Source organism: Schistocerca nitens, chromosome 2 (genome assembly GCF_023898315.1).
Source record: "Schistocerca nitens isolate TAMUIC-IGC-003100 chromosome 2, iqSchNite1.1, whole genome shotgun sequence".
NCBI lineage: Eukaryota > Metazoa > Arthropoda > Insecta > Orthoptera > Acrididae > Schistocerca > Schistocerca nitens.
Genome location: NC_064615.1, coordinates 640265568 through 640337656, shown reverse-complemented (window position 1 = coordinate 640337656; position 72089 = coordinate 640265568). Strand labels below are relative to the sequence as shown.

Genomic DNA, 72089 nt, shown 5'->3' with positions numbered 1-72089 from the left:
CATCAGAAAAGTTAAAGAAGCGCAGTTCGTTTTATGTCACTGAGAAATAGGGGAGAGAGTGTCACAGGTATAATATGCAAGTTGGGAAGGCAATCATTAAAACAAACCGAGTGTGATGGCGCAGTGGTTAGCACACTGGATTCGCATTCAGGATGACGATGGATCAAACCCGTGTCTGGCCATCCTGATTTAGGTTTTCCGTGATTTCCCTAAATCGCTTCAGGCAAAGGCCAGGATTGTTCCTTTGAAAGGGCACGGCCGTCTTCCTTCCCCATCCTTTCCTAATCCAATGGGACTGATAATGTTGCTGTTTGGATCCCTCCTGCAAATCAACCAACCATTAAAACAAGGGCTCTTATCCTTACAGCGAGATTTTTATGCTAAATTTCAATCGTCAACATTCTCCTTCGAGTGTTCAAATATTTTGTTGACGCAGCCTACATCAGGAGAAATTATCATCTTAAAAAAAAATCAGATTAAATGAAAGTGCTCATTTTATCCACGCACTGTTCGAGTGTGCAGTGACAGAGAAACAGTCTGAACGTGTATGAGTGAACCATCAGCCAGGCACTTAACTGTGAATTGCAAAGTAGTCACGCAATTTTAGATGCAGATATGTACAACAGTGGCCTGAGATGGCGTGTCTGGAACGAGGGTTACATCCTCTGGCAACACTAGTGGAACACAAAGCCCAGCTCCACAGGCTGGTTCTGGGCGTTAGTGTTTGCTTGGCGCAACACGTGGTGGCAGAAGATGGCCAGCGCACAGTCTTGTCATGCTGAATATGTGCACTGCAATCAAGTCATCTCCCAGCAACAAGAGGATTAAGAGAGGCCCATGGACTTTCGGCTAATGGCGGCGGCGTCTAGTGGTAGTAGGCTGGATGGCACACATCAGGTCGACAACTGTCGTGGAGTACCTCTCAGAGCTGGCTATTATCGATGACAAATACTGAATTCCTGGAGCGAGTGGTATTTATGGTCAGATGACCCATCTCTGTTGTGACAGGATGTCACTTTCAATCATGTAGGTCCCAGAAGGAGTGCAGTGTCAGGCTCAGACGCAGTGTAATTTGGGACACCACTGAACAGTCTGGCCATCATACTATCCTGCACAGACAGTGTTCCAGCACTAGTAACAGTGGAAACCCACCTCGTTTCAGTGCCAGGGTGGAGCCTTACATCATGTCGAGTCAGCCCCCCTACAGATTCTCGCTAACTTTCTGTTAGCTTAGCTAGAGGTTACAGGCGCCACATTGAAAGGTAGTGGCACAAAAGAGTTGAAGGACATGAAAGGGAGTCAGTAGCTGGGAAGGAATTGAGACTGCATTGTACACTATCTGTACATTGAGCAAGTATTAAAGGAAACAAGGTGAAATATGGAAATGGAATTAATGTTCAGGGAGAAGAAATAAAAACTTTGAGGTTTGCCAGTGACATTGTAATTTAGATACAGGCAACAAACGACTAGGAGGATAAGTTAATAGTGTCGTAAATAAATGTTTAAAGATGAGTATGAATAAATGTAAACGTAGAGTAATGAAAACTTGTTAATGTAGTACATTTCCTGATAACCAGTTCCACTGAGAACTTGTAATACAAAATAAGATTCCTGCCACATCCATACTGCTTTGCATTAAGAATGGGATTGTCTTTGATTTTGGAATAATTTTCGCACAGACAAGAATCAGATCCAGTAAGGGCATCATAAAGAAATTTATGTTACAATAATACAACAATGGAAGCAACAAATGAAACTTTGGAATGGAAACCTGACATGTGGACATGACTGACGCCTGTTGCTAGACAACGCAACAATTAAACAAATAACACTGTCTTTGAAGTAGTGCAATGTGACAGAAAGGAATCACACGTTCTGAACATAGACATCCCGCGATCGTTTTGGGTCAACATTAGATTACGATACCCGTACTGTTTATCATACCCATTCATTACAGACTAGTTACAGTTTTATGCATCTGTGCATTCACTACTGTATTAAACTCTATATTGTTAATGGCTTATCTAACTGATTTCCATTTTATATGTTAATGTAATTATTCAGTTTCAAAACATATGACCGTTATGAGTTTGTGAACAAGCTGCAGCATTTAGATTTCACCATCTTCCAAAGTAATGATCTTTACTTCTGCATAAAGCCCTCTGTCTAATAGTGACAATAACATGTTAGCACCCTTTAAATCAACGTGAAGTTGTATTCGTAGTGTAATACATAGTGTAATACATGACATGGTCAATGTAATCATTTATGTACCTGTGCGTCAAAACTGTTGCGTCTGTCGGTGAATCAGGTGGATGAACACTGCACATCAAACACTATAGAGGGATTAAAGCAAAATGTATTTATTTATGATATATTCGATATAAAGCACACAGAGGTTTGTATCCTCCCCCCCCCCTCTCTCTCTCTCTCTCTCTCTCTCTCTCACACACCCCCCCCCCCCCCGTCCCCTCCCAGAAGTCTTGTTTATTAGTATTCACTAACAGTTGTAGTTGCATTAGTGTAGTGCTAGGTTCATAAAAATCTTACTGCACTGTCGCCCATGTGCTCGGTGTGACTGGAAAGCAGTCTGATGATACTCTGAAGGTAATATGAGATGGGGCTCTGAGTCTGGCGCCTTAGACAGACACGTGGGCCAATCACAATTGCAGGCACTGAGGTATGCAAATTCCACGTCCTTTGGTGACGTGTGTAGCGCCACAAATGGTGTCTGGCAGTCCGCTCTTGCAGCAGCTCGTGGCGGCTTATTTAAATGCTTCTTCTGTGGAGATGAGAGAGGCACTCGACGTACAGAGTCTAGTTGACTTAGACAACATCGACAGAAAAAAAAACCGCTAATGAGTTAAGTTTTTATCACATAGAAAACTTTGAACCATGTCATTGCCTCTGGCGCTATGAAATCTTTTGGACTAACAAAATTTTGATTGTAGTTTTGTACAAAAAAACTTGCGTCCACAGGCTGGGGTACTGTACATGCTGTTGGCTGGTCACACATTTGCGCCAAATGGCTTGACAGCCTGCCCTGGAGTTTTGTTGCCACAGCATGCTTGCCTTCTTCCTAGGCCTGACGAAGCTATATACTGACTGGGATGACGACATCATGCCTTCATCGTAGTGTGCGTGTCTGGCATGGCAACACAGTACACAGGCCACCTCCTGCTGCTGCGTTCTCAGCCAAGCAGACACTGCTGCCTGGAGCTAGGCTGGGCCTGGTTACTGGCTGCAGCAAGATCTACATCTACATCAATACTCCACAAGCCACCTGACGGTGTGTGGTGGAGGGTACTTTGAGTACCTCTATCGGTTCTCCCTTCTATTCCAGTCTCGTATTGTTTGTGGAAAGAAAGATTGTCGGCATGCCTCTGTGTGGGCTATAACATCTCTGATTTTATCCCCAAGGTAACTTCGCGAGATATACGTAGGAGGGAGCAATATACTGCTTGACTCCTCGGTGAAGGTATGTTCTCGAAACCTCAACAAAAGCCCGTACCGAGCTACTGAGCGTCTCTCCTGCAGAGTCTTCCACTGGAGTTTATCTACTATCTCCGTAACGCTTTCACGATTACTAAATGATCCTGTAACGAAGTACGCTGCTCTCCATTGGATCTTCACTATCTCTTCTATCAACCCTATCTGGTACGGATCCCACACTGCTGAGCAGTATTCAAGCAGTGGGCGAACAAGCGTACTGTAACCTACTTCCTTTGTTTTCGGATTGCATTCCCTTAGGATTCTTCCAATGAATCCCAGTCTGGCATCTGCGTTATCGACTTTACCAACTTTATATGATCATTCCATTTTAAATCACTCCTAACGCCTACTCCCAGATAATTTATGGAATTAACAGCTTCCAGTTGCTGACCTGCTATATTGTAGCAAAATGATAAAGGATCTTTCTTTCTATGTATTCGCAGCACATTACACTTGTCTACATTGAGATTCAATTGCCATTCCAAGCGCCATGCGTCAATTCGTTGCAGATCCTCCTCCATTTCAGTACAATTTTCCATTGTTTCCACCTCTCGATATACTACAGCATCATCCGCAAAAAGTCTCAGTGAACTTCCGATGTTATCCACAATGTCATTTACGTATATTGTGAATAGCAACGGTCCTACGACACTCCCCCATGGCACACCTGAAATCACTCTTACTTCGGAAGAGTTCTCTCCATTGAGAATGACATGCTGCGTTCTGTTCTCTAGGAACTCTTCAATCCAATCACCCAATTGGTCTGACAGTCCATATGCTCTTACTTTGTTCATTAAACGACTGTGGAGAACTGTATCGAACGGCTTGCGGAAGATGGTGCATTTTACTGATGTACTAATAGCGATGGATAAATTCGCTATTGTTTCCCATTGCTTCTATGATTCTGTGACAGGCGACCATCTAGTTACAAATACATGATGCTCTGCCAACCGTCTAGTTACATGTACCTGCTGCTCTGCCAATGATCCTACACCAATGCTGTGGCCTTTAAGGCAGTCAATAACATGCAAGCCATTCTGACTCCACTACGACTGCCATGAGAAGTGGCCAGTGGCTTCGACCAACGTTGTGGGTCAAATAACAGCGTCATCAGCGCAGTAGGGTGAGTGAAGAAACTATCTTTCCTTCAAATGTCAGGGCAGATCGATTCGAATGGCAGGTGAATTAAAAAGTGAAGTCTGTCCGATGGTCAAATGACGATATGTTTGTACGATTCTCTTGTGGTGTCTTGAACGTGAAATTTAAAACTTCGGCTTTCATTTTGCTATCTTCAGCTGCCATACCATATGGTCAACAAGGGACTGGATGGAAGCCTTAGACGCGCTTAGTGATATTATATAGGACCAGAACTTTCTCAGGTTCTCTGCCAGATCTTTTGCTAAGGTATGACGGTTGTAGTAGTTGTATGCTTTGCGCATAGATCTTTTCATAGACTCACGAATCTCTACTAACCTTTGCTTGTCGCCAGTTGTACATTCTCCTTTGAACCGAGAGTGCAAGAGCCTCTCCTTCTTCAGCATCTTCCGAATTTCGTTATTAAACCACACTGGTCTTTTCCATCTTTTATCTACTTACTAGCACATAAACTCTAGATAACGGTTTACAATCTGCTTGAACTTTGCCCATAATCCATGTTAATGGAAGTAAGTGACGTAAATTTGTTCTTTAAGTGAGATGCTAACCACTGTTTTCTGTTCTGTCTGGAAGAAACACTCTCCTAGCCTTCTTGACTGATTTATTAACTTTCTTAATCGTTGTGCTATAGTAACATCATGATCACTAATCTCAGTATCTACAATGACATTTTCGATACGATCCGACCTATTTGTAGCTACAAGACCTAAATTATTTCCATTGCGTGTGGACTGCCGAGCTAGCTGCTCAATGCAGTTTTCAAAAGACATGTTCAAAGATATTTCGCACGACTCTCTGTCTGATTCTCCTCCCCCCCCCCCCCCCTCCTTGCAATGAATCCATAAACAACGCATTCAATGAATCCATAAACAACGCATTCTATACTTGGTAGGTTAAAGTCGCCTCCAGCTAGTATTGCATGACCTTATTTACCCTCTTCCTACCCATCCCCTTACACCTATCTCACTATCACCTTCCTCCTGTCCCACTCTCTCCATCTCCTCACCTGTCCATCTCAACCCTCCGCAAGGTGTGCCAATCTGCTAGTCTAGTCCCTAGCCCCTGCAAAATAGGTTGATATGGTGGGCTGATGTTACTCCCACAGCAAGTCTCTGCTGCAGCTCAGCCTGTATGCCAAGGGCTTGGAAACTGTTTTTGTTTTGACATGTATGATTCCTGCAGAGCAGATTGATATTCCCACACAACACACCTGTCATGCAGGGCATCCCAAATGGGAGGTGCTTAAAAACATTGCATGTCTTTATCTTCATAAATATTGGAGCTAGAGTCCCTACTGCACTATCGAAAACTGGAATTGTTGCAAGTAAGGTGCACCACATGCCATAGATGACAGAGGTGAAGGATGGCTGTCGAGATGTGCATGGGCAAATAGATGTAAAACTGTTCAACAACTGACCACCCAGATGAACCAAGGAGCTACCAGCAGTGTTTCCTCATTGATCATTCAGCAAACGTCGCTGTGTATGGGCCACCACAACAGCCACTTGGTTTTTGCACACATTCCTACTGCTGTAGTACAGAGGCGATAAATGCTGAAATTTGCATGCCAGTACCGCATCTGCACGTACACAGAGTGGCGATAGCTGGCCTTTCCAGATGAATCACATTTTATGCCCAATTGGACATATGACCTTTGGCATGTAATGGCATGGAACTCTTCAAAGTAAACACCCTGCAACAATCGTCAGAAGGGTCCGTGTCAAACGAGGGGGCGTTATGGACTTGGGAATGTTTTCGTCGCATATCTTGTGTTATCTCGTCATTTGGGAAGGCACAATAGATCAACCCAAGTACGCATCTATCATTGGGGCCATGTCTATCCTTTGAGTTTACTGTACCCTCCTGGCCACCAAACTCCCCAGTATTTACACCCAATAGAGACTGTGGGATCACCTTGACCAGGTTTTTTGGGCCAAGGACCCTCACACAAGAAACCTAGTGCAGCTGGCCACAGAATTGGAGGAGGCTTGGCTGCACATCCCCGTCAGTACTGTCCAGAACTTCATTGACTCTCTTCCTGCATTGCATGTCTTGCAGTGGTCCGTGCTGCGGAAGTTGGTTATTCAGGATTTTAATGGATAGTTACATTAGTGTGACTGGACAGTGTAGAATGTGCACATTTATTGGTCCATCTCCCCCCCCCCCCTCGCTTTGAGAGAGGTGGCACGCCACTCTCTCACTTTAACAACATTGTCAGTCAGCTTAACATTCCTATTTTAGGTGCGATCTCAGTGTTCCCAGTATTACATTTGCTATGTGTGGTTAATGACCTTTTCTGTATGAGGAAATTTGGGGCAGAATGTAATCTTAAAGGTTGTACTAGAGGGGCCATAGTGGAGACGACTGAGAACAGGGAGAGAGCCAAATTGGGGGCATAAATGCCGAGCACTGTGACCTGGCCATGTGAGTATTTCTCAGAAACACTGCCCAGTGGTTCTTGCCTGCAGAGGGACTTCAGGCCGAAGGTGTCTACTCCTCCTGCTTAGGGTCGGACAGAAGGGCACCAGGTCGCAAAATATGTTACCTGGCCCAGGCATCAGTCCACTGTGAAAGACAGCCAGATGGCTGAAAGCGGGTGGACAAAGCTATTTAAGAGAGACTGCTGTAAACTGAGCTTCTGTGTAAACAGTGGAAAGATTAGATTGCTGCGTAAACGAGGGACTGTGGTCCCATTTAGGTAGACGGCCACACTGTGAGAACGATGCTTCCCTACCCTAAAGTCTTTCATTTTCACACAAGAGAGATCTGGAGGCGCTGATTGGCCCCTCTCAGTATACGCAAAGGAGAAGCTTGATCCCTAGCGTGGGAACCGCACACCAACAGAACAGTCAAGAGAGGAGATTCAATGAGCAGAGCATTGTTCCATTGGTTTGTACAATGTGGGAGTAGTTTCGTTCTGCTAATTCACTTCTTGTACTGGGGCTTGATGGAAAGTGGTGGTGATTCTTGGAGGGAATCATCATCTGTTTCTCCCCTGGTGGAGAACTTCATGTCTGTCCCTAGTGGGTAAGACTTACGGTCTGTATCTTATGGTGGAGGAAGAGCACATGGCAGTTTCCAACTGTACGAACAGTGGTTCTGCATATCATCTCAGTCATATCATGTGTCACGAGGGTGAACTTATTCATCCTGATTCAGCCGCCTGATGTTTGGCAATTCCAGCATGCACTGTTGTGCCTGTGAGTCAAATTGGTTTAGCCAGATCATTGTACAAGTGCATCTCACACTGAAATCTGCCGGGATGTCAGGGCTCTGATGGGGAAATGTCCCACACACTGATAATTAGAATGCCGGACCTCTTAATTTGCATATTTTCGTCAGAACTTTACAGCTGCTGCAGTGCACTGCTTCTCACACACAGTGCACCGTTTTCTGCTGCCACCTGAATCATGGTGAAAGGAAAGTACTGCTACACTGGTGTAGAGTTGTCAATGATATTCACAGCTCCCTGTTCTCAGGTGAACCATAGTTTGTGGCATAGTTGATTCCATTTGAACAGAGTTGGGTGTCACAGTGGACTCATGTACACAAAGTCAAATTGTGTTTTAAGAGGGATTATTTCAGAGGAAACTTTATATAGCTTCCATCCAAATGTATGCTTTGCCTATCAAACACCATTCCTTAACTGACGTACATTTGTAATTTTTATACGACATTTATCAGCTGGTTCTATAGGAAGTTGTAGTTACTAAAGGTATACTAAAACTTATTTTGTGAACTTAAATATGCCACTGTTTTCGTTCATACTTCCTAAACTATTCACTGTTTTTATTTTATTGTGGTGGTACATGAGAACATCAGAAATTAAAGTTTCAACATTATTAAATTAGTTAATTTGACTGCTTATTTAACTTCTGAAAGTGATTACATGCATAGGACAAGAAAAGTGCCATGTGTAAATTCACTAATTCGTATGAAACACTCATGTGAGCAGCACATATTTTGAAGTTTCTGCTAAGAGAATTTTTTTTATCTAAAGACAATAACATTTAGCTTCACTCAGACATATATTATTGATTAACACAAGTGATGGCTTGCAATTGGTGTCCCTTGGCCAGGATCTCTAATCTTGATACTTTTGTGAGATGCTTAGCGTTTTATCTTATGTAACAGGCACAAATGGTTCAAATGGCTCTGAGCACTATGCGACTTAACATCTGATGTCATCAGTCCCCTAGAACTTACAACTACTTAAACCTAACTAACCTAAGGACATCACACACATCCATGCCTGAGGCAGGATTCGAACCTGCGACCGTAGCAGTTGCGTGGTTCCGAACTGAAGCGCCTAGAACCGCTCAGCCACTGCGGCCAGCATGTAACAGGCACACATTTTTCTTTTTTTTTCAGAGTGAGACTATGGTGCACCGAGAACATTCAGACTCAGGTTTGGCGCTGTGCATTGTATCTCAGAATGCTTTAGTCATTTTATTTTTAGTGGCATTTATTTTTCTTTATTTGTTTCTCATTTTATGGAAGTGACTTCTGCATCACCTGTTGTCTGTCGTTGTGTCATTGCTAACAGTGTTATGCATCCTTTTGTGGAAGGTATTTGATTGTCGGAATATGTAAGACATTTTAGAGAAAGTTATGTTTCATAGAATTAGGCATAAAAGTGTGCATTATTTAAAAGAAGATCAGAGTAGAGGTGTGGTGCATGATGCGTTAGAATTGGAAACTGGCAGAAGAAGCAATTGATTTTAATGCTTTCGAGAAGCAAAGCTCTTTCGTACAGTGAGAAAGGCTGCAAGCTAATGTCATCCAAAATGGAACATGAGCCAGCCACTGATGCAGAAAAAGATAGAATGATGGAAGACGTTCATTTAAATCAGTCTAGAAATAGGGTGCAAATATCAAAAGCAGAATACTCAATGACGACGCACAGTTCACTCAAGAAATTAAAGTGAAAATGATGTCTTGTAGGTTCTGTAAATACAGAAAGAGATAGAGTTGAGGAAAGGAACAGTCTGATATCATGGGCAATGTGTCGTAGTTGAGTTGTGTGTGTCTAATCCTGGGTACGTTACTGGAAGTATGTAATTGATCATTCAGTTTACGCAAGAGGCAGGAAGAGATGATGGCAGGGAGACCAAAGACAGAGAATCCTCATTAATGAAATCAGAGAAACTGAGAAGTGACAAGAGGAGGAGGAACATAGACAGGATGAAGTCATACAGGAAATTTGGAGGTTGGTGAGTTCGTCAAAAATGTAAATCAGTCAGGAATGAAGTTAAGGGTGTAAAATCAGAGGTTGAAGACATTAGGAAAACGTCAGATGAGAAGCGAGAAGTAGCGGTAGAGTCAAAATGTGAGACTAGGACAGCCAGATTAGTAGCACGAGATGCACAAAAAAATGCCAAAATTGCATGAGATCAGGTAGTGCTGGCAAAGGTTGAAGTGAGTGCAACCTGTCATTCCTGCACTTAAAAAATAGGGACAGTGATTAGTTGAAAAGACAAAGGATTACATGTTAGAAATCAAAGATGATCTAACACATCTCACTACCCTAGAAAGAGCCGACGCATGAGATAAGACAAATGTGCCAACGGGTCACTTGTGTAGGAATCCAGCCCGAAGCAACAGCATGTCGCTGTGAGTTCATTGGTCACCAGGAATGTCAAAGTCAAAATTTTGTAAGTCAATCTGTAGCCACGTTCCCAGCACAGGCCAATATATGGCAAGAATGCCCATGTAATGGGGTACAGCACTTGGTGGACCACGCATAGTCAGTGGCACGTAGTGCACAACGTAATCAGCCGTGCGATGGTTGCGTGCTACTCAGACATACAGAAACATTACCATGTGACTCTGATGACACGAAACGAGGGTACAACAGCATTCAGGGATCAGTTGACCATGAAATCTTGGGGGCACATGTGCCAGAAGTTAGAGAAGTCCAGTGGTGCAAAATGATCAATATTTCGACTTAAAACATTTTCTCTCAGTTCAAAATTTTCAGGATTACAAGGAGAACTGCAACTCATTACATTTCATGTCATTGAGTGGTCAGTATGATAGGGTACTACGCAAGTCATGGTCACTAGTATATGAACTGGATTTTGCCTGTGGATACCTGGAAAGTTCAAAAGCTGAGCATATGCATAGCTCTGCAGCAAATTCCTGCAGCTACAGTGAATTCAGAAAGACTTAACTAAAGACTTATTGGTCTCAGGACACCCAAGAAAGGATTAAACAGGAGTTTATGTCAGGGGAAGATTATGAAGAATCACGGTGCTGCAGTCCAGTACAGTTTTTCAAAACACTTGTCAACACGAATCGTTATCTGGACCAACTGTATAGTGATAAGGAGATAATGCAACACTGCTTCATGGAACTGCCATTGAGGTATGCTTTTCCTATCAAACACGATTCCTTAACTGATTTGTGTTTGTCATTTTTGTGGAACATTTATCAGCTGGTTCTCCAGAAAGTTGTAGTTACTAAAGGTATATTTAAAACTTGTCATTATTTTGTACACTTAAATATGCCACTGTTCTCATTAATATTCCCTAAACTATGCACTGTTTTTATTTTTGTGGTGCTACAAGGGTACACCAGAAATTTAAGTTTCTGCATTATTAAATTAGTTAATTTGATTATTAATTTAACTTCTGAAAGTAATTACATGCATAGGGGAAGAAAAGATTCTCCCTCCCCCCCCCTGCCTAAAAACCACAGCTGCACTTGTGTCATTGTGCTCCACACTCCACCAATCAGTAGCAATTGGCGGAAATCGATACAGGCATGGAAATAAGACACAATGACCAGCTGAGGATGCGGTTAGGAGGGGCGTGTGGTCAGCACACCACTCTTCTGGTCATTACAATGTTTTCTTTGACTGGAGCCGCTACTATTCGGTCGAGTAGCTCCTCAATTTGCATCATGAGACTGAGTGCATTCCGAAAAATGGCAACAGCACATGGCGGCCCGGATGGTCACCCATCCAAGTGCCGGCCACGCCCAACAGTGCTTAACTTTGGTGATCTGATGGGAACCTGTGTATCCACTGCGGCAAGGCCATTGCCCTTATTTCTAGTGATGATAAAGGCCAATTGTACAGTGATCTACAGTCTCAAAAATGGTACTAGGACATTTGACGGCATTAGGGATATGCGAGGTATGTATATCGTACATATACTGAATCACCAGCATACCTACCTATTATGACAGTTGCTCCTGTTACATTTAGTAATATCTTCATCACGCACAGTCATGTTCCATCGCACACATTTTGTGCACTCTGATTTCACAGTAACACAATGCATATGCCTGCCTTCAGTGCAAAATGGTATGACGGCAGACAAGGTGGTGTCAGTGACTGCAAGCATTCAATCAGTAATTGTACCATACTGTCAACATGGTGTGTAATCACAAAGCATATAGCATGCTTGCTTTAATGTACTGATGATCTGTGCCTTGGAAACTAAACACTGATGGCTGAGGGGGAAAGAAACACATCAATGTATTGTGGGTTGCCTATCTGAGTGCCAATGAGGGATCTAATAAAGATTTTGCATGTTTGTATCTCTGTAAATATTAGAGCTATAGCTTTATAACCCCCCTATATTTGCCCTCTTGGGTCAAGGAGTTTGTGTGTCAGATTTGGCCCATTGCAGTCCAGGGGATAGGAGTAGTTCTTACACATACATAAATTTGTTCATCTTTATATAGCTTTAGACTAGTATTTCCCCCATATCACCACCCATACACATGTCCTTCCTGTCCTTCCCCCTATCCATCTCCTGCCCCTCCTCTCTACACCTCCCCCTTCCCTTAATCATTTCCGCCTCCTCCCTTCAACTCACAAAGCTGCTCTTCCCACCACTCCATATCCTTCTACTCCCTCCTCCTCCTCTGCCTCCTCTTGCTGTCCCTCCCCTCCTTCTCCCTTATCTTTGTTAATCTACTCCTGCTTCCCCTGTCTCGGTCCATCCCCTCTCACCCCCCTTTCCCCCCTAACCTACCACCTCCTGCCCCCCTCTCTCTGTCCATTCCCTGTTCAATTCATCTCAAACGTCCCCCAGCCATGCCAATCCGCAGATTTAGCACCTGAAAAACAGATCAGTAAAGCAAACCTATACTACAACCACAACATACCTGTCATGCAAAGAAGGCTACACGCTGGTAATGGAAAACCATTTGTTGCCACGTGTATGCTGCCCTACAAAGCATGCGACATACAGTGAAGCCTAAATTGCAGGGGCTGAGAAACAACACTTTTTGCCTCTATCTCTGCTCCTATTGGAGCTGGGAGGTTATGAACCCTACAGTACTGATACTTGTGAGACTTGATATTTTTCTGCTAAATTTTGTTGAAATCTATCCAGTGCTATGGGAAGAGATCACAGACATACAAACATGAATGTCACATAATTCACACATATCTCGGTCCATTTCCTCCTCTACACTCTTTCTGCCCATCACCTTCTCCCCTCCCTATCTGCCCAACTCATCCTCCAACCTCTCTCTGTCCATTCCCTCCTCTCTTTCTGTCCATCTCCTTCTCCCCCTCCCTCCATCTTCACATCTCCTTGTCCTGTCCTCTCTCCCTATCCATCTCCTCTTCTCTCTCTGTCTCTCTCTCTCTCTCTCTCTCTCTCTCTCTCTCTCTCTCTCTCTCTCTCTCTCTCTCTCTCCTCATTTGTCCATCTCACCACTTCTCAGGCATGCCCATCTGCAATTGCAGACCTCACAAACGAGGTTTATAAAACATGCAGGTACTACTCCCATAACACGTCCCTCATGCAGCATAGACTATATGTCAGGGGCTTGGAAATGCTTTTGTTCCCATGACATGTAAGCTACCATGCAAATTAGGCCAATAATCCATGCCAATATCACTCCAACACAACACAATTGTTGTGCTGCACAGCTTACATGAAGGAGATTGGAAAACTTTTTCTTGTCCATGACATGAAAGTTACCCTAAAACGCAAGTTGATAAGGCAAATTGATACGACAAGGTGCAATCAAGTTCTAAGGCCTCCGATTTTTTTTCTCCGGACTGGAAAGAGATAGAAACATGCGCATTGTTTTAAAATGAGGCCGCGTTCATTGTCAATACATCCCAGAGATGGCAGCACCGTATGGCAGATGGAATTTTACCGCCAGCGGCGAGAATGAGAACTGTTTCAAATACTTAAAATGGCGACGTTTTCCTTACTTGAACAGCATGCAATCATTCGTTTTCTGAATTTGCGAGGTGTGAAACCAACTGAAATTCATCGACAGTTGAAGGAGACATGTGGTGATGAAGTTATGGATGTGTCGAAAGTGCGTTCGTGGGTGCGACAGTTTAATGAAGGCAGAACATCGTGTGACAACAAACCGAAACAACCTTTGGCTCGCACAAGCCGGTCTGACGACATGATCGAGAAAGTGGAGAGAATTATTTTGGGGGATCGCCGAATGACTGTTGAACAGATCGCCTCCAGAGTTGGCATTTCTGTGGGTTCTGTGCACACAATCCTGCATGACGACCTGAAAATGCGAAAAGTGTCATCCAGGTGGGTGCCACGAATGCTGACAGACGACCACATGGCTGCCCGTGTGGCATGTTGCCAAGCAATGTTGACGCACAACAACAGCATGAATGGGACTTTCTTTTCGTCGGTTGTGACAATGGATGAGACGTGGATGCCATTTTTCAATCCACAAACAAAGCGCCAGTCAGCTCAATGGAAGCACACAGATTCACTGCCACCAAAAAAATTTCGGGTAACCGCCAGTGCTGAAAAAATGATGGTGTCCATGTTCTGGGACAGCGAGGGCCTAATCCTTACCCATTGCGTTCCAAAGGGCACTACGGTAACAAGTGCATCCTACGAAAATGTTTTGAAGAACAAATTCCTTCCTGCACTGCAACAAAAACGTCCGGGAAGGGCTGCGCGTGTGCTGTTTCACCAAGACAACGCACCCGCACATCGAGCTAACGTTACGCAACAGTTTCTTCGTGATAACAACTTTGAAGTGATTCCTCATGCTCCTTACTCACCTGACCTGGCTGCTAATGACTTTTGGCTTTTTCCAACAATGAAAGACACTCTCCGTGGCCGCACATTCACCAGCCGTGCTGCTATTGCCTCAGCGATTTTCCAGTGGTCAAAACAGACTCCTAAAGAAGCCTTCACCGCTGCCATGGAATCATGGCGTCGGCGTTGTGAAAAATGTGTACGTCTGCAGGGCGATTACGTCGAGAAGTAACGCCAGTTTCATCGATTTCGGGTGAGTAGTTAATTAGAAAAAAAATCGGAGGCCTTAGAACTTGAATGCACCTCGTATTCCCACATATTACACCTGTCATGGATGGCAGCCTATAAGGCAGGGACTTAAAAAAAAAAACAGCATTATAATCTCCCGTATGTTGATCCTCTCAGGGCATGGAATGTGTGTCTCACATTTCTCCCACTTTGGTCCAGGGCCCTAGTAGTTCTTCCATGTACATATATACATACTTACATAAGCTCAGCTTTACACACACACACACACACACACACACACACACACACACACACACACACACACACACACACACACACACGTGACAATTTCCTATGCTTGCCCGCTGTTAGTGCTGCTACAATATATTGTTGAGGCTCACATTAATGTACTTGTATATGGCTGTACACTACTATTTCCTCCACTATGAACAAGACCGACTCCCTCATGTCAACCCCGAAATCAGTTTCATACTATGCTTCATGTTTGTGCAAAATACAGAGGAATTTTAACCAAAACCATTGGTGGCTTGCCAATATGGGTTAGATACTGCATCCAGTCTTTCTTACTGTGCTGCTTAATGCTACTTTGCGTATCAATCTAATTATCACACTTGTTCTGCACTTCTGGCAATTTAACCTTTACAGCTTTTTCCACTGGCTTCCCTTTCTCTTAACCCTAAATGTACATGTTTTCCTTTTACATTCATACTGCAAGATTACACTCTTACTCTCTCTGGGAATCCAGTTCGCTGGAATCTGGGTTCATTCTGATGCTCAGCTCTCTGCCTCAGAACAAAGAAAGTTGCACACAGCAGAGTTAGAGCCACTGTGTCACTTGGTATTGCAGCACTAAAAAATCACTGTCATGCATCAGTGTTCTTCTATAAAACTGCTCTGTGTGTTGCATTAACTACTTGGGAATTGATCCAGGGGATGGATTAGGTCAGATTCTAGAGTTTGAGTTAGTAATGTTATATTAGGTGCTGGCAATAATTCCAAAGGTACATCTGGCCAAATACAACTGTGGTTGTGAGATGTTCACTTGCATGATCCCCATAATTGTGGCTGGTAGATGGAATGCCAGTGCTGTTCTATCACATGTAGTGTTGTTAATTAATAACCTGTTTCCCAAAAGTTCAATCTATCTGGCCTCAGTGGACTACACCTGCTGTAACAACTTGCCACTACTGCTGCATCACCATAGGTGGAATAAATCCAATGAAAACATGCTTGCTGGAAATACAGTCTGGGTCCCAGGACATGCCTCAGACAATATAGTTCCTTCTGTCGGGCTAGGAACAATTGCACCGCACATGTGCCTAACTTGGTTTGTATTACCATGGTCACACATACCATTACTTCCCCCCTTCAACAATGTATCTCTTCATCATCACTGCACACCTGCTATCATCTTCAGAAATTAATAATATCCTGTAGATCCTCATCTGCATGAAATTCCCAGCTTCACTGGGTACATATGAATGATGTAACACTTAAACTGTGCATGTGTTCCTTTACAGGAAATGAAATTAGAATACATAATCATGATTGGTCAGTTTCCACTTCTGTTTGTACTATGGTACTATGTGGTAGTAGAAGGGTAGGTTTCATCTACCAGGTTCTATGATTAGGCTTAATTCAGGCAGTAACTGGTTCCATACTTTCTGTAGCCCTGAAAAGTACTGTTCAGGTGACAAAATGTAATACTGCTATGATTTCAATTCCTTCCATTCTTGCCCTTGATGTATTGCAACCTAAGGACGAGACAAATATCACCCTTTCTCCCTCCTCAGAAGGCTGCTGCCACTAGCAGGCCCATTCAAATACAATAAAGCAACACAAACAAAAAAAAATCTTTACACCAACATAACTTATTCACTACAATTGCATACATACACAAAAACAAAAAAAGAAATTCTTGACCTTAATGAATACAGTACCTCACACATAGGCTCAAGCACATCTCTCATCCTGTGACTCCTCCTCCTCGCCTTCATCTCTGGATCCACCCATGGTACTCACGGAATCAACTCCAGACTATCCCAGGACAGGAAAACTCATTGATGCCCAACATGTACTGTTGTCATTCTTGTTGGCAGCAGAAGGTTCATGCTGTCTGGTGAAGTCTCCTCAACCTGAGAGGGCCCTTGTGATAAACTACTTCATCTTCCCTTTTGGCGTGCAAGGAACTGGATATCACCCACTTCCCTACTTCATAGGCAGTAAACTTGCTGTATGTTTGACTGATTTCTCCTGTTTGTTTAATACCTTTGTATTTGCCACCTGTATTTCTTTCCATACTTCTCATACTGTTTCTGCAAATTCAACACAAAATTTGTGCCCTGATCTGTAACTAAGGTATCAGGTACTCCAAATTTAAATATGGTATCCAACTGTTCACCAAAGTCTAGGCTACTGTACTGGCCTGCTTACAAGACTCTCCACCATTCTTAAGATCCTCAAAACGTGATCTATGATTTATTCCCAGTGGATGTCCTATTGAAAGGTCCTAAAATATCAAGTCATATCAAAGGTGGGTCAGATATGATAGTCGGATGCTTCTATAGGCCACCTGCATCAGCAACCGTAGTAGTTGAGCGCCTCAGAGAGAACCTGCAGAACGTCGTGAAGAAGTTTCGTGATCATACTATTGTAATAGGGGGAGACTTCAATCCACCAGGTATAGAATGGGATAGTCACACAATCAGAACTGGAGCCAGGGACAGAGACTCTTGTGACATTATCCTGACTGCCTTGTCCGAGAATTACTTCGAGCAGATAGTTAGAGAACCAACTCGTGAAGCTAACGTTTTAGACCTCATAGCAACAAATAGACCGGAACTTTTCGACTCTGTGAATGTAGAAGAGGGTATCAGTGATCATAAGTCAGTGGTTGCATCAATGACTACAAGTGTAATAAGAAATGCCAAGAAAGGAAGGAAAATCTATTTGCTTAACAAGAGTGATAGGGCACAAATCGCAGAATATCTGAGTGACCACCATCAAACGTTCATTTCTGAGGAAGAGGATGTGGAACAAAAATGGAAAAAATTCAGAAACATCGTCCAGTACGCCTTAGATAAGTTCGTACCGACTAAGGTCCAAAGCGAGGGGAAAGATCCACCGTGGTATAACAATCATGTACGAAAGGTACTACGGAAACAAAGAAAGCTTCACCATAGGTTTAAGAGTAGTCGAATCATAGCTGATAAGGAAAAGCTGAACGAAGCGAAAAAGAGCGTAAAGAGAGCAATGAGAGAAGCATTCAACGAATTCGAACATAAAACATTGGCAAACAATCTAAACAAGAACCCTAAAAAGTTTTGGTCATATGTAAAATCGGTAAGCGGATCTAAATCCCCTATTCAGTCACTCGTTGACCACGATGGCACCGAAACAGAGGACGACCGAAGAAAGGCAGAAATACTGAATTCAGTGTTCCGAAACTGTTTCACTGCGGAAAATCGTAACACGGTCCCTGACTTCAGCCGTCGCACGGACGCCAAAATGGAAAATATTGAAATAAACGATATCGGAATTGAAAAACAACTGCTATCACTTAGTAGCGGAAAAGCATCCGGACCAGACGAGATACCCTTAAGATTCTACAGTGATTATGCTAAAGAACTTGCCCCCTTTCTATCAGCAATTTATCGTAGATCTCTGGAAGAACGTAAAGTACCTAGCGACTGGAAGAAAGCACAGGTCGTTCCCATTTTCAAGAAGGGTCATAAATCAGATGCGAATAATTATAGGCCTATTTCACTTACGTCAATCTGTTGTAGAATAATGGAACATGTTTTGTGTTCTCGTATTATGACGTTCTTAGATAATACAAATCTCCTTCATCATAACCAACATGGATTCCGCAAACAGAGATCATGTGAAACCCAGCTCGCCCTATTTGCCCAAGAAATTCACAGTGCCGTAGACACTGGCGAGCAGATTGATGCCGTATTCCTGGACTTCAGGAAGGCATTTGATACGGTTCCGCACTTACGTTTAGTGAAAAAAATACGTGCTTACGGAATATCGGACCAGGTTTGTGATTGGATTCAGGATTTCCTAGAAGAAAGAACACAACATGTCATTCTTAACGGTTCAAAATCTGCAGATGTAGAGGTAATTTCGGGAGTACCGCAAGGAAGCGTGATAGGACCTTTATTGTTTACAATATACATAAATGACTTAGTTGACAACATCGGTAGCTCCGTGAGGCTATTTGCAGATGACACGGTTGTCTACAAGAAAGTAGCAACATCAGAAGACTCGTACGTACTCCAGGAAGACCTGCAGAGGATTAATGAATGGTGCGACAGCTGGCAGCTTTCCCTAAATGTAGATAAATGTAATATAATGCGCATACATAGGGGCAGAAATCCATTCCAGTACGATTATGCCATAGGTGGTAAATCATTGGAAGCGGTAACGACCGTAAAATACTTAGGAGTTACTATCCGGAGCGATCTGAAGTGGAATGATCACATAAAACAAATAGTGGGAAAAGCAGGCGCCAGGTTGAGATTCATAGGAAGAATTCTAAGAAAATGTGACTCATCGACCAAAGAAGTAGCTTACAAAACGCTTGTTCGTCCGATTCTTGAGTATTGCTCATCAGTATGGGACCCTTACCAGGTTGGATTAATAGAAGAGATAGACATGATCCAGCGAAAAGCAGCGCGATTCGTCATGGGGACATTTAGTCAGCGCGAGAGCGTTACGGAGATGCTGAACAAGCTCCAGTGGCGGACACTTCAAGAAAGGCGTTACGCAATACGGAGAGGTTTATTATCGAAATTACGAGAGAGCACATTCCGGGAAGAGATGGGCAACATATTACTACCGCCCACATATATCTCGCGTAATGATCACAACGAAAAGATCCGAGAAATTAGAGCAAATACGGAGACTTACAAGCAGTCGTTCTTCCCACGCACAATTCGTGAATGGAACAGGGAAGGGGGGATCAGATAGTGGTACAATAAGTACCCTCCGCCACACACCGTAAGGTGGCTCGCGGAGTATAGATGTAGATGTAGATGTAGATTTTAAAAGGTTTAAGCATCTCTATAGCTGGAGTTACAAATGATGGCAATCGAGTTTAGGCTTTTTCTGTGCACCTATGTGCACATTCTGCAACAGCCAATAACATTCAGTAGTCTTCTCAGTGCTCTCCTGTGAATGTTGTAGCCAAAGTGAGAATTAAACATAATCATAGCAAGTTAATGATGAATTTTTAACTCATTTGTTGTGAGCTGTCACAGCTCACGGTGATGGTAATCAATAAAATCTGCACAAGCAAGTGAGACACACAATTTTTAGTTTACAGACTTTCTTCAAGCACAGAGTGTGTTTGCGCACTTACCACAACTGTTGCTTGTAACTGGCAACAATGCAATACCCATCTGTGTCTTGAGCTGCGCGAACCACCACCGTTTGTGGATTAAATTATTGTAATCTACAAACTGACATGGCCCATAGTAGCACAAACCCACTAAAAAGAAAACCTTTAATGAAGAAACAATTCACACGCCACAATACATTGTACTAGTGCTCCTAGACGGCACTACAGCATGGCTTCATTGTCACCAAAATCTTGAGGTAACATCCACTCTGACACAAATGCTACATGCCAGCACCACTTCCTGATGCTAATGTTATGACCAGGGGTCATGTCGTAATCAGAAAGATGGGTGACATTGACATGTGAGGGTGAGGAGCTTAGTTCACACCTCTGGGCATGCGTTATACAGTGTGACCTGTAAATACATTCATTGGTTGAGCGGAATTCACAAAAGTTTAGCTTCCAAATTTGCAGGCATTGGGAGGGCGCATGTGCTGCGAAAGAATGAAGACACTTTGACAGCATGTCGTGATGTTGCTGCCACAGGTCAGTGCCTCAGTTGTGCGCACTGTTGGAGGCAGTGGCACGTGAGTGGGTGCCAGATGGATGACAGTGACACAGGTCAGCTACCACCTCAGCACTCTTTGTGCTCTCCCCATCTTGTGCACACGTGGAGTCTCTCGACTGTGGTACAAGATGCCAGTACTCAAGTGGAGAGGACACGATCACCCACCATGGATTGACCAAGACTGTAGCAGATGTTCACAAGTCAGTCAGGAGGCTGCATGGATGGGCTTAGACTTGTAGGTGCAAAGATGACAGCTTGTAGATCACACATGATGACCCAGATGATGGGGTCCTGGCTGCTCACCAGTCTCCTCATCCATGATGACCCAGTAGGCAGCAACGGCAGACCACGGCTGTGGTAAGCATCAGGTTTCACTGCCTCGGTGCTGAAGTAAACAAGCATGTAGCAGACTGATCTTTATCGAACAGCTCATGATTTCATTGAAACTCATTAGACAGTCATTATCTCTGGTTCTTCGAGACAGGCAGAATTGCAGTGTGACAGAATATGTCTTGTGCTCTGAAAACTGTATTATTTGTAGGAACCAAGCCCCCAACCTATGACACAGTGGTTCTGAGTACATGAGTGTATTTGTCCCCATTTACTAGACTGGTCACCACTCCAGGCCTTGCTGTGGTAATTTCAGTAATGATTTTAAGTCACCGAGCTTGGTCCTTTTGTTGCTTGGACACAGTCAGCAGTTACGCAGTGCCTTGCTAAGCAGTCCACAGGTGTTTGCATTTCACCTGTTCTGATGTCTGCTGCATTGGTGGTAAGCCATGTTGATAAACTAAGTGATTAAAAATATTTGGGCACCCCCAAAAACACACGTTTTTCACATTAGGTGCATTGTGCTGCCACTTACTGCAAGATACTCCATATCAGCGACTTCAGTAGTCATTGGACATCTTGAGAGAGCAGAATGGGTCACACTGCAGAATTCACAGACTTCGAACGTTGTCAGGTGATTGGGTGTCACTTGTGTCATATGTCTGTACATGAGAGTTGCACACTCCTAAACATCCCTAGGTTCAGTGTTTACGATTTGACAGTGAAGTGGAAACATCACACAGGAATTCCAATCCGCATCAGGATCCACTGCAAGAACCATGATAATTAGGTGGGAGGTGAGAAAACTTAGATTTCGTGGTCGAGCAGCTGCTCATAAGCCACACATCACACTGGTAAATGCCAAATGATGCCTCGCTTGGAGTAAGGAGCGTAAACATTGGACGATTGAACAGTGGAAAAACGTTGTGTGCAGTGACAAATCATGGTACACAATGTGGCAATCCGATAGCGGGGTGTGGTATGGCGAATGCCCGGTGAATGTCATCTGCCAGCGTGTGTAGTGCCAACAGTAAAATTCGGAGACTGTGGTGTTATGGTGTGTCTACATCTACATCTACATTTATACTCCGCAAGCCACCCAACGGTGTGTGGCGAAGGGCACTTCACGTGCCACTGTCATTACCTCCCTTTCCTGTTCCAGTCGCATATGGTTCGCGGGAAAAACGATTGCCAGAAAGCCTCCGTGCCCGCTCGAATCTCTCTAATTTTACATTCGTAATCTCCTCGGAAGGTATAAGTATGGGGAAGCAATATATTCGATACCTCATCCAGAAACGCACTCTCTCGAAACCTGGACAGCAAGCTACACCACGATGCAGAGTGCCTCTCTTGCAGAGCCTGCCACTTGAGTTTGCTAAACATCTCCGTAACGCTATCATGCTTACCAAATAAACCTGTGACGAAACGCACCGCTCTTCTTTGGATCTTTTCTATCTCCTTTGTCAACCCAACCTGGTACACATCCCACACTGATGAATAATACTCAAGTATAGGTCGAACGAGTGTTTTGTAAGCCACCTCCTTTGTTGATGGACTACATTTTCTAAGGACTCTCCCAATGAATCTCAACCTGGCACCCGCCTTACCAACAATTAATTTTATATGATCATTCCACCTCAAATCGTTCCGTACGCATACTCCCAGATATTTTACAGAAGTAACTGCTACCAGTGTTTGTTCCGCTATCATATAATCATACAATACAGGATCCTTCTTTCTACGTATTCGCAATACATTACATTTGTCTATGTTAAGGGTCAGTTGCCACTCCCTGCACCAAGTACCTATCCGCTGCAGATCTTCCTGCATTTCGCTGCAATTTTCTAATGCTGCAACTTCTCTGTAAACTACAGCAGCATCTGTGAAAAGCAGCATGAAACTTCCGACACTATATACCAGATCATTTATATTTATTGTGAAAAGCAATGGTCCCATAACACTCCCCTGTGGCACGCCAGAGGTTACTTTAACGTCTGTAGACGTCTCTCCATTGAGAACAACATGCTGTGTTCTGTTTGCTAAAAACTCTTCAATCCAGCCACACTGTTGATCATATATTCCGTAGGCTCTTACTTTGTTTATCAGGCGAAAGTGTGAAACTGTATCGAATGCCTTCCGGCAGTCAAGGAAAATGGCATCTACATAGGAGCCTCTATCTAATATTTTCTGGGTCTCATGAACAAGTAAAGGGAGTTGGGTCTCATGATCGCTGTTTCCGGAATCCGTGTTGATTCCTACAGAGTAGATTCTGGGTTTCCAGAAATGACATGATATATGAGCAAAAAACATGTTCTAAAATTCTACAACAGATTGATGTTAGAGATATAGGCCTATAGTTTTACGCATCTGCTCAATGACCCTTCTTGAAGACTGGGATTACCTGTGCTCTTTTCCAATCATTTGGAACCTTCCATTCCTCTAGAAACTTGCGGTACACGGCTGTTAGAAGGGGGACAAGTTCTTTCGCGTACTCCGTGTAGAATCGAATTGGTATCCCGTCAGGTCCAGTGGACTTCCCTCTATTGAGTGATTTCAGTTGCTTTTCTATTCCTTCGACACTTATTTCAATGTCAGCCATTTTTTCGTTTGTGCAACAATTTAAAGAAGGAACTGCAGTGCGGTCTTCCTCTGTGAAACAGCTCTGGATAAGGGTGTTTAGTATTTCAGCTTTACGCGTGTCATCCTCTGTTTCAATGCCATTATCATCCCAGAGTGTTTGGATATGCCGTTTCGATCCACTTACTGATTTAACGTAACACCAGAACTTCCTAGGATTTTTTGTCAAGTCGGTACATAGAATTTTACTTTTGAATTTCCTGAACGCTTCACGCATAGCCCTCCTTATGCTAACTTTGACATCATTTAGCTTCTGTTTGTCTGAGAGGTTTTGGCTGTGTTTAAATTTGCAGTGAAGCTCTCTTTGCTTTCGCAGTAGTTTCCTAACTTTGTTGTTGAACCACAGTGGGTTTTTCCCGTCCCTCACAGTTTTACTTGGCACGTACCTGTCTAAAACGCATTTTACGACTGCCTTGAACTTTTTCCATAAACACTCAACATTGTCAGTGTCGGAACAGAAATTTTCGTTTTGATCTGTTAGGTAGTCTGAAATCTGCCTCCTATTACTCTTGCTAAACAGATAAACCTTCCTCCCTTTTTTTATATTCCTATTTACTTTGTGTGGTCGCGTTTTTCAAGGAAGGGGCTTGCACCCATTGTTGTTTCACACGGCACTGTCACAGCGCAGGCTTACATTGGTGTTTTAAGTACCTCCTTGCTTCTAACTGTTGAAGAGCAATTCGGAGATGGCGATTGCATCTTTCAACATGATCGAGCACTTGTTCATAATGCATCGCCTGTGGCGGAGTGGTTACACGACGATAACATCCCTGTAATGGACTGGCCTGCACAGAGTCGTGACCTGAATCCTATAAAACAACTTTGGGATGTTTTGGAACGCCGACTTTGTGCCAGGCATCACCAACCGACATCAATACCTCTCCTCAGTGCAGCACCCCGTGAAGAATGTGCTGCCATTCCCCAAGAAACCTTCCAGGACCTGACTGAAAGTATGCCTGCGAGAGTGGAAGCTGTCATCAGGGCTAAGGGTGGGCCAATACCGTACTGAATTCCAGCATTGCCGATGGAAGGCACCACAAACTTTTAAGTCATTGTCAGACAGGTGTCCAGGTACTTTTGATTACATAGAGTATCACAACTGGCACATCAGTTCAGTTCTAAACTACTTCATTCCCAGCTCACCTGGAGGAACTGTAATAAAAATTTTACACCCACACAATAAAATTATTCTGCCCTGAAGCAACATGTTTGCATACCATTACACCTGTTAATTAAGAAATGTAAAGGAAAAAGGTAATAATTGTATACATACTTATGTATAAGTTTTTTTTTCAAGTATTAAAGGTATTTTGTTTTTCCTCAGCTGCAGTATTACACCTCTCTTGTCAGTGACTTCACTAATTCAGATTCCACTCTAGGTGTGTGGTTTCCCATTTTTTGGCTGTAACTTGGTTTCATAATTTTAAGTTATAGCTGAAAGAATAAATTGCTCACTAGAACTGTTTGAACCTCTAATTCCTGGATGATTAACAGGAATAACAAAAAATCTAAATACTGACGTCTAGACTTGAATTTGCAACTGGAAATGATGTTTTGAAGGTGTTACAATACAACAAATAATGACATGATGTGTAAAGAAGACATTAAGTGAACGACGGAAATAGATTCAACCTTGATATAAAGTACAGAAAGAGAACAGCTAGAATGACATTGATGTTAACAGAACATCTGAAATAATGAGAGCATGAAGACCTCTTAGGAAGGCAGAAAGGGGGTACTGTATTTTATGGACTGTAAGATGTACGTTTTTCTTCAAAAAATTGCCTCCAAAACTGAGGTGCATCTTATACTCAACATTAATATCAAAATGTCCAGTGTTTGATTTAAAATTCCCACTAGTCTTAAAAAACAGCCATATTTTGATGCTGTGGGAAACCTATCTGTACTTGCCAACACTGGATTCAACAAGCAGCACCAATGTTATTTTATGTATATTCCTCCTGTCTTAACATTAGACGCAAATATGATAATTTATATTAATTGGCTATATAAGTGACTGTACATAAGTGGGCACATTAGAATGTCAATGGCAAGTCTCAAGCTAACAATATCCTAAATGCAATTACAACATAACTTGTCATAAAACTGGGCAATCCAGTAGAGAGAGTTTGTCATCTGTGAAGAGATGAGGGCTTGCAATCTGTGCTGAAGTATTTGTCTAATCAGATTACTACTACTGGAGTGAACTGAAGAGAGGACACCTTGATATGCTGTACAATTAGCTGGGTACAATTGTCAATGATGAAATCATTAACGATTTTCAGGCTTGAAGAACTGCATATGATATGTAACAGTGACCTAAAGCAGTACAGAATCATATATTTGTTGACTATTGTCATTCACCTGCTTTTATAGTGTGGCAGGCACATTCAAATTTGGGCACAACCAAACTGAAGAGATGAGTAAATACCAGTTAGTGTGCTATTCTGTCTACTAACAAGCCTATTACGCCCAGATATAGCTTTGACTCAACACCAAGGGATCCTGTGCAAGGAATGAATGTACACTTATTCATGATGCTGGAAATGGAAAGAATGCGAGAGGGATCAGGAAGAGAGAAGGGGGGAGTAGGAGAGCACAGTGCCACACAACTCTGCTCCATAGTCCATTGTTATACGGCATTGGTCATTCAAAGAGTGATCCTCTCCCCACAAGTGTTTTTGCTGTTATACTTGTCATTTACATGCCGTACACTAATTGGAAGTTCTGCAAGTTCATTTAATTTGCATGCCTCTTTCCTGGCATTTCAATTTCTACAAACAATTGTGCATAGGGCGCTTTGCCATCACATCAGCTTGCCCAACAGGAGAAATTACAAAATGGATGGATTTCTTAAAAGACTGTAGTTATGTTAAGCTACAGTGAAACTTATGAAACACGTGAAATAGTGCAGGGGTTAAGACAACTGGATTAATAGACATTTTGTTATCCATGGATACTTAGTACTTAGATTTAGAACACATTTTTTAAAAGACCATCCTATATAATATTTATTCTCATAGAAAGAGTTACACGGATGGCACTTATGACTACAGTGGCGGCAGCAGCAGTAACACTGAATGAAGTAGTCATTCACATCACTCTTCGCAAAAGGAACAGTTTGTTGACATTGTGAGGGCAGCAACAATGTCTTCACTATTCATTCTTCTTAATGCCCACTATTCTTTCAATATCAAGAACTTTTCTCTTTACTTTCTGACTGATAGCTAAAACACTGTCTTGGATCTTATTTTGCGCAACATCTAAGTTGTGTTTACGTGTAGTTAAATCAGTTCTCTCCTTTTTCAGTTGAGAAATTTCAGCAAATGTTCTCACCTGTGGATTACAAAATAAGAATGGCTTTTAATAGAACTGCACTTAAAAATCAGAACACAACAAAAATTAAAACATGAAAATAAGTAAAAAAATAAAAAAATATGTAATGAAACATAAAAACTAGACTATTAGCACCACAACCACATTAAAAAAAATCATTTATTTGTGTGTCCATCCCTTCTAATTTGAGCTTTCTTCACTGAGTGGTAACACTAGCAAGTATCAATGCAAGTGCAGATAATTCACAGTCTAGCTTCCAGAGGCAAATAGCAAGTACAAAGTTTGTTTCTAGACAAAGTTCTTTATTACCCCCACGTCACTTTTTCACTCCACCGGGTTAGTTTCTGCGGGGGGGGGGGGGGGGGGGGGAGGGAGGCTGGGGGGACAAAGCAACCTTCTGTCTCATGCCATTCAGCACTCCTTGACCAATTCTAAATTTACTGAAGCAAACAGAGGTAACTTAAAACAATTCCATACATCAATTAGAACACAGCATTGAACTTCAGTTTCTTATGTGTCTATGGAAACATGGAAAAAATAATGACAATTCTTACTTAGTGTCTACCAGCCTCCTGCCCACCCTTTCTAGGAAAAGTAGTTTTTACTCTATTCATCCTTATTAGGTGACCGAAATAAATTAATATATGACAACAACTCCAGCACATTGATCCACTGATACTTAACTCAGCTCTTACTTATAGAATCTAATGGACATTGATTTCTTTTTCTTTTTTCAGTAGTGGTTCAGAGGTGAGCGCCCATTCTTACAGCCAACAGTAGTGACATAACACTTTGGGGGTTGGGAGGAGGGGGAGGGTATTCTTGTATCAATGAGGAGGTAATTTGGTTAATAAAGTATCAGATGTATAAATAAAAAAAAAGGATAAAGGCAGCATCTGAAACCTGAAACAAACAGCTCCATTGGCCTGTGTTGTAAAGAATACAGTAGGAGTATCTTTATTAATCCATTGCGCTGAGAACTATTTGTTCATTACAAACATTGACCTTACTTCAACGTAATAAAGATATGAAAAATCTACTTCTCAAGCATCAGCAGAACGATACAAAGATAAAAGGAACTAACACAGGCACTAGCTTACAATATAACAATTTAATTTGTCCAGAAAAAGTAGATAAAAGTTACAAGAGTGGCCTTTTAAGTAAAGAGAAAAAATGTAGAAACATTTTTATTGCTTCTCAAGATATTGAACTTTAAAACTTTTTGAGTAAGGTTGAGTGAAGTGGTCAGAGTGTGAAAAGTTGCCCTGAACAGTGGTGCTGCCTGCCCAGAATTGGTCAGACTACTACTAATACACACTATCCTAGCTGTCAGTGAGTTTGATAGAATATGGTTGTTCCATAATTTTTGAGCTAAAACTTTTCTGATTTTCAGTTGCTTGATGTATGGCAAGTCATTAATATTGTTGCATCCTAGAATCATATTCCAGGTAGATATTAAAATTTGTTAACATTTTCCCTGTACAGCACCAGAGCCAGAGAGGAAGTCAAGACAGGCAAATGCGCAATGCCTACATGAGAAAGCTAACCTGGAAGAACAACCAATATTGCACGTAGTATGGGCACAGCACCAAGTCAATTGCCTGCATTCCACCTGAGCCGCATGACCAAGATGCCGATGCATCAGAATGAACAATCTCACTGAGAAGAGAACATAACGTCATTCTAGTGACCATGCACAATGATGCAACAATGCCTAAGTCTGATGCAATAATGGCTTTACAGCACACTGACACTGTAGAAATAAACAGGCTGAAGGCCTGAAAGAAAGAGTTGTGACACTGCAGCACAATGCAGAGTGCTGACAAGCTCAGAAAACTGAGGCACATTCTGTCATCCGTGCTGAAGGGTATTGTCAGTGGCATAGCCCAACAAGTACAAATATCCTGACTTGTACAGCTAGAACCTCAGTCTTGCAACTAACCAGTTCCTACGTGGGCACTGTGATGCTCCATCCACAGTCTACTGAAACGACTACTACCTATAATGCCACCACCAACTATAGCTGATGGGTTCTGCTGCCAAGAGCTGCTGCAGCCTCATCCTGACCTTCACTGATGGAAAGACTTTGGTGCCTTCCAGTGTTACGCCTCTGCAGGCCTCACTGTTGCTCCCTGGTGAGCTGATCTACCACCATGGTAGGGTTTTGTAACCATTATAGAAAAATTTGTAATGAATTCTGCCCAGATAGCCATGCCTTTGAACCATTTATTAAGAAAAGGAGCAAAATCTGAATGGCCTAATGACTGCCTGACAGCATCTGACACCTTGAAATAGGCACTGTCATTGGATTCAGTTTTGCTATTTCCCAACTTTGAAAAGGAATTCATTTTGACCTGTGATGCAAGCACTGTGACAATGGGATGCATTCTCAGCCAGCTCAGCTCGATAAAAAGAAACGTCCAGCAGCATACACATCCAGACAACTGAATGAAACAAAGATAAATTATTCCACTACAGAGAAGAAAATGTTAGCAGTTACCTATGGCAATTCTTACTTCGATTGTTATTTGAAAGATCTAAAGTTTGAAAGTAGTGATGGATCACAATGTATTAAAGTGGTAGTTAGGTTTCAAAGGTCCTCCCAGTAGGTTAATAAAATGGGCACTGAAGTTAAATGAATTTGATAAAAGGAAGGTGCACAAACCAGGAAAAAGAATATATATTAAAACTTGTTGGTCTTCTACCTGGAGAGCGCGACAGCCAGAGTGGAAGTCAAGGAAGGCAAGTGTACAATACCTCAATTGGAACGCTACTGCAGAAGAACAGCCAATATTGTATATAGTATGGGCACACTGCAGAGTCAATTGACACACTTCACCCAAGCTGGGTGACCAAGATGCCAATGTAGCAGAATGACCTCACTGTGAAGAGAGCGTAAAATCATTCTGGTGACCATGCACAACGAAGCAACAATAATTGGATACAATAATGGCTTTACAGCATACTGTTGCTGCAAAAATAAATATCTTCATTGGTGTTGCCCGACAGGTACAAATTCCTGGACTTGTACAATTAGATCATCAGTATTGCAGCCAATCAATTGTGAGATGGAATGCGTGTCTACTTGGATGACTACAACCTAAGATGCCTCTGCCAACCAGATCTGAATGGCTCTGCTGCTGCCTCATCCTGACGTTCACTGATGGGAAGACTTTGGTGTCTTCCAGCGTCATGCCCCTGATGGTTTCTGTCAAGCTGATCAACCACCATCGTTTCTGGGAAGTTCAGTAATTGTTGCCACGCTGACTGCAGCTATTATCAGACTCCAGCGTCATGGACCATTCTTTTGCAGAGAGGCCATGACATGATTCTTCATGACTACAACTACACACTGCAGAGCTGATGGACATCTTTCCTGGCCATTGTCTCTGACATGCACTAGAATGTCGTGGGAATCTATTAGCAGAGCTGCTGTTTTTGCAGTGTTACAGGTGACAATCGTTCATGACATAGCAACTACTGTGTGAGCTGCTGCTGCCGTGCTGACTCCGTGGGGTGAGCTCGTGTCAGCAAATATTGGGTGGTTCACCTGGCTATCAGCAATTTGCGGAAGATAATGCTTTACTTGGCAGTAATTTTTTAGTAATGCTTTTGAGCATCTAACATATCCTCACCACTGTGTTACACATGACTATCAATATGACTAAAGGCTCTTGTACTGGTCCTCTGTAATATTATTCTTAGCTCACCTATACTTAGAGATATACTTTTTTTTTTTTTTTTTTTTTTTTTTTTTTACAATATCAATGTTTAAACACCATCTTTTGGCCTACGAATTTTGTTCCTTGTCATTTCTTTCAGTTTGATAGTTTCATCTGTGAAATACTAATGCTGAGGTGGCATCTGATAGGCAAAAGGGGCTGGCATCTGATAGGCAAAAGGGGCTACACTCCTAGCCGGGAGAAGGGCCTGAGGTGTTTACTCCAATAAGAGTTAGTTATTTCCACACCTTCCACAATACTACAGATCAGACTGGTTTCTAAATCTGTTTTACACACAAAGCTAGTTTTCATCACTAAATCCCTTTGTAACAACTTTGAATTAATTTATTTATGTTATTTAAAACCATCTCTCTTCTGTTGTATTTGATCTAATAAACAATCTGATTAAAAATTGTGTGCTGCTGCCATCTTATATTGTTTCAGATACCAGACCACCAAGATGCCTAGACATATGTCTGGAAATCAGAACAACAAACATGGGATCCTGTTACAATGGCACTGGCTGCATTCTCTTCTTAGGAAGGAAAAGTGATTGCTATGTAAACCTCCACAAAAATGCATTAGAGTTCCTTTATATTATTTTCTTTTTAACTGAAGAATATTTGGTTTGATACCTTCTAATCCATAAATTCAAACTGTGCAAGTGAAGTATTATGTCCATAACCATAGTTTGGTGAAAATTCAAATTCCCTTACAGTGGCCACTTTACCTCACCTTCCCCTGCAATTCTACATGCATTTGAACCCAGGATTGGGCTGGGAATGTTGTCTGAATCAAGACTGCACCGCTTATCTTGGACAGTGCTGTCACTTCCCCAAACTTATTATCAAGATGTTCAACATACAACTGAGGATTCATAGGTAGAAAGGAGTCCCCCTCCATTCTGCTACAGATTAAATACTGAGGCGAATATGGCTCTCCACTTTCCGTAGCCCTATGTTCCTCCCATGGTGTAGCAAGGGAGGGAAATGATTTAGAGTCATATCTGTCAGCATTGTTCTCGATCTCGCCCTTCTTGGAGACTGCTGGCACCGTTCAGTCACCAGCAAGAGATGACTTAGTCCACTTCATTGCAGGTCATCCACCCTGATGCCGCCCTCTCCGATCAGGGGCTCTCCGACAGGCACCACCCAGCTACAGCAAAGGCCACCTGGCATGATAGCTGTTGCCAGGGGTCCTGATGCTCCAGGAAGACAAGTATCTACTCCTTGGCATACATGGGGAGTTTACAGCTCAGGCATCAGCACTGCGATCCCTGTGTTGTCAGGGGGCTACCACCAAATGGGCACATAACGGCCCCACCGCAACAGACTGGCTATCATGCTGGATACTGGGTGCAGAGAAATCCAGGGCTGTCATGGGGGGCAAAAGAGGACAGGAGACAACAGAAGAAGATGACATACCCCAGAAAGTGTCCTTGGCAAAATAGTTGAATTGCAGGTGAAGATGCAAAGTCATGACAAGAAGTTCAGAAGACTGAATCTAAGGGCACTATGGATAACTTGTGCACCACATAAGGCGTCCTTCCCCATACGGCCCGCACTTCTGTAGAATTTGGAAAGTGGCAGGTCAAACCACAAAATGGGACCTGAACTTATAGGACCAAAAAGTGTGAGACTCCTTTTAGTCACCTCTTGTAACAAGCAGGGATACCTAGGGCCTATTCTAACTCCCGGACCTGCAGGAGGGGGGGGGGGAGTACTTTGGTAGATAAGTCAATGTAGTTCCTGGCCAGGCTAGTAATAAAATTTGGGGTATTAATGCAAGTCTTTTAAGCAAAGCTGGATGTGCTAAGTATGTAAATATTCAAACAATGCTATTTTACTGACAAGAGAATGGCTGGGAAATCTTCAAGCTACAAAATCCTGTAATTCCACGTAATGTTGTGAAATAAACCACCACAATATCAATGCCAGTTGTTACAAAATCTTGTCTCATGCCATTCATGAACGAGTGAAAAATATTGAATCAGTGCTCACATAAGTAGACATTTGTAATAACAGTAAAAGTAAAATGTAATTTGGAAATCCTGTGGGGACATGGTCTTGTGACTCTACTAAAACTTTAATGATTTATTAATTTACTGATTGTGTCAATCCAATAATATGTTTCTAGATTAAGGTTATTGCAGTATAATTTTCTTGTATAATAGGAATTTGTAGGTTTGATTTATTAAATGGTGACAACTGGTATGGGTCAGTACTATCCCCACAGAGTGATAAACTGATATGGTGCTTGTACAAAGAGAACTTTACATTGTTTTGAATATTCTGAATGATAATGTCTGCTAGCTGTCAAATTCATCCACTACAACCCCACCACAGTGACCCCATTCCATAAATCCAGCAGGACCTCCAGTATCTCTTCAAATCCTTAGGGACAACCCAGAACTTCTCCCAAGAGTTAAGCGTCAGTCTCTCTCTCTCTGTCTCCCCACCCTCCCACCCCTCTCACCCCAACCACTCCCTGCACTCCTACCCTCTACATGCTCCCTCAGGTCCATAAACACAACCACTTAGGACATGCCATTTAGGTCAGATACAGTGCCCCATTCAGAGAATATCTGCTCTCGTAGATCAACACCTTAAGCCTATTAGCTGCAATCTACCCTCCTCTATAAAAGATACCAACCATTCCTCCACCGGCTCTCCAAAGTTTCTGCTCCTTTACCACACAGTGCCCTGATCGTCACTGTTGATGCCACCTGCCTTTCACTAATGTCCCTAATGCCCACGGCCTAGCTACTATTGAACATTACTTTTCCCAACACCCAATTGATTCCAAATCTACAGCCTCCTTACTGGTCACCATGACGAACTATATCCTTACCCAAATTACTTCTCCTTTGAAGGCATCACCTACAAACAAATCCAGGGTACAGCAAGGGGCCTCCACATGGCACCATCCTTTGCCAACCTATTCATGGGCCATCTAAAGGAATGCTTTCAAAGCACCAAGAACACCAAACCCCACACCTGGTTCAGATTTATTGATGATTTCTTTGTGACCTGGATTAAGAGTGAGGACACACCATCCACAGTCCTTCAGAACCTCACCACCTTCTCACCCATTCACTACACCTAATCCTCCTCAACCCAACAAGCCACCTTCCTTGATGTTGATCTCCACCTCAAAGATGCTACATCAGTACCTCCACCCATATCAAACCTACCAAACCACAAGCAACACCTCCACATCAATAGCTGCCTCCCATTCCATACCAAGAAGTCCCTTCCATACAACCCATCCACCCATGGCCGTTCCATCTGTAGTGACAAGCAATCCTTCTCCAAATATATCAAGGATCTCACTGAGGCCTAAGCAGACTGTAATTATGCTCCCAACCTCGTACAGAAACATATCTCCCATGCCTTATTTCTCTAGTCACCCACCACTTTCCGAATCCCACCTTCCAGCCACAGAGGAGCATTCCCCACTTGACTCAGTACCATCCAGGAATGGAGCATCTGAACCACATTCTTCACTAGGGTTTTGACTACCTCTCGTCGTGCCCTTAAATGAGAAATGTCCAACCCACTAACCTCCCCACCCCAGCCACAGTGGTATTCCATCACCCACCAAAACTACACAATATCCTTGTCTATTCCTACACAACAACCCCTGCTCCAAACATCTGGCCTCATGTCTCCTATCCCTGTAATAGACCTAGATGCAACACCTGTCCCATACACCCTCCCAGCACCATCTACGCAGTCTGGTCACAAGCATCACCTATCCTATCAAAGCCAGGGTTTACCTGTGAAACCAGTCACATGTTCTACGAGCTAAGCTGCAACCACTGTGCATCGTTCTATGTGAGATTGACAACCAACAAGCTGTCTGTCCGCTTGAATGGCCATGGGCAAACTGTGGCTAAGAAACAGTTGGACCAACCCATGGCTAAGCAAGCTGCCCAACACAATGTTCTTCATTTTAATGACTGCTTCACACCCTGTGCCATCTGAATCCTTCCTACCAACACCATCTTTTCTGAATTGCGCACATGGGAACTCTTCCTGCAATATATCCTGCATTCACTTAACCCTTCTGGCCTCAACTTCTATTAGTCATTGTCCTTCACCCACTTATCCCCTTTCCTTCTCCCAGTCCACAGCCTTCTATTCTGCCAGTGCACTAACAGTCTGTTTACTTCTCTCCTCCTCCACTCCACTCCCCTCTCCTTCCCTGCTCCCCATCTAACCTCCTGACTGCACCTAACTACCCTACCCTCTCTCTACCTCGTCCCTATATGCTCCCATGAACAGCACTTTACCATCCCCCACCCACACCCTTCCCCCCCCCCTCCCTTGCCATCCCTGCCCCAGCCTCTTCCTTACTCCCACAACCCAGACTGCCTCTTCCATCATGTGCAGTCACTTGCAGTCTGGCCCGGCAGTCAGACACACTGGTCATGTGCATGTGAGCTGCATTAGTGTGAATGTGTTGTCTATTTCAGAAGAAAGCCTTCTAGCTGTAAAAGTTCACATGTTTAGTAGTCTTTTTGTTGTGCCTATCTGTGACCCCCCCCCCCCCCCCCATGAACCATGGACCTTGCCGTTGGTGGGGAGGCTTGCGTGCCTCAGCGATACAGATGGCCGTACTGTAGGTGCAACCACAATGGAGGGGTATCTGTTGAGAGGCCAGACAAACATGTGGTTCCTGAAGAGGGGCAGCAGCCTTTTCAGTAGTTGCAGGGGCAACAGTCTGCATGATTGACTGATCTGGCCTTGTAACATTAACCAAAACGGCCTTGCTGTGCTGGTACTGCGAACGGCTGAAAGCAAGGGGAAACTACAGCCGTATTTTTTCCCGAGGACATGCAGTTTTACTGTATGATTAAATGATGATGGCGTCCTCTTGGGTAAAATATTCCGGAGGTAAAATAGTCCTCCATTCGGATCTCCGGGCGGGGACTACTCAAGAGGACGTCGTTATCAGGAGAAAGAAAACTGGCGTTCTACGGATCGGAGAGTGGAATGTCAGATCCCTTAATCGGGCAGGTAGGTTAGAAAATTTAAAAAGGGAAATCGATAGGTTAAAGTTACATATAGTGGGAATTAGTGAAGTTCGGTGGCAGGAGAAACAAGACTTTTGGTCAGGTGATTACAGGGTTATAAATACAAAATCAAATAGAGGTAATGCAGGAGTAGGTTTAATAATGAATAAAAAAATAGGAGTGCGGGTTAGCTACTACAAACAGCATAGTGAACACATTATTGTGGCCAAGATAGACATGAAGCCCATGCCTACTACAGTAGTACAAGTTTATATGCCAACTAGCTCTGCAGATGATGAAGAAATTGATGAAATGTATGACGAGATGAAAGAAATTATTCAGGTAGTGAAGGGAGACGAAAATTTAATAGTCATGGGTGACTGGAATTCGTCAGTAGGAAAAGGGAGAGAAGGAAACATAGTAGGTGAATATGGATTGGGGGGGAAGAAATGAAAGAGGAAGCCGCCTTGTAGAATTTTGCACAGAGCATAACTTAATCATAGCTAACACTTGGTTCAAGAATCATAAAAGAAGGTTGTATACCTGGAAGAATCCTGGAGATACTAAAAGGTATCAGATAGATTATATAATGGTAAGACAGATTTAGGAACCAGGTTTTAAATTGTAGGACATTTCCAGGGGCAGATATGGATTCTGACCACAATCTCTTGGTTATGAACTGCAGATTGAAACTGAAGAAACTGCAAAAAGGTGGGAGTTTAAGGAGATGGGACCTGGATAAACTGAAAGAACGAGAGGTTGTAGAGAGTTTCAGAGAGAGCATAAGGGAACAATTGACAGGAATGGGGGAAAGAAATACAGTAGAAGACGAATGGGTAGCTCTGAGGGATGAAGTAGTGAAAGCAGCAGACGATCAAGTAGGTAGAAAGACGAGGGCTAATAGAAATCCTTGGGTAACAGAAGAAATATTGAATTTAATTGATGAAAGGAGAAAATATAAAAATGCAGTAAATGAAGCAGGCAAAAAGGAATACAAACGTCTCAAAAATGAGATCGACAGGAAGTGCAAAATGGCTAAGCAGGGATGGCTAGAGGACAAATGTAAGGATGTAGAGGCTTGTCTCACTAGGGGTAAGATAGATACTGCCTACAGGAAAATTAAAGAGACCTTTGGAGAGAAGAGAACCACTTGTATGAATATCAAGAGCTCAGATGGCAACCCAGTTCTAAGCAAAGAAGGGAAGGCAGAAAGGTGGAAGGAGTATATAGAGGGTTTATACAAGGGCGATGTACTTGACAATATTATGGAAATGGAAGAGGATGTAGATGAAGATGAAATGGGAGATAAGATACTGCGTGAAGAGTTTGACAGAGCACTGAAAGACCTGAGTCGAAACAAGGCCCCGGGAGTAGACAACATTCCATTAGAACTACTGATGGCCTTGGGAGAGCCAGTCATGACAAAACTCTACCATCTGGTGAGCAAGATGTATGAGACAGGCGAAATACCCACAGACTTCAAGAAGAATATAATAATTCCAATCCCAAAGAAAGCAGGTGTTGACAGATGTGAAAATTACCGAACTATCAGTTTAATAAGTCACAGCTGCAAAATACTAACGCGAATTCTTTACAGACGAATGGAAAAACTGGTAGAAGCGGACCTCGGGGAAGATCAGTTTGGATTCCGTAGAAATGTTGGAACACGTGAGGCAATACTAACCTTACGACTTATCTTAGAAGAAAGATTAGGTAGTAAAATAACTGATGATGGTCGAAGTAGAGAGGATATAAAATGTAGACTGGCAATGGCAAGGAAATCGTTTCTGAAGAAGAGAAATTTGTTAACATCGAGTATAGATTTACATGTCAGGAAGTCGTTTCTGAAAGTATTTGTATGGAGTGTAGCCATGTATGGAAGTGAAACATGGACGATAACTAGTATGGACAAGAAGAGAATAGAAGCTTTCGAAATGTGGTGCTACAGAAGAATGCTGAAGATAAGGTGGGTAGATCACGTAACTAATGAGGAGGTATTGAATAGGATTGGGGAGAAGAGAAGTTTGTGGCACAACTTGACTAGAAGAAGGGATCGGTTGGTAGGACATGTTTTGAGGCATCAAGGGATCACAAATTTAGCATTGGAGGGCAGCATGGAGGGTAAAAATCGTAGAGGGAGACCAAGAGATGAATACACTACGCAGATTCAGAAGGATGTAGGTTGCAGTAGGTACTGGGAGATGAAGAAGCTTGCACAGGATAGAGTAGCATGGAGAGCTGCATCAAACACCAGTCTCAGGACTGAAGACCACAACACACAAAATATCTGTGACCCTCATCTCCACTATATGGGGAGTAGCATAATATTGACATTTCATTGAGTAACATCTTCTAGTTACAGGTACATTCAAAACCTGTTTCCGCAGCTCTGCCCAAGGTGTACCAGTGTCCAAATAGCTTCTAGTGTAGGTACTTTATGATTTTGCAACACTATGAATTTAACATTTTTGTAACTACCAAACATCAATTAAATATTTTAGGCAAAAGTGTAAAATAAATCAGTTACATAAATACAATACGGTGCTGTCATTGAAAAGTGAATATAACTTTTTTCATAGTGTAAGCAGATGATTGTGGTTTGGTCACTGAAAGGCTAACAGAACTTTGTATTGTGATAAGTGGAGGATTGTAAGAGAACAGGTGCGACAGATCCCAGAAAGTAGAACTGGCTGCATATAGTGCACCTTAAGTTTCCGTGTAGAGAAGAGATAAAGATTTGGTATCACACTATATATGTAATTGCTGTATAATCCAGCATACAACAAATCAATATCCAAAATATCAGAAGTACATTCCCTGTACAGAAAAAACAACCATGACCTTATCACAATCCATTTGGCTTATAGCTCGATATAAATATTACAAAAAAATTATGTTTGCAGACTTAAGGTGGCTCATCCTAACTACATACCAAACATTACCATCTACATCTAAATCTACATGGATACTCCACAAGTCACACTTAAGTGCCTGGCAGAGGGTTCATCAAACCACCTGCACAATAATTCTCTATTATTCCAATTTTGAAATTCTTAACGAAGAGCACTACATGGGGATCTGCATTCACAATACAATTAATCAGTGAAACAGTAAGCTTAAGATTAAGATTTAATGCACTAAATAACACTAATCGTCAGCACAGAAGACTGCACTTGTTATATATTGAGGTACACTTACATTTACATCACACGTGCCAAGACGCGGTCTTGCAATTTCTGCCAATCTCCACTCCACAGCAGCTATTGTGTTATTTGCCTTCTGTGCCTACAATTTAATGGAATTATGAATAAAACATATGGTTGACGGTTGAGAAACTAGATATATTTTTCTCGGGGTATCCAACAGGCATCACACAACATAAGTAGTCAAAGTAGATGTTGATGTGAAACATAAGTATTACACTTTAACAGTGGATAAGTTTTTAAAGTATAAACCAATGCAAAAAATTATTGTGTAGTAGTCGTACACTGCCTTACAAAATATGCATCCTGACTAGAAGAAGAGTAACAGCACGACAAGCACTTTTTTATGCTCAATAGCATCAACTAGTCGGTGACACATTTGACCTTCTATGTAGCTGCCAGGTTACTTTTTGCCTGTATTAAAGAACACATTGTGCCACATGACAAATAAACAGAAAGATAGTTACTATTCACCATATAGTGGAGCTTCTGAGTCAAAGATAGGCACAGCAAAAAGACTGTCCCTGGATTTTCCACTGTCAAACAATAAGACAGAGAGACATAGAGAGGGTGGCCTAATTAGGGACCTATCCCTATTTAGGCCACCTCCTCTATGTCTAACCGTCTTATTGTGGGAGGTGGGGGTTGGAGGGAGTGGGGTGGGGGTGTCAGCCTAAACAGGGACAAGTGGGTGGCCTAAGCAGGTTGGTTGGTTGGTTGGTTGGTTGGTTGGAGGGAGGGAGGGAGGGAGGGGGGTTATGGGACTAAATGCCGATTCAAAAGTTACAAGTGTAAGGTAAAGCTTTCTGCTAAAAGTGGGTGGATCTGATCAGAGGGGTCAAACTATGAAGCGAGAAAGCAAAAACACACACAAAATGGTAGGCCAAATCTAAAAACCAGAAAACAGAGGAATAAGAGCAATCTTTGCAAGGGGGAGTGGTCATGAGCACCACTCCCAGAAAACACGAAGAGAGGCCCCAACCACAACCACCCTGCCCCTATAACAGGAGTAAAGCAAAACCTTATAACTGAAAATGAACACTACTTTCATGTAGGAAACAGGTCCAATTCAAGCATCCATGAATTGTCTGCTAATATAAAGACAAGAAATCTGGAAAGCTATACTTGGTACAAAGGCCTAAAAGAAAGAGACATTCCACCAATATATGGGATACTGCCAGCATGGTTCCACAGCCACACTGTGGGGCCTGGTATGACCAATGTGTAGATGGCACAAGACAGTGGAATTCTTCCAAGAGGAGCTGGGAGAGGGAGAGAGGGAGGGGAGGGGGAGACCCATGGCAAATACACAAGGAAGGGAGTTGTTCTGCTTCTGGTTCACACTATAGATTTAAAATTTAGAGATGGAGGTCAAGCCCCTAAGGAGGACCAAAAAAGAAAAGCCAACAAGGAGGAGGAAAAGCAAGCAAACCAAAACCTAAGACAAAACAAAGTCAGGAGGACAGCTGGGTGAACATAAATAACACCTAGAGAGGGAAAGGAATGGGTAAAGGGAAAGGATTAAGGACAGGGAGGAAGAAGGAAGGGGAAGATAAAGCAACCCAGAACAAGAAAGGCTGCAATAGCTCAGGGACCTGTGCATGCCACACATGTACCCACAAAAGAGCTGTGACCCCTCTGGGGGTGGTCTAAGCAGGGACAGGAGGCAGAAGGGGGGTGGGCGAAGTGTGGGATGAGATGGAGGGGAGAATGGGGTGGAGGGAACTGGAGAAAGGGTTGGGATGAGGATTGGGCAATGATGGGAGCTGGGAGAGGTAAATAGGCATAATCAAGCAGAGAATCAAAAATAAAATGAAACCAGATAAAAAAGGCCCATCTGATAAATCTAAATATATATTTGGAAAGCCACAGTACTAAGTTTAGATGAGGGTCTTCATATTAACCTTATATTGCATGACTTTTTTTTAGGAAACCAGTTTCAATGAAAGAAACATCTGGGGAGGCAGCACCTAAGGCACAAAAATTATGATCCAGGTTGAACATAACAATTTTGAATAAATTTTGATTAACTCAATAACTTAGGTTTGTTGTCATCCAAAAATATTGATTAGTTATTAATCATTCTGTCGCAGAGAAATGGAAACATAATCTGTGCTAATACTAAGCATCATGTTACATACGTTACAAAACTAACTAGATGTGATCTTAGTGGCATAAATAATTCTCTATTTCAGCTGCTTTCGTGTTTGTTTATTTACACTCGATTTACAGCAAAGATGATCGACTCTGGATTGTTTCTGCCAACATAATTATGCTAAACACAACCTAGCTCACTGTAGCTAGACTGCGTGTGTTGCCAGATGGCATCATCATGCATAAGTGAGTGGTTTCCTTGAAATTGTATGTAAATTTACAGTTTGTTGTCAAATGTCAACAAAATGCAATAGAGATTTAATCTCAATAACTTTCTGTCCTGTTCCAATCGCACATTGTGTAAGAGAAAAATGACTCTCTCTGTGTCTCAGAGTGTGACCTATAACTTCTTACTTGGTTCTCATGATCCCTGCAGGGTCTGTGTGATGGTGGCAGCAAAATAGTCTGAAGTCTTCTTTGACTACACATTTTTTAAATCTACCCATCATGTTTTCATATAAACTGCATCACCTTTCTTCCAAAGATTTCTCTTTAAGTTCCCTGATAATTTGTCACAGTTTCTTAGACTACACTGATCTCTCTGATCTTATAAGTATCTCTATGAATTCATTTGATATCTGTTGTCACATCTACTTGATGAGGACTCTGAACACTGGAACAATACTCTAAAAAGATAAAAACCGCATCTTCTACGTTATTTACTTTACAGTTGCACTACACATACACACACAAAAGAAATGGTAAGCTAAATTCTTAAAAGTACCATTGACTGGTATTATGTGAATGGTCTCGTCCTCAATTGTAAAAAGACACAACATATTCAGTTCTGCACATCTACGGGTATTACACAAGTGATAAGTGCAGCACACAACAAGGAAATGATATATTGGTTTGGAAACATCAAAATTCTTAGGTATCCATATTGATGAGAATTTAAACTGGAAAAAGCACATTTCAGAACTCTTAAAACAACTTAGTTCAGCCACATTTGTGCTTAGAATCATTGATAATCTTAGGTAGAGACAAATCAGTAAGCTGACATATGGAATAATGCTCTGGGGTACCTCATTTTTAAGGAAAACAGTCTTCATTGAACAAAAATGTACTATAAGAATATGTGGTGATCACCTACGATCATCTTGTAGATATCTGTTTAAGGAGTTGGGCATTCTGACTACTGCTTTACAGTGTATTTATTCCTTCATGAAGTTTGTTATAAATAGTCCACTACAGTTCAAAAAGAACAATGATGCACATAATTACAATATCAGAAGAAACAATGACGTTTATTACTCCACATTCAGGTTGTCTTTAGGACAGAAAGGGTGCAAAATGCTGCAACAACAATTTTTGATCACTTGCCTAGTGATATAAAATGTCTGACTGATAGCAAAGTAAAGTGTGAAAACAAACTGAGAACATTTCTGCTATACAACTCCTATTCTGTACAATAATTTCTATTACTGTAACCTATAAAAGGTGGTTGCTAGGACTTATTAACTCACAACGTTTTTATATCTTTTTTTTTTTCTTTTTGGAAAAAAAACCTTAGAAATGACCAGAATGTAGCCACATGTACAAATTAATTTGCAATGTGGATGTAAAATGACTCATTCCACATCAGTAAGATCTATCATGCAAAGTGATCTATGGAACATTAAACTAACAAACCAGAACTGTTCCAATAAATCCAAGTTTTCCATTTGCCTTCCTTAATAGAAATGTTACGCGATCACCCCACTTCATAATGCTTGTTGGTACTGCCCATAAATATTGCTCAAGATCTTACCCATAAGCTGATATTACTGAGTTCCCTCCATTATAAGTGATATCTTGCATCCATCTATATTTAGAGAGAGCTGCCATTCAGTATACCAAGCAAAAATTTTGTCCAAATTTTCCTACATTTCCTTACGACTGTCAGACGACAATCCTTTTCTGCAGAAAACAGCATTGTCAGCAATAATCTTATAGTGCTGCTGGACCTATCTGATAAATTCTTCACATATAGTGAGGACATTATACATACTATTACACTTCCTTCAGACATATCCAGTCCTCCTCTTGTTTCTGAAGAACATTCAGCATCCAGTATACCATACTGGGTTCTACTAGTCAATTTTCATTGAGACAATCACATATCTATGACAATACTTCATGTATCTATATCTTTGTTAGTAGTCAGTGATTGGGTATAGTGTCTAATGCTTTTCAGAACTTCCCTAAATGACCAGATGAGCCAATAGCTGTGAAACAGCACTATTTTTTTCTCACTTAGTTTCAGTAGGGTGCCCGACATATAAAAGTTTATAGGACACATCACAACTGATTATATGACAGGGAAAATGTACTCAATGAAGCGTGTCAACAGACAATTACTAAAACATAAAATATACTTGGCTTAAATGTACATGCTGAAGAAGTGCCAGGATATGGCACAGCAAACTGCCAAAGGAGACAGCTATGTTGGCTGAAGGGAGATGCAACCAACAAAATTTGGCATTTATAATCTCTAATTACTCTTTCACATGGTTAAGATTTTTCACCACAGCTGCATGGAAGTGACAAATGTACCACTTTGGTGCTATTTTTATCTATTATTTCACACTAAGCCTTAACATCATTTTACTGATATCAGATAGCACTATCAGCTGCCTATACATAGCAAAAGTTAAAATCCTGCTGATATTAAACAATGGCATAAGCAGGTTAACATCTCAAAAGTCAAAAGATTATGATAAATTAAAGGATTTGCTAATAACGTAGTCTTACACTTTGTTTCTGAATATCTTGCCTTTCCTGTGTTATGCCTGCGAGTAAACAGTTATAGACTATTGCACCAGAATATTACACTGCATTTTGAACCCTAGACAGGAAAAACTATATAATTTGTATATTTATATTTCCAGGAAAGTGGATATGGGAGGCAGTTTGGCTCAATTATAGCCTCAGGTTTGTTGATGGTAAGTAATTCTCTTACGTCGTAAACAGTGTGAAGGAAAAAAAAAGGTTGTTTTTCTCTACAGGTGAACAATAGTTGTGACAATGTTAAAGCAGTTCCACTGCCTAGGATGATAAGTAGGATGGCTGGTTTTCAGACGTGGTGGTGGTGGTGGTGGTGGTGGTGGTGTAGCACGCAGGTAGAGTTAGGGTGGGGAAAGGGGGAGGCAGGGGGGGGGGAGGGGTGGCGATCTGAGCCTGCTCCAAGCTGACACTGCAGGGAGAGGTTCACCCTCCATGCCCATCCCTTACATCAGCTCATAAAGATGGGGAGTTTTGCTCTATTGTCAGTAGTGTGTGTGTGTGTGTGTGTGTGTGTGTGTGTGTGTGTGTGTGTGTGTGTAAGTCTCCAACTTTAGTACTCTGCTAATGTTGGCCGAAGTGGTGCATTCTTCAAGTGTATGGGCCACTGTCAATGGGAGCACCTCATTCAGAATGGGGTAGATGCATTTCTTTCAGAATAAATTCATGGGTGCAATGAGTAGTCTGCGTAGAAAAACTGAATTTCTCTGAGAGACACTCTGAGACATCCTCCATACAGTGATGGTCCCGTAAACGATCTTCATTTGTTGGGTGGTGTTCCAGTTCACTTTCTCTCTTCGCATCCTTTTATTTGTCATAGTCCTGATGGTCCTGACAGTGGCACAGTTTCTAGGTCTGTTTTTGTTTTGTTTTGTTTTAGGGCACAAAAAAACTAGGGTCGTACGCACCCATGTCAAAACTATAGAACAATAAGACAGGGGGAAGTTATAAAACAACTACACGTCAATCCCAATAGACATAAGAGAAGACAGCTAAAAACAGGGACATGGAGAAAGGTCTATAGAATACACCATAGAGACACGGAGGTCCACAACTAAAATTTGAATGGCCTTCTCCATATTGCTGCAATGGATGAAAAGTGAATCACGGTCGACAACCCGCCCATCATTTGCTAAAACAGCCGATAACTCAGACAGCAGTCCCAAGCGGAAATGTAAATGATTAAAAAGTGGGCACTCCGTCAGGAAATGGCGGACAGTTAACACTTGGGTGCAATGTGTACAAAGTGGTGGGGGAGCGCCACTTAAACGACGATGGCTAAAAAGGCAGCGCCCAATACGCAACCTAGTTAAAATGTCCACCTCGCAGCGGGAGGACCGAGAGGGCGTCATCCAAGCCGCTGGGAGAGGCTTAATTACCTGGAGCTTATTCCCTTGGAGGGAGGACCAGTGGTGATGCCAACATGACACCACCTCCTGGCAGGTGGCAACACAGAGATCATCAGTGGGAATATAAGAATTAGTGGGCTGGGGCACGAGGACTGCAGCTATGGTAGCAGCATCATTTCTTGTCAAACCGACAAGACCAGGAACCCACATATCAATTACAGTGGCTCCATCAACAGTGAGCGAGTGACGGTTTTCCTGGATCTGTTGCATTAAGGCTCTTCTTTTTTTCTTATTATAAATGGCTCTGAGTACTATGGCACTAAACATCTGAGGTCATCAGCCCCTGTTGCATTAAGGGATGGGCATTGTACAGTACACAGAAGCTTTGTAGGGTGCTGAGAGAGTCTGAGCAGATGACACAACTGAAAAGCTTGTGTCGCCGAATGCACTCAGTGGCCTGATACAGGGCAAAGAGTTTTGCTGTACAATAAGGAGCAGTGTGCTGGAAGCTGTACTGAAAAACGCCAATGACAAAGGCACACCCGACACCACGGTTTGTCCGGGAGCCATCAGTGTACACAAAGGTATAGTCGTGAAGTTCCATGAGAAGTTCATGAAACTGAAGGTGATAGAGCAAGGCTGGTTTAGTGTCCTCAGGAAATGAATCAAGAACGATGTGAAAATGGGCTGCCACACTAAGCCAAGTTGGTGAAGGTTTCACACCCACTGGAAAAGTTGCAGGGAGCGAGAAGTTAAACTGGCGAAGTAATAGCCGAAAGCGAACTCCAGGAGGTAACAGGAAAGAGGGATGCACCCCATACAGGCGATCAAAGGAGTCATCAAAGAAGGAGGCATAGGATGAGTGGCCATGCATGGCAGACAAACTGCATACATATCTGCTGAGGAGAAAGTCACAGCACTAGGACAGCAGTAATTCGGCAGCTTCTGTATACAGACTCTCAACTGGTCTAGTGTAAAAGGCGCCAGTGAATGGTGGACAGTATTGAGACACTGTAAGAGGGACAGACGTGCAGATGCATAAACAAATCACCCATAGTCTAGTTTCAAACAGACAAGGGAGCAGTACAAACAGAAGAGGGTGGCTCGATCTGGATCCCAGGAAGTACCACTGAGGACATGTAGAACACAGAGACCATGTACAGTGGACTGCCAGGTAAGACACGTGGGAAGATCACGAGAGTTTCCTATCGAGCACGAGCCCCAAGAATTTTGTAGTTTCAACAAATGGAAGGGCAACAGGCCCAAGATGTAAAGATTATGATAGAAACCAAGTTCGAGGCCAGAAATTCATACAAACGGTTTTGTCATTGGAAAAACGAAAGCCATTGTCGACGCTCCAGGAGTAAAGACAATCGAAACATCGCAGAAGACATCGCTCAGTGCGACAGGTCTGTGGAGAACTGAAATAGATGGCAAAATCGTCAACAAAAAGGGAGCCGGAGAGGCCTGATGGGAGCCAACCATTATAGAGATAGTGATGATAGCAAAGCGGATGAGGTACACTGCTTTCCTGGATAAAGGTGTCCGGTAAGGCAGAAACCACATGGACCTTGAAAACTCGGTCTGCTAAAAATTCCTCAAGGAACCGGGGCAGGCGGCCACATAAGCCCCATGTGTAAAGAGTACAGATGGTACCAGTCCTCCAGCAGGTGTCTTAGGCTTTCTATAAATCGAAAAACAGTCTAGGATTTCCGCGGAAAACCATTCATGACTTGGACGGACAAAGTGACTAGATGGTCAACTGCAGAATGGCACGCTCGAAATCCACACTCTGCAGAGGTTAATAAATTGTGAGACTCAAGCCACCATACCAGCTGAGCATGAATCATACGTTCCATCACTTTGCAAACAGAGCTGGTGAGAGAGATGAGGCAGTAGCTAGAATGAAGGTGTTTGTCCCTATTTAGCTTAGGTATGGGTATGACTGCAGCTTCATGCCAGCATCTGGAAAACGTGCCCTCTGCCCAGATGCAGTTGTATGTGTTAAGCAGAAAGTGTTGCCCACAAAAGAAAGGTGCTGCAGCTTGTGAATGTGGACAGCGTCTGGACCTGGGGCGGAGGTTCGGGATGAAGTGAGAGCATGATCTAGCCCCCTCGTAGTAAAGGCGGCATTGTAGCACTCACGATTCTGAGAAGAGAAGGATATCGTCCAAGCCTCCTCGGCTCATTTCCAATGGAGTAAGGCAGAGTGCTAGTGGGAAGAGTTCGAAATTTCTGCAAAATGGCAGCCCAAGGTGTCAGAGATAACAATAGGGGCCACAATGACATCATCTGCTACTGTCAGGCTGGAAATAGGGGAATGGATCTTGGTCCCAGAGAGCTGTCAGAGGTTGACCCACATGCAGAGGAGGGACTGGAACTGTTAAAAGAACTAGCGAATAAATCCAGCTAGCTTTTTTGCTATCCCAAATAACGCGACAACACTGTGTACACATCTGTTCATAATTAATGCAGTTTGCCATCGTAGGACGATGGTTAAAAATGCGGGAGCACGTCTCCGCGTGTGAATTGCATCACGGCATGCCTCAGTCCACCAAGGGACTGGACACGGTGCGGTAAAGAAGAAGCGCAGGGAATAGAACATTCTGCAGCAGTAAGGATAATGTTTCTGAAATAGTCCTCCAGGTCATCACAACTGGGGAAACTGTGCACGTCGAATTTTGCCAGGGAAGAGTAAAGCCACCAGTCAGCCTTAGTAACCTGCCATTTGGGTGTGCTCATAGAGGGGGTAGGAGTCAGCAAACGTATAGCACACAGGAAATGGTCACTCTAGTAGTGTCAGAAAGAATGGACCACTTGAGACGATGGACAAGTTGGGCATAGCACAAGGATAGGTCCAAATGGGAATAGGTGTGCAAGAAGTCAGAAAGGATTGTTGGTGCTCCTGTGTTTAAGGCAGAAGAGGTTAAGTTGATTAAGGAGGTCAGCTAAGAGGACACTTCTCTGACGGGTTCTGGGAGAATCCTAAAGGGGAAGGTGTGCTTTAAAGCCACAGAGCAGCTGAAATGGGTGAGGCAGCTGCCCAATAAGCTGGAGGAAGTCTGCCCTGGTAATATCGAATGATGGAGGGACATAAATGGTACAAAGGGAAAACATCAAGTGAGGAAGGAAAAGGCGAACTGCAAAAGCTTGAAGACTGTTAGCCAGGGACATGGGTTTACTATGAACATCATCCTGTATGAGCAGCATGACTTTCCCATGAGATGGAATGCCGAACTCATGGGGAAAGTCAAAATGGACCAGGAAGAAATGCAAAAGTTCAAAGCAGTCGTGAGGACACAATTTTGTTTCCTGAAGGCAGAGTACAAGGGGGCACTGCGATTCTAGAAGCAGCTGCAAATCCTCTTTGTTGGACTGAAGGTCGCGAACGTTCCATTTGAAGAGAGTCATAATGAGGAAAAAATAAGGGGTGTCACCTCGGCGGCTGCTGAGTGCCAGCCTGCGAAGTCTCGCTGCTACAGGGCACACAGCAGAAAAACAGTTGGCGGTTCGTACGGACGAAACGAAGGCCGGCCAGGTGACATTGTCAGAGAGGATCTTCGAGTCAGCGAAGGAGAAAACCGTTTGCCTTTGTTGGACTTCTTCGAGCCTTTCTGGTTAGCATAGGAAAACTCAGGTGTTGGTTAGCTGGAGGGATGTAGGAAGTCTTCAGGGGAGTACTCCTTCTGTCCTTTTCAGCCTGCTGGTTATGTAGCTGGTGACTTCGCCCCTTGAGGTGAGAGTTTGATGGTTTGTTGCGCAGGTGGTCGAGGGCACGGTGATGCTAACTTGACACTGGGCAATTTCACGACCTCAGAGATGAATCTGAGGTTGCATGTCTATGTGGCCATGTCCTTCATGGAGTGAGATGTAGCGAGAACAGTACTATAAGTGCCAGATGGTAGAACACAGGGTTTGCAACTAGCCAATAACTTGCGAGTGACCATTTAATGAATTTTCTCTTTTACCCAGACAGCCCCTTCATCGAGATACATGGGACAATCTCAAGAGGAGACAGCATGGTCGCCATTGCAGTTAATACAGCGGGGAGGACACGGACAATCACCCTTGCTTGCATACCTATTGCAGGTTATACATCCTACTGCATGTCACAAGACATTCGAGTGTGGCTGAAATGCTGACAGTGGTCAGAATTCACGGTCAAAATGTGATAACTTCATAACCTGCTTTGATCTTGGATGGAAGCACCACTCCATCAAAAGTGTGGGCACTAAGGAGGAATCTACCTTTTTCTATGACCTGATGGATGGCAATGACACCCTGATCAGAGAGGTATGTTTGGATTTCAGCCTCCGTCAGACTGTCAAGCAGCCTAGTGTAAATAACACCACGGGAAGAATGCAGAGTTCTATGGACCTTGACACGAACAGTATAGCCATGGAGAAGCGAAGCAGCAAGCAGCTGTGCTTGAGAATCAGAAGTGCCATTCCGTAAACGAGAGCAGGACTTCACAGGGCCAGCAATTGCGTCAACAACTTCCTGGATAATAATCTCCATCAGTCACTGAGTCTGAAGCAATCAGTGTAGATAGATGGTAGTTCTGGTACACACTGAGAACTGAGAAAAAATTGCTCCCAGAAGATAATTAGATAGGTGTTCTCCTTTGACCTATAAGACAGATCTAGAAACATTACGAGCAAGGTACCATGACAGTACAGCAGTATGATACTATCTTGTACATTCCAGCAGAGGAAGTTGGAGTTTGTTTCTCAGAATTTGCGGTCATACAAAAGCTGATGTGCCTAGTGTGGTTCAACTCATAAAAAGCACACACTGACAGTGGCGAAAAAGAACAGAGTGACATAGGTATTTGGACATCTGGAGAAATGATTGGTTGGTTGGATTGGAGAAGGGACCAAACTATGTGGTCATCAGTCCCTCCGACCTTGGAATAACTAAAACCGATAAAACCTCACACTATAAGAGGGAACGACAATGGCTATAAAATGACAAATTATTGACAGAGAAGGAAGGAAGAAGGCGGAAGAAGAGAGGAGGGAAAGAAAGTGACTAATGACAGGGGCATGAAGGAAGAAGCGCAGGTAGACAAGATAGACACTCAAGATAAAACAGACCCCATAAAGAAAGGAGTGGGAAGGCAGAGGGCGTGGGTGAACCACCAAGCCCAGTCGAAGCCAGTCCAATCGGGGCAAAGGGGGGAGCAAGGAGGCCTGCCATCCCCTCCACCCACTGATAGGGTTGAAGGTCGGACCCTTAAATAAAGTGATAAAAACTCCCATCACAAGGAAATCGTAATACTAGACCAGCCACTGAGGCATCATCAGCTAATGCCAGAGGTAGCGAGTCAGGAAAGCTGAAAGACCATCGCAGGGCAGCTAAGACGGGACAGTCCAGTAAGAGCTGAACCACAGTCAACATTGATCCTCACGATGGAGGAGATAACCGTGAGTAAGCCAAGTATGGCTGATGCGGAGCCGGCAAAGAACGACAAAGGCTTTTCGAGAGGCCCGTAAGGAGGACCGCCACATAACTGTAGAATCATTTATCACCCTGAGCTTGTTTGGCAAAGAAAGAGAGTGCCATTCTGCATTCCAAAGTCCCAAAACCTGATGGTGTAATTCCGACGGACGGTCTATTTCCGGAATTCCAATAGCAAGAGATGGCCCGTTAGTGGCCACTTTAGCCAGTCGATCTGCAAGTTCATTGTCAGGGATCCCAAAGTGGCCTGGGGTCCAAATGAAAACCACTGAGAATCCACATTGATCAAGGAGAGAAAGGCAGTCCTGGATAGCTACGACCAACAGGTGGCGAGGGAAGCGCTGGCCGATAGCTTGCAAACTGCTCAAGGAGTCACTACAGATAGTGAAGGGCAGTCCTGAGCAAAAGCGGATACATAACCATAAGAGCGTGCAAGATGGCTACCAATTCTGCAGTAAAAACACTACAGCCATCTGGCAAGGAATGCAGTTCGGTGTGTCTCGCATAGGTGCAAGCATAACCAGTGTGACCAGCAACCATGGAGCCATCAGTATAAATCACTTCTGAACACTGGAATGAACTGAGCAGACAGTAGAATTGGTGGCAAAGGGCCTCCAGAGGGACAGAATCCTTTGAATTGATGGAGAGATCAAGACAGAGCTGTGGCCGAGAGACGCACCATGGAGGGGTACGTGCTCGAGCGGAGAAAAGAGGCAATAAAGGGAAGTGCTGGAGCTCAGAAAAGAGAGACTGACTGCGGTCAGACGTGGTAAGCCTACATCATGGCCACTGCCACGGGAGGTTGATGTCCGTGTCTGGATAAAGGAGACCATAATTAGGGTGCTTTGGGGTGCAGCGAATGTGGAGCATGTAATATATCAGCTGTTGTTGGCCCAAAACTCACAGCACTGGAATCTCCGCCTCTGCGAGAAGGCTAATCACGAGGCTAGTCCAGAAGGCACCAGTCACAAGTCTTACTCCACAATGGTGGATGGGGTCTAGTATCTGCAATGTCAAAGGTGACGCAGAACCATAGACAGGACTCCTGTAGTCTAAACGAGACTGGACCAGCGCTTTGTACAATCACAGCAGAATAGAGAGGTCTGCACCCGAGGTGGTATTGCACAGACATCTAAGAACATTGGAGATGTAACCAGCACGTTCTCTTCAGCTGGTGAAGATGAGGGAGCCATGTCAACTGGGCATCGAAGACCAGACCCAAGAGGCGATGGGTGTCCACCAGCTCGAGGGACTGGCCATCGAGGAACAGGTCCGGATGGGGATGGACTGTATGGCAACAGCAGAAATGCATGACACACAACTTTGCCACCGAAAACTGAAAGCCATGGGAGAGAGCCCAAGATTGCACCCAGTAGATTGCCCCCTGGAGACGGCATTCTGCAGCGTCCACGACGGAGGAAGCAACGTAGATACAAAAATCGTCAGCATACAAAGAGGGGGGGCACTGTCGGCCCAGCAGCCACCACCACTCCATTAATAGCGATGAGAAAGAGAGGGACGCTCAGCACAGAACCCTGTAGAACCCCATGTTCTTGCTGATGGGAAGTGCTGTAGGAGGAACCAACTTGGACCTGGAAAGAGTGACAAGAAGGAAAGTTACAGATAACAACGGGCAGAGCGCCACCAAGGCACCATTCATGAAGGGTGGTGATGATGTGGTGGTGCCAGGTGGTGTTGTAGGCTTTATGCAGGTCAAAGAAGACTGCAATGAGGTGTTGCCAATGGGCAAGAGCCGACTGGATAGCAGGTGGACCCAGTTATCCACCATAGAGCAGCCACAGTGAAAACCAGCTTGAGTCAATGACAAAAGGTCGCGGTATTCAAGGATCCTAAACAGCCGCCGACTCACCAGGTGTTCAAGGAGCTTGCAGAGGGTGTTGGTAAGGCTAATTGGATGGTAGCTATCCAACTGAAGAGGTGGCTTCTCAGGCTTCAACACCGGAATAACAATGCTTTCCTGCCACTGGGTAGGAAACACCCCCTCACTCCACAGACGGTTGAAAAGGGTCAGTATACAACGGTGGCCAGCCATCGATAAGTGTTGGAGCATTTGGTTATGAATCCAATCCGGTCCAGGAGCTGTGTAAGGTTAGGGCGAGGGTGCTGGCGAATTCCCACTCGCTAAATGGGTCATTATAAGGCTCCAAGCAGCAAGAAATGAAAGACAAAGGCAGTCATTCCAAGCGTTCTTCAGGAGGAGAAACGTGGGCGAATACTGAGTCAATGCAGAGGCTTGGGCAAAGTGTTGAGTGAAATACTATGTGACAAAGTCCGGATGGGTAAAGACAACACCATGCACAAAAATTCTTGCAACGCAAGTGGGAGGACAATGGCCAAAAATTCGCCTGAGTTTTGCCCAGACTTGTGAAGAGGGGGTGTGCAGTCCTATGGCAGCCACATATCGTTCCCAGCAAATCCATTTCTGAAATTTGATGAGGTAACGGGCCCAGGTGCAGAATTGTTTAAAGACCAGAGGGAGAGCAGTAGAAGGGTGCCACTTAAAGCGCCGAAGAGCATGGCAGCTGTCTTTTATGGCCCCAGCAATATCTGGAGTCCACCAAGAGACCATCGTCTGATGGGGAGGGGAGGGGGGGGGAGGCGCCCGAGGAGGAAGTGACGGCTGAAACGGCTGCGGAAAGAATGGTGGCAGTCAAAAGTCTGACTAGACTCATCAATACTACTGTGTGGTAATACAGGGGGGATGGTAGTAGAGGAGAAGGCACCCGTATCAGCTTTAGAGAAGGCCTCACCTGGGAGGGTGACAGAATGAGATATACTGAAGGAAGGTCAAAGCAATCGGGTAATGATTGCTGTCATATAAGTCATTGTGGACACCCCACTGAATGGAGGGAAGAAGGCCGGGACTGTAGATGGATAGGTTAATGGCAGAGAAAGTGCCATGTGCCACACTAAAGTGTGTGGCAGTGCTGGTGTTTACAAGACAAAGGTCAAGCCCTGCCAGAACAGCTTCAACTGTCCTGCCCAGGACGGTAGTTGTGTGACTAACCCAAAGAGGGTTGTGGGCATTTACGTCCCCTAGAAGCAGGAAGAGAGAAGGGAGTTGTTGAAGAAGGATGGTTAGGGCAAGGGATGTGGGTGGCCTGTCAGGCGGGAGGTTGAGATTACATATTGTGATTGGAGTGGCCAGATGGACCCTGACAGCAATTGCCTCCAGAGTGGTATGAGGGGGGGGGACCCATTTACTAACAATGTCCTTGCGGACCATGGTGTCAACACCACAAGAAGCCCACAAGGGGCCAATTAGGTTTTGACAGAAAGCGTGGAACCCACGAAGAGTGGGCGAGTAAGAATTGAAAAAGTGGGTCTCCTGGAGAGCAACGCAAGCAGCAGAGTAGAAGGAAATAAGAGGCTGCAACTCCGGGAGGTGACACAAATAGCCATTACAATTCCACTGGAGGATTCTCAAACTGGAGTCCAATTGGGAAGTGAACGGACTGGAGCCGGTCACGCCGCTGAGTCGCCATCCGTCACCGATAAGGATGGGGTAATGTCCATCTAGATGGGGTCAGACTCTGCTGGCTGGAGAAGGGAAAAGTGGCACCTCAGTGGGTACTGGAAGGGGCTGGCTCTTGTTCTTGTGTTTCTGCATCTTCTCTTGTGAAGGAAGAGAAGGGCAGACAGCAGCGAGGTCAGGCATGGAATTACACCTGGCAATCTTGATGCTCACCGGCCACGGATCGCGCGGCCGACATGGAGCTGCAGGTCGCCTATCAGGGGGGTGCCGGGAAGAGGAGTCCTAGGAGGGAGCTCCAGTACCGGCGGTTTCCGAAGAAGGGGAGCGCTGCTCCGGCATGGGAGGGGGAGCAGCATCCGAAGGGGTGGGTATGGGTACGGATGGGGATGGAGAGGGGGAGTGGGAGAGTGAGGGCCAGGCGGAAGGTGTGGGGCTAATAGGGGGAGGCCCCTGGGGGGATCTGGAGAAATGTTACTGCATAACTTGCATATAGTTGTCACCAGATTCCAAGAGCTGGGACTCCAGTCACTGTTAGAAAACTGTTGATAGGACTTGGGAAAAAACTCCAGTCGCCAACCTCACATTACTATGGTGGACAAAGTGAAGCACTGAAATATCAACGGAGCTGGAGATCCATTTGCAATGCACTCGCAGTTGAAGTGTGACAGGACAAGTGACTTGTAAAATCTAAGAACTGTACTGCTGCTAAGGAACCACATTGCATGTAACTTCATCAGGTAGGTCATTTTCAGTTGGCATACATGTGGTAACCATGTCAGTTTGCTATCAAGGAGAAGGTACAGAAAATGGTCATGTTCAACCAGTTCCAGTAACTGATTATCCAGGTAGAGCTCAGGGTGGTGATTTCGGTTCTGAGCCTACAGAAATGCAAACTCTTGGATTTATTTTGGAGAAAATTTGAAGCCAAGTTTTTGGGCCCAGTCTTGTGCCTTTCAAATAAGTCTCTGGAGCTGACATTTAGCATTGTACATTGATATGGCACAGAAGTATAGGCACAAGTCAATCACGTATAGTGCTGGCGAGACAATTGGGCCTACAGTGCATGCTAAACTATTGATTGTGATGGTGAAGAGTGGATCATCAAGACTGATCCTTGGGGAATTCTGTGGTGAAGCTTGCTACAACCTGGATATGGAAGTCATATAAATAAGAGGTTTTGATAGACATCAGCAGATGGCCTAGAAAGCTCATCTGTAGAGTGCGGAAAGGAAAACATTGATTTAGGGCGACAAATGTGTGAAAGCACTTCTAACAATAGTGTCCATGTGTACCAGATGATCAGTGCTAGATAAGGTTTCACTGAAGCAGCATTACAATGGGAATAGCTCAAGTGATTCAAGACATCATGTAAGTCACTGGTTTATCAGTCTTTCAAATAGTTTGCACAGTCCACTGTCAGGCTGCTTGTAGCTGTGAGATAAGTTTGGGTCCTTTCCACGCTTCATAAAACTAGTCGCTGTTACTTTCTTGCCACTGGGAGGGGATTTGCATACAGCTAAAATATTGAGGATGTGTGTTTCGCTTTCTTTTGTGGGTGTTTTACCATCTGAATGTGGATTGCAGCTGGCTCTGGTGATGCACTAAGCTAGTGCACCGAGGTGCTGCTATTCACTGAATGGGTCATTGTACTACTCTACTTGTTGTGTGCAAAATGATGTGTAGGTAGCTTCTGCCACGAATTTATGATATAAAAATATGGGATGAAAATTGCTGTCCATACAAGTTTCAGTTAAATGCAAAGCACAGTGTTCAGCAATGCTAAGAGGATTGGTAACAGTGCTGCAGTTGATGGAAAATCTGGTGATCATTATGGGAAGCTCATGACTTCTATGTGAGCATGCTGAAATGTAATGCCTTTGAATTTTCTTTATGAAAACTCTTAAAGCTTTTTAAATAAAACAAATGTTATTAACATTGTACAGCTTTATTCATCATGTCTACACATTTGCAGCACCCTGCTGCTAGAGGGCTCTGAACTGCAGTGTGTAACATGGAGGTGTTTAACTTAACTATGTCAATAAATGAGAAACAGAGTGCTGTAATCAAGTTCCGAACCTGAAGAGTTCGTCCACACATTGAGCACCCTCTTTTTCAGCATGACAATGTCAGACCACACATCCACACTGTAATATGTGCAATGATCTGACGTCTTGGGTTCACTGTCATCAATCATCCTTCATGCAGCTCCAACCTGACCCCATCCAATTTTCACATGTTTCCACAACTTAAAGAAGACCTTGAAGGACTTTACTCTGATAGTGATGAAGTGGTGCAAGCAGATGTGAGGTTGTGGTTCCATCAACAAAGTAAAACAAAACAGTGACAATATTACCAAACTGGTCTCTTGTTGCCAGAAACATGTTCTTGACCAGGGTGACTAAGCTGAGAAATAAACATGAAGACATGAGGAATAAAGATGTAGTAGAATGTCAACATTTTTATTTCATTTAGAAAGCCTTAAGAGTTCCCACATAAAGAATTCATAGGGATTGATTTTTCAGCATGCCTTATTCATCTGACTGAGGTGGGCCCATATCTGGGAGGTCAGAGTATGATGATCATTGATGATATGTATTGTTTCCAATATCCCTCTTCAAGTTTTCATTACGTAATGTGACTTTGCTCATATTCTTTTAAAATTGATCCAGTTAGCTGTGGAGAGATGATGTTTATGACAGTGAAGTGCCCATATGCATTCCATGGTAGTGACTGCAATGTCTTATGACTACCATGGTACAAGTTTCCCGCCAGGAAGGAGGCGCCGAAAAGAAAGGAAACATCTCTTACACAGCATGAAAATAGATTTAGTAAATTCTGTGTTCATTATTAATTCCAGTTTGATGGTCGTTGAAGAGTTGTCTTTGGAGCCAAAGGCTGGTCAATTCGCCTTTTGAGTGCCCAGCACGGTGGACACTTTACTGGTTGTAAATTGGGGAAGGAGTGGATGATTGGAAAACTATCACTGTCCCATAAGTCTTCATCAGTGTTCCAGTGGAATACAGGAATGACAACTGGACTGCAAATTAACTGGATGTTACAACATGTGCTACGTGTAGTACTGAAGCAAGTTGATTCTCTGGTATAGAGGAAAGGAGAGATCAAATGAGTAATAAGCTGCTCACTTAGTTTGCCTCTGCTGGAGTTACTGCTAGGACACTTCATGTGGTGATGAGCACTACAGTCTCCTACCCATAGGGATGGTGTAGGTAACTGATCCATGTCCATGAGGGTTTGCAGTTGAGTGTCCTTGCCTGGTGGCAAACTAAATATTGGAGATTTTTACCTTGCTAGATACTGACACCCGTACCACAACCACTTTTATGCTAGCGGTTTCAGGTCAATTGTTCACTCAATACACCTGCGTGTATTTAGATACACATTCCCTTGGATGCTACATTTGTATCTGCACAGTTATTGCGGTTCACACTGTCATTTCTGATGAGAGGATGCTAGTCTTATGGGAAATTTGTTTTCTGTAGTGCAATGATTCTCATTAGATAGGTTGCAGACAGTTGGCAGAACCCCTCTAATGGGCAGAAATGGCCCTGCAGTTTTGATGCAGCAGTGTCATAAGTAGAATTTAAACTGTGACGCCTTTACTGTTGCCCTCACACCACCTAGGTAGGTAGGGCCTTGTCAACATTTGAACAGTACAGTCCAAAATTATATCCCAATTAAGTGTTTTGACTATTTAAGCTTCTGTTAAATTCATTGTTTAATTATTGAACTTTCTTGCTTGAGCACTTTAGCTCTGATGCCAACTAGTTCATTTAGATCAGCATATGTATGAGCTTTTGAAGTGGTCTGTGTTCACGCCAGTTAATGTTTGAGTAATTACTAAACAAATACTGCACAGTTCATAAAGTCAATATTTTATTTGATATGATGAAGACGAAATGAAATCTGTATCCATTAGTTACAGTAAGTGGTACTAGATGACACTTACATATTTGGAAGTTTCATTACATTCCACCAGATGTTTCTAGTTTGTCTTCCATCCACTTCTGTGTCTGAGAAATTTGGAAACCTTTGGTAAGGTCTCATGGGACCAAACTGCTGAGGTCATTGGTCCCTAAGCCTACATACTACCTAATCTAACTTAAGGGGCTCCGGAAAGGCTCAAAATTATGAAAAGTTCAATTTTTACTCTTTTGCGTTTTCTGAATCTGCAGACTATTACCTTTTAATAGATATATAATTTATTCAATTCTGAAGACTACAACTATTTTTAAATTTTTTTTGAAATGTGTTCTACATGGGCGTGACCCACTGTGGCGCTGTTAAACTGCTGTCAAATGGTGTTATTATTAACGTCCGTGTTCATCAGGTACATTTTAGTGATGTGAGATAAAGTATGTGTTGTGGCTAACCTGTGATGGTTCAATATATATCGCTGGTGTGATTGTCGATTGTTTCATGTTTATTTACTCTGTCGTTATCTCGAAAATATTCGTAATTAATTCTGTTTCTTGAGTCTCTGTTTTGTTGAAGTATAATAATGAGTAAAAGTAAAGTTATTAGAAATCCTCTGAAGGCTTTTAAGAAAAGGAGAAATGTTGGAAAGTCAAAGGTATGTGTTATTACTGTAAACAATAAACACGATAACCAAGTGAGTGAACCTAACCTCTCAAGTACACCTGCCCATAGCAGTCAAAGTGGGAAAGAAAATACTTCACAGAAGAAGCTTGGTTCAATGAGTGAAAACTATGAATGTTTTATGGGCGAATCGGATGTGAATGAAATATTTGATATGTCGGTTCTCAAAGGAATTTTTTCAAACTGTGTAAGATGTATTCATTGTAGTGAAGTTGGTCTGGAACTCTCCATAATAAAGCACGTAGGACTTGCTAGTGAAATACAACTGAAATGTGATAAGTGTTCATACATGACCACCTTTTGGAACAGTGTTGCAGTAACTGCAACTGAAGAAAATGGTAGCAAAATCTACGAACACAACAACGAGCGATGCTTGCTTTAGACAAGGAACGCCTTCGGGCTGCAGACAGGGCTGTAAAGAGTCTAGAAATACAAGCAAGAGTAAACAGGAGGAGGAACAAGAGGAAGCTGGAGGAGGAGTTTGCAGAGGATGAAGATAATCCATCCTATGGACCTGGAATGCACTAAAAAGTTAATCCAATCTTTGTCGCTCGATTCCCAAAACTTTTATTTTCTCATACTAATTACATGTTTTCTAAGGATCTTCCAAACATATTTGTTTCAAACTTTCAGTGAATGTTACACAGTACCTTCTGCATAATTTAACACAGCCTTTTTCCAAAAAACTGTATATTTTTGAATATATAAATAAAAAACTGCAAAAAAATGATGTGAATTTTCATTACAATTGAAAAAAAAATCATCTTTAATAACTGAACTAAAATTTTGTAAAATCCCTGTGTTAAGTTGTAGCCCATATTCCAATAAATAATCTGCAAAAAGTTCAACTTCCTACCTCAAATACTTTGTGAGGAAAGATGTAATTTATAAGCGTTATTTTAACATTGCAAGTATAGGGCGTTCCGGAGCCCCTTAAACTAACTTACGCTGTGGACAACACACAAACCCATGCCTGAGGGAAGACTCGAACCTCCAACGGGGGGAGCCACATGGACTGTGACGAGGCGCCTCAGACCGCATGGCTACCCCAAGCGCCATCAGAGAATTGTGTGCATTTTATGAAGAGTCATGTGCAAAAATTCAGTAAGTATCTAGACAGTTTTAAATTTGTATCTATTGTGCTATAATAGCATAACTAACAATAACTTTGTGTTTCCATAGTTAATTATACAAATATTTGGTTTTACCGGTAATGAGAAAGAAAAAAAAAAATACATTTCTCCAAAGAAACAAAGGATAATTTTGGGACTCAAGGCTGAAGGACTCTCAAATAGGGAAGCTGCTAAGAAATTTCTCATAATTTATTGGAAAAACAAGCTGAAACTGGAAAGTCATGTTTGAGGTGCTAATGTGGTCAGAAGAAAATCTGCAGTCTCAGATCATGCATGGCAATGAAAATGACAGCACAGCAAGAAAGAAAACTGATTTCAAGGCAGATTGCTTTTAAGATTGAGCAGGGGTTTGGGGTTTTCAACTTCACAGCAAACAGTATTAAGATAACTTTTCTGATCCCAGCCTTACAAAGAAAAAACTTGCAAAGAAAGCCCATGGAACAGAACAGCATGTTGAAGAAAGAAAACGATTTCTCAATCAGTATCAACACTGGACATCTGAGGACTGGAAAAGTGTTTTTAAGGTGGGAAGGAATTTAACATGTTGGCAATGACAGTGGTTTGAAAGTGTGGGTGGAACCGGGAGAGGAATCTAAGAAAGATCGTGTTGTGGAAACAAAGTTCAGTTAAAGTATAATGCTGTGGTCAAAAGCTCCAATTACAAGAACAAACAACAACTGGGAGGATGGTGTGCTGATAAAATGTCCCTCTGTACCTGCATCCAGTGACAATATCAGCCGAGGGTCACAGGACCTTCAGGGCCTGTTCAGATGGAGTTTAGTTTTTAGTAGTGCTGCATTCACAATTGTTAAAATTCTAATATCATTGTTTGGTATAACTTCTATATTCTGAAAGTGTTTCACCAATTATGAAGTACACATACAACTGTTTCACTCTCACTAGGATACAAACAAACAAAACAATACCAACAAGGCTAAAGATCACTGTATATTGATCAACATTCAGGACAGTACCACATTATTATCAATGCACATAATGTTTCAGTTTTGTCACCTGACCCCATTTATAGTAAGCAGTCAATAACATGACATACGTCCTTAGCACCAGCCACGTAAGCCTACCTGCTTGCACAACAATCCACAACGGTATGCAGTACCATAAAGTGACTGGACAGTGGGTGCAAAACTGTCTTGTGTATGAGCAGATGCTTCACCAAATGGCACAGGCGGAGAACCATTTTCTTGATTGATACAGAGATGGAGGGTGATGCACACTGCAATAACTGTGAATGATTGGGCAAGTTTCAAAATATGAAGTGGGAAACTTGAGATCAGTGCATCACTGTAAGTGTCAAGTTCACAACTGCAAGCGAAAGATGCCTACACTACTTTCCAGCATGGTGTCCAATCATACACATTTCTTAGTGGGGGGAGGGGGGGGGGGGGAGAAAGAAAGAAAACAACTGTGAAATCCTTTGTGCCAAGTTTTAGCCTGCCATCAAAACCAAGGATCCAAGACATGTGAGTCAACTTGTCATTATTTTTCACAAGATTGTGTGTCTCCAGATTGAGTTTAGTGAACCACTGTAGCTATTCAAGAATTTTCCTTTGAGCAATTCTAGCATACCCAGACCTGGGAACCTGTTGCTTCCATACTTTAAGGGTCCTGAAAAGTAATCAAGGAACGTAACACTTGCAATGGATAGAAATGTTTTTAGGTGATTCCAAACATAGAAAAATATCAAGAATCATACACTAATGGGACATAGTGTATATATTTCCTTTGCATCCATATGAATTGCTAAAAATTTAGTTAATAAATAACTTTTCATGAAACTCTGTTTGCCATGATTGTACTGTTCAAGCAGTATCAACAATTATGCTCTGTTGAACATGTGAATGATAACTCTTGTTTATAGTTTCACTCCTTGTTCTCTTACAAAATTATCAATCTTTAAGAACAGTACAGGAGGTAAAAATTATGAATTTATTCAGCACAAGCAAGCAGTAAGAATATTGTATAAAACAGGAAAATTTAAATCTTGCAACAGCAAGATCATAGACAACTGAAGTCTTGAATTCACTTTTCAGTACTTTAACTACTTAAATTTTTAAGTAATATGCTCCATCGACCATAATAATGATTTTTCACAATGATGTGGAATGTGGTAGCTTACAAATGCAGCACATTTTCTCAGTGAAAAATGTGGCAACACACTGACAATTTACATGATGGTCTTCGAAATTACTTAAACTACCTATAATGTTTACTACTTGAAACTTAACATTAATGCATTATCTTTCTCTCCTATCCTGCTACATACACATGTATTGGAAGATACAAAAAATGTTTTTTTTTTTAATTCCAAAACTCCAACAGGTTTATTTACATCCAAACCAGATTATGCACCAGAATGCCAATGTCAGTGAAGGTGATGTTGGCGTATGTTACATCTTCATGTAAGTCCATGCCTTATGCCAACATTTACGATGTCAAAGCAGATTTTATAGAAAGTACAGTATGCTCTTCATTAGTAAGGTCAACATAATGTAGGATGAGAAAGCACCAGTTCACATTAAAAGTTTTTTTCTGGTGTACGTCATGTAAGTCGTACCCCCCCCCCCCCCCCGACCCATGAATCCGTACCGTAGGTGGAATCACATCAGAGGGATATCTGTTGAGAGGCCAGACAAACATGTGATTCCTGAAGAGGGGCAGCAACCTTCTCAGCAGATGCACGGGCAACTGTCTGGATGACTGACTGATATGGCCTTTTACCATCAAACAAAACAGCCTGGCTTTGCTGGTACTGTGAACAGCTGAAAGCAAGGGGAAACTACAACCATAATTTTTCCCAAGGGCAAGCAGCTCTACTGTATGGTTAAGTGATGCTGGCGTGCTCTTGGGTAAAATACTCTGGAGGTAAAAATAATCCCCCATTAGGATCTCCAGACGGGGACTACTCAGGAGGATTTCTTCATAAGGAGAAACAAAACCGGCATTCTATGGATCAGAGAGTGGAATTTTAGATCCCTTAATCCAGCAGGTAGGTTAGAAAACTGAAAAAGGAAAATGGATATGTTGACATCAAATATAGTGGGAACGAATGAAGTTTGGTGGCAGGAGAAATAGGACTTCATGTCACGTGAATACAGGGTTATAAATACAAAATCAAACATGGGTAATGAAGGTGCGGGTTTAATAATGAATAAGAAAACAAGAATGCAGGTAAGCTAGTATGAACCCCATACACTGGAATGTATTATCACAACCAAGTCAGACGCAAAGCCCATGCCTACCACAGTAGTATAAATTTATAAGCCAACTATCTCGGCAGATGAAGAGACTGAGGAAATGTATTATGAGATAAAGTTTATTTAGATAGTTGAAGAAAACAAAAATTTATTGTGATGGGGGACCAGAATTCAACAGGAGAAAAGGAAGAGATGGAAAGATACTAGGTGAATATGGACAGGGGAAGAGGAGGGGGGGGGGGATGAAAGAGCAAGCCATCTTGTAGAATTCTGCACAAAGCATAATTTAATCATTGTTAACTCTTGGTTTAAGAATCATAGAAGAAGGCTATATACATGGAAGAAACCTGGAAGCACCGGAAGGTTTCATATTGATTATATAATGCTTAGACAAAGATTTACGAACCAGATTTTAAATTTCCAGGGACAGATGTGAACTCTGATCACTATATAGCCTACTGGTTAGGAGCTGCAGATTACAACTGAAGAAACTGGAAAAAGGTACAAAATTAAGGAGACAGGACCTGGATAAGTTGAAAGAACAAGAGGTTGCTGAGAGTTTTAGAATGTGCATTAGGCAATAGCTGACTAGAGATGGGGACAGGAATACAAAAGACGAATGGGTAGCTGTAAGAGATGGAATAGTGAGGGTAGCAGAGGATACAATAGGTAAAAAACAAAGCCTAATAGAAATCCTAGGATAACACCAGAGATATTAAATTTCACTGATGAAAGGAGAAAATTTAAAAATACAGCAAATGAAGCAGGCAGAATGGAATACTTATGTTTAAAAAATGAGATTGACAGGAAGTGCAAAATGGCTAAGTGGGAAAAGTTAAGGACTAATTTAAGGATTTAGAAGCATATTTCACAAGGGGAAAGACATATGCCTACAGGAAAATTAAGAGACCTTTGTGGAAAAGAATGATTATCAAGAGCTCAGACAGAAAACCAGTCCTAAGCAAAGCAGGGAAAGTTGAAAGGAGGAAGGGTTATAGAGAGGATGTATTAACAAGAGATGAACTTGAAGGTAATGTTATAGAAAGGGAAGTAGACAACAATGAAGATGAGATGGGAGATATGTTAAGTGAGAAGAATATTACAGAGCTCTGAAAGATCTAAGTCAAAACAAGGCTCCTGGGATAGAAGATATTCCATCAGAACTATTGATAGCCATGGGAGAGCCAGCCATGACAAAACTCTTCCAACTAGTGTGCATGATGTATGAGACTTCAAGAAGAATGTAGTACTTCCAATTCCAAAGAAAGCTGTCGCTGACAGTTTAATAAGTCATCGTTACAAAAACTAACATGAATTCTTTAAAGAAGAATGGAATAACTGGTGTAAGCTGACCTGCGGGAAGATCAGTTTGGATTCTGGAAATGTAGGTCTTAGGCTACCTTAGGAGATACGTTAAGGATAGAGAAACCTAAGTTTATAGCATTTGTAGACTTACAGAAACTTTTGACTACATTGGTTGGAATACTCTTTGAAATCCTGAAGATAGCACGGATAAAATACAGGGAGCATAAGACTATTTACAACTTTTACAGAAACCAGACGACAGTTATACGATTCAAGAGGTATGAAAGGGAAGAAGTGGTAGAGAAGGGAGTGAGACAGGGTTGTGGCCTATTTATGATGTTATTCAACCAGAACATTGAGCAAGTGGTAAAACCACAGCACAATTTTGAATGGGAATTAAAATTCAGGGGAAAGAAATAAAAACTTTAAAGTTTGCGGGTGAAATTGTAATTCTGCCAGAGACAGCAAGGGACTTGGAAGAGCAGTTAAATGAAATGTACAGTGTTTTGAAAGGACAATATAAGATGAACATCAACTAAAGCACAACAAGGATAATCAAATGTAGTCAAATTAAGTCGGGGGATGCTAAGGGAATTAGATAAGGAAACAAGACACTCAAAGTAGGCAAGTTTTGCTATTTGGGCAGCAAAATAACTGATAATAGCTAAAGTAGAGAGGATATAATATTTAGACTGACAATGGCAAGAAAAGCATTTCTGAAGATGCGAAATTCATTAACATCTGATATAGATTTGAGTGTTAGAGATCTTTTCTCAAGATGTTTGTATGGATGTGTTGCCATGTACGGAAGTGTATGGACAATAAACAGTTTACACAAAAAGAGAACAGATGCTTTTGAAATGTGGTGCTACAGAAGAAAGTTGAAGATTACATGATAGTAATGATGAGGTACTAAACAGAATTTAGAGAGAGAGAGAGAGAGAGAGAGAGAGAGAGAGAGAGAGAGAGATATGGGGGGGGGGGGGGGGGGGATGAAGAGACAAGCACAAGATTGAGTAGCATGTAGGGCTGCGTAAATCCAGTCTTCAGACTGAAGAAGAAGACAAGTCATTTGCAAACAAGCTTCTGCATGTCCTCTGGCCATCTGAAAGGTCAAATTTAAATATTTTGGGATTCTGTGATTGATTTTGTAGATGAAAACTCTGTTGGCAATTTATACCTGGTCGTTGTCAAACAGCTATTCTAAGCAAATAGTACGAAAGTGCTTCCATCTAATTGGAAATTGAGCTGTACACAAGCCGTTCACGGTCAAACAGTTTGTAATATAACCATTTAAAATTATAAATAATAATAAATATACCACTGGATAGAGAGTTTTTTTACAACTATAGATAATTCTTGCACAATTGTAGTGTAGTCTTTCGAGCATCTATTTATTAGACGTTCCATAACAAAAATTCAATTAAATTTAAAAAATATATGTTGCTGAACGTGAATTTTATTGCTCGCGATGGAGCTTACCTGTCGCCCACAACTTTAAATTTACAACTGAGATACTTGCCTCATTTTCGAAATCCTGCACTACTCTCTCCAGCCCGGTAACCATCCCGCCACTTATTCGAATTCTTGTCCGAATCCTGGCTAAGAACAAAACAAGAAAGACCTGTTGATTGCCAAATAGGGGTATCCTTAGATTTCGCGCCAGTAATTGGCGCATCCAGAACTTCTCACAAACCTGTTGTTTTGGTATTTATTTATTTTTGATCCAACATCAACTGATTACAAAAAAAGTTTTTTTGTTCCAGTCTTCTGATAAGTCAGAGAATTACTTACTAGAGTTACATATTATTGCCTGGCACTTTTATCTACACAACTTTTTCTAAATTTAATTCAGTACACACAGGTTATGAACAGTTAGCATTTTAAATTCTTTAAACAAATTTCTGCAGGACTCCCTGGCACATTTCTTTCCCATAATTCTAAGTGCCTTCTTTTGTAAGATAAGTACGCTTTTCATATTACCTTTACTGCTGGATGCCCATACCTCTATCCCATAGCTAAAATGGGATTCAAATAGTGCAAAATATATTTGCCTCAGAGTGGTGATATTACAAAAAGGTGTCAGTTTTCTTAGGACATATATGGTAGTGCATAGCTTTTTGCAAATATCATTCACATGGTCAGACAAGTTTATATCTCCATCAAGTGTCCGGCCAAGAAATTTGGTCAAGTATTGTTTTTTAATGTATTCGTCATGCATTAAAGTTTGGTATTCATGAGTTTTTTTCCTCCCAAGATCAAATTCAATATAGAAAGATTTATTTGTGTTTAATTTTAGTTTGTTTTCATTAAAATACTGCAGAATTAAGCCTGTTGCAGTATTGGATTCCACTTCGAGCTGCGAATAGCTTGGATTGAGGCATATTAACGTGGTATCATCTGCATATAAGATAGCTGTGGCATGCTTTCTTATGGACTGATTATCATTAACATAAATAATAAAAAGAAGTGGTACTAATATTGACCCCTGTGGAATACCAAATTTATGTTTGATTTATATGCTCCCTCTGTAGTGCTAATAGACATGAACTGCTTCCTACTTGTCATGTAGGACCTCATCAGATTATGGGCTGTGCCTCGAATGCCATAGTTCCACAGTTTGTCCAACAATACAGTCATATCAACACAGTCAAATGCTTTTTGTAAGCCTAGAAAGATGTTGGATGCTGCTGTAATGGTGGACGACCCTTTGGCAACACATACTGCCACTTATAAATCACTTTTTTGCATACCAGGAAGTTCCAGATTCTTCAGTATGTTACTTTCTCAAAGATTTTGGGTATTATTGGAAGAACAGAAATGGTTCGAAAGTTTTCTACTAGGTTTCTGTTTCCTTTTTTAAAAACAGGCACAACTCGAGCAATTTTCAAATATCTGGAAATAGACCATCTACTATATGAGAGTTGATAACTGTTGATAAAGATGATGCAATTTTATGTATACATTTCTTAAGAGTGTCCAGACTAAGAACATCATATCCTGCTGCATGGGAATTCTTTAAGCTACTTACTATTTTAATTCTTTCTTCTTTAGCTTGTTGGTGTCAAAAATATACTTCCTGACACTGGTGTTCCACTGAATTTGTATTTATGATTTTTAAGCTGATTGTTTATGCTGTAGCCAACAGAAGCAAAGTAATTGTTAAATAGATCTGATATCCTATTCTGATCCGTTTCTATTGTGCTGTTTATCAGCAAGTGATTTTCAGTTGTATGTTTCCCAGATTTACGTATTTCTCTATTTACCAGTGACCATGATATTTTGGAGATATTATTTGAGTTTTGAATGACACTTTCAAAATGTTCCTGTTTTTCCGAAATTAGGAGGTCTACACTACATAGTATTTCAGATAATTTTTGAACGCTTCTTTTAATTTTTTATTGCTCAAGTCATTTAACATAGCATACTCATACCATATTAGTTTTTCTCTACCCTCAGTGACTGAACTTGATATCCAGTTTTGGGTTACAGGATGTGACTGAATTCTCTTTTTTATTAATGGGCAGGCTTGGTTGAGAATGTAGTATAGTTCACTTGAGAATTTGCGATAACTATGTGTCGTTAGAATACTGTTCCAATCCACATTCCTTAGCATATTGTTCAAATGAGTTATATCTTGGTCTGTATTCATCCTAATATATCTATAGCAACTGTGTGTAGGAACCTTTCTTATGTCCACACTAAGTTCTACTGAATGGTGGTCTGACAAAGCACTTATAATAACAGAAGATGTGAGATCATAAAGATGAATACCAGTGATTATGTTATCTATTGCCGACTGACATGTTTCAGTCTCCCTGGTTGCAGTGTTTATCAGGTATCTTACATTTTATTCAAGCAGAGTATACTTGAATAGTCTACTGTGTAACTTATTTGCTAATACATTTATGTTGAAATCTTCTATAATTACTAACTTTTTCAGGTGTGATATAAAACATTATCTATCATGTCACAAAACTTTGTTAAGAAAACCTTTAAGTTTCTGCCTGGCAGCCTATATAAACATATAACATAAATTTCATCATTTGGTACCTTTACACATGCTGCACATAATTCAATTGTTTCTTCTAATGAATATTTACTTACATTTACAGAATTCAAATCAAATGTGCTTTTTACACACATTGACACACTCCTCCTCTGATAGCAGATCTGCAAAACTTATTAGCTAGTTCCATATTTAGAGGTTTAAAAAGTTTTAATTTGGCATCATATAACCTGTGTTCACTAATGCCAAGCACATCAGGCATAGTTTCATTTACAAACACGTCTAATTGTTCATATTTATTGCTCAAGCCCTTGTTTGGTATTAGGCCGCTACCATGTCATAGCCGTTAAGTGAGGCAATTGCTCCCAAATTGAAGGCCCAGACTGCAGCGATGAATGTGACCAAATGCCCAGTAATTAGAAAGATATGAGAGACAACAGTAGCATTGTAAATCAAAATATAATTCTTAAATGAAGGAACTTCCCTAGTTTTCTGTATCACATTGGTTTCCATCAAAAGACACAAGTACACATCCTTGTTTAAAAATGCGCTGTTCCTTTTCTACAATTTCGAGCGAAAATACAACTTTTGGCTCAAGATAATTACATTAAACTTATGAGCTACTACAGATAGAGATTATTTTATAGTTTTGTATGTTTTCCACTTTCAATTCTATCTTAATTTTTCGGAACATGTGTGTCTGTTTTTTGCACTTATTTTTATGTGGTACAATGTCTGTCTCCCTTTCCACAATATGTAGTATTTTTCTCCCACCTTGCTAGGACTTGAATACCTGTGTTCTTCATTATAACTTTAACCTAACATTTCATTCTCCCACTAGTTGGTACTAGGGACTCCATTTCAAAGTGATTCTGTAGGAAACATTTTGCAAGAGTAGTGCAAACACCACCAGACGATATATGTCAAGTGTCTATATGCCATAAGTCTTCAATCTAGCTCTGCATCATACTTTTATATTTTCGTTTTAATCAATTTACATTAGCTACCTATCAGTGAACTTTACCCTGTATATAATTTCGAAAAGAGTTATGTATCGCCCCCCCCTCCCTTTTCGTAGCACAAGTACAACATATGTACATGATTTGCACAAAAATACCAGTCGCAAGTTTTGTCTGCAATGGAATACAGCTGTTCTGAATGTACCAATCAACATAACCAAGATTTCAGAGAAATAGGGTCAACCACCAAACTCAAACCACTGATCTGTATAATTAAATTTACACAGTTGCTCTGATTTTGTGATCATTCATAATGAAATAATTAAGAAAGATAATTAATATTTTGTTGATTGCTATTGTTTACAATCAAAGTAAAAAATAGAAGCTGGAAAGTTATAAGAAAACTGACGTTTTCAGAGTTTGAAAAACTTATTTTTAATAAAGTGACATCTTATGTGCGTCATACATAAGCGATTATAAAAAAAAATTGACTCTGTCAGCGTCTGTCTAAATGTTTTCCTGTGCAAATTGGCATTGCATATATTTGTTCTGTCGTGACAATAAATTTTAATGTACTATATTACTGCCCTTTTTACAATAATATAGATCTGATTCGCAGGAAAAACACTGTCTGTTAAATACTGGCAACGAATCTTCCTGCATCACTACTGACACAACATTTGACCTTATATCACTGACCACACTGCCTTTTGGGAGAACATCACCAGACGACAGAAATCGCAACCGTATTAGCTTCTCTGCCTCTCTTCCCACAGTAACAATCACTGCTGATGGCAAGATCAAACAATCATTATCTTTTCCTCTTAACTTTTCTGAATACTGCACAGGTCCCATGCTAAATAAATAAATAAATGTATGCAAGTATTGCGATTTAGCTTGTTTGCCATATTTTTAACAACAAATCCTGCAAATTTTAGTAAGTTTATATTTGGTCTAGTCTATAGCATGTATATCTATCGAGCGAGCATAGCCTACTGTGCATGTTCTCTCATCAAACCGCGCGAATCACATGATTTTGGGACGATGTTACTAGTCTACAATTTGCTGTAATAGCAAAACTTGAGTAACACACATATTGGCTCGTTTTGTATACGTTTCTGCATATTCGAGTTTTAGGAACAGTTATGGTGCGATATTGCCGTTGCTATGGATGTAAAGAGAAGTAAATGAAAGGAGCACCAGTTACTTTTCATAGGCATGTACAACAAAAGCATTATCGTATATGGCCTTTTATGTTGAAAAATATCGAGACATGGTATTATAAAGTCTTGTACTGTAGAGATAATTTCTGCATTTTATCGCCATGTGCTTAAAAGATGAGTGCGAGATAAATTTGCGAATGTGCTTCAGTGAATTACCAGTCAGTGTACTCGTGCTATGTTCATATGCAAGTAAAATTTGTACATGACAGTCTGATCAATTTCTTCCAATTTATACAGATTCTTAAACCCTTGTGTGTATCTATGTATTTCTGCATGAGATAATTTCCTATAGTGTGTAATTGCGAGTAATTAATTAGAACAAAGTCAACAATATTATCAGTGCAATAGAAAACATAAAAATATTGTTAGTTGACACTTCTATTATTACTCCAAAATTCGAGCAATTGATCTCGTATTTTTTCTTTTTTTGTGCATAGTGCATGCTTTTACATTTCTATCGAGATGGCGAAAAAATGTTATAGATATTTTACATGTCTATAAAAAGCAATAGGATACATACAGAAAAAACTGAAAATAATAATGGACAAGCAGGTGGTAGAAATCACTTACTGTATTTACTGTAACAATTTCATAGTTCCAAATACATCGTTTTTTGATGTCACTTGAGCGCCTTCTACAGTTCACTGTAATGTAATTAATAAAACAGTCATCTGGCAATATGAACAATTGCGATGCAAAAAAATATTGTCAGCTGTCTCTTCTTATTCTGTTACCAAACAAACACAAATAAAGTGGAATCTGAGCTACAATACCACAGTGGAAAAGCAGAATACTGTTGCTCTTCATGTCTTTAAGTCAAATTCGGTTTTTGGTCTCAAATTATTAAGTTTTCTATAAGAAGTTAATACAAAGTCTCACAGTACACTGAAGGGGATCTGTCTGTAGCAGTGAAGTAATAACACTCAACATACTCTAAGTGCTATACAGGCTAAAATGTGCCATCCCAATATCAAGTGACTTGAGCTGGAACAAGTGTTGTGGACCGAATTCTCGTTCTGCTTATCGAAATGCTCACACCATAGATATTTATACTCAATGGTATAGGTCGATGATTTGAGTGAACAAGTTCACTGGTTGGCACAGTGAAAGTGTACAACACAATCAACGACTTCGTAAAAATAACAGCACAACCATGGAAGTATTCTTGCCTCCATGAGCACAACATTACTTCAGAATAGAGAGTATACGGAATGGAAACTTGGCAGCAATCCATGCAGCAAAATTTAGTGCACGTGTGTAAAATCTGCTGTATTGAAACTGAATAAATAGTTTTGTTTGAGCCAAACGCAAACAGATACATTTTCTTTACTTTGTTAACCAAGCCTTTTAGCTTGTGGGCC

At 41.9% G+C, this 72089-nt stretch overlaps 1 protein-coding gene and 1 pseudogene across 1 annotated transcript; both read right to left on the bottom strand.

Moving 5' to 3' along the window:
• Positions 1–11575: 11575 nt before the first annotated feature.
• Positions 11576–11693, bottom strand: LOC126238339 (5S ribosomal RNA; annotated as a pseudogene).
• Positions 11694–26702: 15009 nt separating this feature from the next.
• LOC126234539 (uncharacterized) lies at positions 26703–66189 on the bottom strand. Its single transcript, XM_049943235.1, has 3 exons — positions 66060–66189; positions 39041–39127; positions 26703–27103 (listed from the first exon to the last, which is right to left on the bottom strand). The coding sequence occupies exons 1-3, from the start codon at positions 66102–66104 to the stop codon at positions 26924–26926; spliced, it is 312 nt and encodes a 103-aa protein (XP_049799192.1). The 5' UTR covers positions 66105–66189; the 3' UTR covers positions 26703–26923.
• Positions 66190–72089: the final 5900 nt, after the last annotated feature.

Excerpts from the sequence above, each read along its gene's own strand:
- LOC126234539 (XM_049943235.1), bottom strand. The coding sequence starts at position 66,104 with ATGGTTACCGGGCTGGAGAGAGTAGTGCAGGATTTCGAAAATGAG. Across the intron at positions 39,128-66,059 it reads TGCAGGATTTCGAAAATGAG|GCACAGAAGGCAAATAACAC; the intron begins GCAAGTATCTCA and ends ATTAAATTGTAG. Across the intron at positions 27,104-39,040 it reads TTGGCACGTGTGATGTAAAT|GTGAGAACATTTGCTGAAAT; the intron begins GTAAGTGTACCT and ends TGTAATCCACAG.